The sequence below is a fragment of the Gossypium hirsutum genome, chromosome D05, assembly GCF_007990345.1.
Source record: "Gossypium hirsutum isolate 1008001.06 chromosome D05, Gossypium_hirsutum_v2.1, whole genome shotgun sequence".
NCBI classification, from domain to species: Eukaryota; Viridiplantae; Streptophyta; class Magnoliopsida; order Malvales; family Malvaceae; genus Gossypium; species Gossypium hirsutum.
The window spans coordinates 25,784,214-25,855,310 of record NC_053441.1 but is presented as its reverse complement, the minus strand read 5'-3'; the positions used below and the strand labels follow the sequence as shown (position 1 = coordinate 25,855,310).

At 33.5% G+C, this 71,097-nt stretch overlaps 2 protein-coding genes and 1 pseudogene across 2 annotated transcripts; 2 read left to right on the top strand and 1 right to left on the bottom strand.

Moving 5' to 3' along the window:
* The first annotated feature begins 23,279 nt into the window (after positions 1 to 23,279).
* LOC107902608 (inositol-tetrakisphosphate 1-kinase 3-like) lies at positions 23,280 to 27,236 on the top strand (annotated as a pseudogene).
* A 4,903-nt stretch (positions 27,237 to 32,139) lies between these two features.
* Positions 32,140 to 35,456, top strand: LOC121217891 (branched-chain-amino-acid aminotransferase 2, chloroplastic). The gene is made up of 10 exons (XM_041094468.1): positions 32,140 to 32,452; positions 32,800 to 32,867; positions 33,541 to 33,715; positions 33,937 to 34,113; positions 34,207 to 34,338; positions 34,433 to 34,531; positions 34,601 to 34,717; positions 34,801 to 34,896; positions 34,964 to 35,076; positions 35,181 to 35,456. Exons 1-10 carry the CDS (start codon positions 32,381 to 32,383, stop codon positions 35,293 to 35,295), a joined length of 1,164 nt encoding a protein of 387 aa, XP_040950402.1. The 5' UTR covers positions 32,140 to 32,380; the 3' UTR covers positions 35,296 to 35,456.
* Positions 35,457 to 51,466: 16,010 nt separating this feature from the next.
* Positions 51,467 to 53,766, bottom strand: LOC121217890 (1-aminocyclopropane-1-carboxylate synthase 3). The gene is made up of 4 exons (XM_041094467.1): positions 53,440 to 53,766; positions 53,024 to 53,158; positions 52,761 to 52,921; positions 51,467 to 52,603 (listed from the first exon to the last, which is right to left on the bottom strand). The coding sequence occupies exons 1-4, from the start codon at positions 53,578 to 53,580 to the stop codon at positions 51,646 to 51,648; spliced, it is 1,395 nt and encodes a 464-aa protein (XP_040950401.1). The 5' UTR covers positions 53,581 to 53,766; the 3' UTR covers positions 51,467 to 51,645.
* Between the last annotated feature and the right edge of the window lie 17,331 nt (positions 53,767 to 71,097).

Below are 71,097 nucleotides of genomic sequence, written 5' to 3'. Positions count from 1 at the left end.
CTCTAATATCGGCGTGCCGAGCTCAACCACTTCTCGTAATATGATTGATTTTGAAAAAAAAATTAAAAATACCTCAACATGTCTTGAGGCTCAACTCATCTCTCGCAATATGATTGATTAAAGCATGAATATTAAACATCAAAATACCAAAACCAGTCTTTGGTAGAACTCGGGTATCTTTTCCTTTGATTCAGTGCGACTCTAATTCAAGATTTCTTGCTTTACTGGATTACCTGTATATGCCATGCATGATGTCATCATGATATGCACATGTTTGTCTTAAATGCCTTTATGCCTACATGATTATGCAGTGCTCCTTATGCATATTGGTCGTATGTCATTTTCGCCATGATTGTTGAGGATCTGCGTTCATCGCTTTGATTCTTGACCTTCTCTTCAGGCCTCATACCTGTCTTCGAGCTTTACGAGTAATCGACGTTTCTCAGATATCACCCTTTTGCCCTTGGTTAAACTTTGTTCTTGCTTTGAAGATCTTGCACTTATCAAATTCTTATCCGGGTAATGCTTGACATTTCTTTTGTTTAGAGTATGTCATTTCACTATTTATCATTAAATAAACACATAATTAGATGCATGAAAACGGTCAGGTAGGGACAAAAAGGATATCTCATATTCCTTTATTTCAAATGTGGCAAACAAAGAAAGTTAACCAATGAGAGTAAAAATGTCAAAAAGAAAGAAAAGGTCGTATTCAACGGATACAAATGCTCTAGATATTCAACACATGAACTCTTCCACGTTCCTCAATCAATAATCTTTTCGAGCATGGCTTCTTGCGTAGAAAATTTCGAGCTTTCAGAAGTGCTTGAAATACTGTAGTCTCACTATTTGACCTATCGTTCGACCGCCAGGTTTGTTTCATTAGGACGCCCTCTCGGGTTTTCATCCTAATCTTTTTGTACTAATCAAGACGCCCTTTTCGGGTTTTCGCCCTGATCCTTCTTTTTTTTTAAGATGCCCTTTACGGGTTTTCATCTTAAGCATAATATTTCTTCACCGCATCTGAATTCACCGGATTCGGTAACTCCTTCCCATCCATCTCGGTAAGGATTAAAGCTCCTCCTGAGAATGCCTTTTTTACAACGTATGGTCCTTCCCAATTTGGTGCCCATTTTCCTCGCAGGTCTTTTTGTATTGGGAGAATCTTTCTCAGAACGAGTTCTCCTTCATGGAACTCTCTTGGTCGTACCTTCTTGTCATGGGCTGCGATCATTCTCTTTTGGTACATTTGCCCATGACAAATTGCCCTTAGACGTTTTTCTATATCGAGCTCGAACCCATTCTGCTTCTTCTAACTTTGATTCCATCAATACTCGCAGAGAGGGGATCTCAACCTCGATAGGTAGCACAGCTTCCATTCCATAGACTAGAGAGAAAGGAGTTGCTCCCGTAGATGTTCGCACAGATGTGCGATATGCAAACAAAGCAAATGGAAGTTTCTCGTGCCAATCTTTATATGTCTCAGTCAGTTTCCCAATGATCCTCTTAATGTTCTTGTTAGCTGCTTCAACAGCCCCGTTCATCTTTGGGCGATAGGGCGAGGAATTATGATGCTTTATTTGGAACTGCTCGCACACTTCTTTCATCATCTTATTGTTCAGATTCGTGGCATTATCTGAGATGATTCTTTCAGGCAAACCATATCGGCAAATGATTTCCTTTTTCAAAAACTTGCACACTGCAGTCTTCGTCACATTGGCAAACGAAGCGGCTTCAATCCATTTTGTGAAGTAATCGATAACCACAAAAATGAATCGATGTCGATTTGAATCTTTTGGAGAAATTGACCCTATGACATCCATGCCCCACATAGAAAAAGGCCACGGAAAAGTCATGACATGAAGGGGTGAAGGGGCTACATGAATTTTATCGCCGTAGATTTGACATTTGTTGCATTTTCTGGCAAAATTGATGCAGTCACTTTCCATTGTCAGCCAATAATAACCGAGTCTCATGATCTTTCTGGCCATATTGAAACCATTGGCATGCGTTCCGCAAATTCCCTCATGGACCTCTTCAAGTATTTTTCTGGTTTCAACATCATCCACACATCTCAAAAGCATCTGATCCTTTCCTCTTTTATACAGGATATCCCCATCAAGAACAAATCCCGCTGCCATTCTTCTAATTGTTCTTTTATCGTTCTCATTCGCTTGTTCGGGATACCTTTGATTCTTGATATATTCTAAGATATCATGGAACCAAGGTCATCCGTCTACTTCTTTCTCAATGCTACAACAGTGTGCAGGGACCTCGTATATGCTCATTTTGAGGGGCATTATTTCTACTTCTCTACTTGCTTTGAACATTGAAGCCAAAGTGGCTAGGGCATCAGCCAGTTGGTTCTCTTCTCGTGGGAAGTAATGAAAAGTTATTTCTTTGAATTCCTTGATCAATCCAGCCACTAAATCGCTGTACTTAATCAATTTTGAGTCCCTCACTTCCCATTCTCCACGGATTTGGTAAATCACTAGGGCTGAGTCCCCGTACACCTCCAAGATCTCGATGTTTCGTTCGATAGCTGCACGAAGCCCCATGATACAGGCCTCATATTCTGCGATATTATTGGTACAGAAGAAGTTTAGTCTTGCAGTGAACGGATAATGATTCCCGTCTGGTGATACCAGGATTGCTCCAATTCCATGCCCTAAAGCATTTGACGCACCATCAAAGCACATCTTCCATGACTTCTCTTTTGATGACTCGGATTCTATTTCTGTGATGCACATTAAGTCTTCATCTGGAAAATCGAATCTTAAAGGCTCATATTCCTCTGTCGTTCGAGTTGCTAAGAAGTCAGCTATTGCGCTCCCTTTTATTGACTTCTGACTTACATAGGCAATGTCATATTTCGAAAGGAGGAGCTGCCATCGTGCCATTCTTCCTGATAGTGCCGGCGATTCCATCATGTATTTTATTGGGTCCAGCTTTGAAATTAGCCATGTCGTGTGATACAACATATATTGTCTGAGTCTCCGAGCTACCAAACCAGAGCGCAACAATATTTCTCAACGGACGAATATTTTGCCTCATATTCAATGAACTTTTTGCTGATGTAGTAGATCGCCTTTTCTTTCTTTCCTGACTCGTCATGTTGTCCCAGTACGCAACCCATTGAACTTTCGAACACTGTCAGATACAAAATTAATGGTCTTCCCGGAGTTGGAGGTACTAGCACTGGAGGACTGGATAAATATTGTTTTATCTTATCAAAGGTCACTTGGCATTCCTTGTTCCATTCTCCCGGGTTATGTTTTCGAAAAAGCCGAAAGATTGGGTCGCATTGGTTGGTAAGTTGAGCGATAAATCGGGCGATGTAATTTAATCTCCCTAAAAATCCTCTAACTTCCTTTTGCGTGCGCGGAGGTGGTAATTCTTGGATGGCTTTTATTTTATCTGGATCAACTTCGATACCTCTTTCACTGACAATGAAGCAACTTTCCCAAGGTAGCCCCGAATGTACATTTGGCTGGATTAAGCTTTAGCTGAAACTTTCTCAGCCTTTCGAACAACTTCTTGAGGTTCATTACATGCTCTTCTTCTTCCCGAGATTTGGCAATCATATCATCGACATAAACTTCTATTTCTTTGTGCATCATATCATGGAACAACGTCACCATGGCTCTCTGATATGTTGCCCTAGCATTCTTTAATCCGAATGGCAATACCTTGTAACAGAAGGTTCCCCACATTGTTATGAATGTAGTTTTTTCCATGTCCTCAGGAGCCATCTTTATCTGATTATACCCCGAGAATCCATCCATGAAAGAAAACAATGAATGTTTTGCTGTGTTGTCCACCAACGTGTCAATATGTGGCAAGGGAAAATTATCTTTTGGGCTTGCTCGATTCAGGTCACGATAATCCACGCACATTCATACTTTTCCATCTTTCTTTGGTACCGGGACTATGTTAGCCACCCATTCTGGATATTTGGAGGCTTGTAGGAAGCCAGCGTCAAATTGCTTCTTGACTTCCTCTTTTATTTTCAACAGCATTTCGGGCCTCATCCGTCTTAATTTTTGCTGGATGGGCTTGCATTCTGGCTTTAATGGGAGCTTATGGACCACTAAATCTTCATCTAGCCCTGGCATGTCCTGGTATGACCACGCAAAAACATCTTTGTATTCGCGGAGTAAAGTGATCAAACTACGCCTGGTATTTTCTGAAATAGAAGTCCCAATCTTCACTTCTTGTTTCCTCTCTTCAGTGCCCAAATTTATTGTTTCTACAGATTCTTCATGAGGCAGAACCTGTTTATCCTCTTGTTCCACCATTCTTAACAATTCAGGAGACGAGACATAATCTTCAGCATTTTCTTCGGCTTCAAATTCTCCTAAGCAAACAGCCTTCTCAACATCAATTTCAAGATTCGTAACGGGCTTATTCATGTCGTCAATATCTGAGCACCTGAAAGTTGAATGGAAAAGGAAGCTATCGGGGGACATCCAAGTATTGGAAACAACAAACAAAATGTTATGTCATGGCAATGAGGCAAATGTAAGGATAGGCTATGAAATGAGAAAATGATTATGAAATTAGTGATAATGCGAAAAATCATGACAAAATACATCTTTATTGAAATTCATTTAAATGATAAAGAGCGAATGCAAACTCTTACAAAAGAACTCTATTATATCTAAGGACACAATAGAATGTTAATTTTTGAGCATTACTCTGAAGACTTATAAACTACAAGAAGGTCCTCGGCAGTCCAATTGTTCAACATGAAACCAGGGGGACAAAGGCGTATCCTTGAGACATCTTTACTTGTGTCAGCTCCTTTGTCAATGACATTTATACTGATGTTCTGAAAACCCTTTTCGATCATTGACATTGTGCCTTGTGCATTGTCCTGCCTCGGGTATATCATTCTCGCAGACGTAAATGTTCTTGACAAAGGAGGGAATTCCATAGGCTCCCATTCTGGTTCTCGGCCTAAGGTTCTCGCGATCCTTCTTTCTTGATCTTTCTTCCACTGTCTTCTTCTTTGACGGATGTCCGGCTGGAACCCAAACCGTATCGGGCCTTATGATGCACTAGTTTTAGAGCCCTGACTATTCCTTGCAGATATCTCCCTAAACCTCTTCTCACTCGAGCTCCCCTTCCTACAGTCAACTTGACACCCATTCTAGTATTTCTCGACAATTTAAGCACGGAAATTTTGTTTCCCTCAGTGAAGAATGTGGCATTGACGAATTCAAGGGATCGGAAGGAGCATTCCACTACGTCCTTGCTCACTTCAAGGTATGGCGCATCAGCAGAGATAGATGCGACAATGTCTTCTTCTCCCTCGACAGTGACCAAACAGCCATCCATGATAAATTTCACCTTTTGATGGAGGGATGAAGGGACCGCTCCAGCAGAATGGATCCAGGGTCTTCCCAAAAGGCAGTTATATGAGGATGTAATATCCATGACTTGGAACTCGACATCATATATGTAGGGACCCACTTCCAGAGGGATCTCAATTTTTTCCATGACTTCACGCATTGTCCTGTCGAATGCCCTTACCGTAGAATGATAGGGCCTTAAATGGGACAGATCCATCGAAATTCTAGAAAGTGTGGCCAAAGGCATAACGTTGAGTGCCGAACCATTATCGATGAGCACGTTCGGTATTATGTAGCCCTTGCAACGGGTTGTGATATGCAATGCTTTCACTGAGCCTCTACCATTGGGCGGTATTTCATCATCACTAAAAGAAATGAAATTATCCGCATTCAAGTTGTTCATCCACCTATCCAATTTTTCAACGGATACATTGTTTGCCACATAAGCTTGATTTAACATTTTCAGCAGAGCGTTTTGGTGTGGTTCTGAATTCAACAGCAGAGATAATACCGAGATTCGTGTTGACTGCTTACTCAATTGTTCTACCACGTTGTACTCAATATACTTGATAAATTTTAAGAATTCCTGTGCTTCCTCCTCGTCCACAGGATTTTTAGCTTCTTGTTCAGGCGCAGTTTCATGCTCATCATCGGTCACATGCATCGGTGCTTTTCCTTTCTGTTTCAAGTCACTGTTCTTCTTTATCTCCTTCGAATAACATCTTCCACTACGAGTGAAATGACCTAATTCCCCGATGCTTCCAGTCATGGCTTTGGGTTTTTCATCTTCAGGTGTGACGATATTAACGTCATATTTCCATGGTACTGCTTTATTGTCCTTGTAAGGGAAAGAAGATGGTACTTCGATTATCATTTTTGGTTTCACTGGCTCTTTCGTCGCATCGTAATAAATTACTAACGGTTGATCAGCGCTATAAGGGGGACCTGATGAATGGCTATCAGAGGCGCATACTTCTCTTTCATTGGTCTCTTTCCTTTTGTTAAGGATCTTAATCTCCTTATTATCCATCCGGTCTTGAAGCAACCTTTTAAATTCCTCACACAACTGAATGTCGTGTCCCACAATTCCATGGAAATTGTAAAAACTTTGACCTTCTTCTCCGAGAATTCTATCGGGGTGACAAAGCAATCCTTTCTTAACTAGTACCTCCCAGATTTTCTGCAGAGGCGTCCTTATTTCCGAAACACATCTTCTGACTTTCCATTCGTCCACTTTCCCCACTATGCTCACATCCCTTTCGATATGGTTAGGGAATGGGTTCCCAGTTGCATTACTGGCACTATCGAATCGTAGGATACCTGTATCAATGAGTCCTTGAACTCTTCTCTTAAAGGCTAGGCAGTTTTTCGTGGAATGTCCCTGGTTTCCTGTATGGTATGCACAACTAGCGAATTGTATGTTTTAACCTCAGCGAACGAGTATGGAATATGCAATGAATGAATGAATGCATGAATGTCAAATGACTGTTAGTCATGAAAGAAATGCAAGAAATTGGTGTTAATTTCAAGATAGCCCCTATTTAGGCATTTCCTTAATCAAAAGAGTCTATTACACAACGTTTCGGTCACTCGTGTAATTGACTCCTCTATCAGAAACCCCTTTTTGGCAACCAATCTCTAATCAACCCTTTCCTAACAAGATGTATATGATGCATGATGAAAAATAGAAATACAGGCAAACAACATTGGTTAGCAAAACATATATGATCAGAGAAAAATTGTGGAAAATCTAACAAATTAAGCTACTTGGTCCAATAGACTCGATTCCCTTGCATAGAAAGCGAAAGTGCAAAAGGTAAGAGGCGTTCCTCCCGTGCACTTATTTTGGTGACTACTAAACGGACGGAGGTTCAGCATGGCTCTAGTTAGGTGGCTCGTATGGTTCATTATATGCGGTTTTGGTTCTAGATAGGTACTCGAATTGCCCGTACTATCATCTACTAAGATTAACACGGAGCCTCGGTCATAGCCTATCACACGCTCATGAGTTCAATTCGAGGGGTTACATTTACTTATGCCTATGCGGAGGGACAAGTTAACTCACGAAAGCATAAATCATATGTAACCCGAAAGTATTCACTAGCCTGTGCGGAGGGACGAGTTAACTCACGAAGGCGTAGCGTTTACTTTCACTTAAACGGACGGAGCCCGGGTAGAGAGCTCATGTTATGCGAAAATGCAAGTGCACGGTGTGTGGGGAACAACTCATAAACCTTTACGTTTCACTTAAAGAAACTAAATCAAAATTAAAACCATAAAAATTAAAAACTGAAAAACAACCAAATAAGCAAGTTAGAAGAAATATTTACAGCACGATACAAATGCATGAATTTTGAAAACGAGATTTTCGGATCACGACCAAATATTTACTTTGAACAAGGAAATTTGAAAATTTTGACAAAACGTGTTTAATTCCAGACACGACTCTCAAAAAGGCTTTCCCCAGTGGAGTCTCCAGCTGTAGCGACGTAAAAATTTTAGCTTAGCTTGGTCGCTAATTGTGGCGATTTATTGAAAAAAAGTTTGAAATTTGACGTTTGATTTTTGAAATAAACAGGGAGTCGCCACCGATCCTTTTTCCTAGGTGTGATCGGACACCTATTAGATCTCTTCTTAAAACAAATAAAAGGTTGAGTTTAGGTCTACGTTAAAATCCAGAGAAAATTTAGGGTTCGGGAGTCGGTTACGCGCGAGGAAGGTATTAGCACCCTTGCGACGCCCAAAATTGGTATCTTATTAAACACATGTTGTCTTGATTTTCAAAAATACGAATTCAATTTGACATTTAAGTGTGATCCGATTGAAGGAAATGAGAAGTTGCAAGTTTTTTTTTTTGTTTTTTAGAAGGACGTCCCGTTTTTAACACGAGCCGATTAATTTCACCCAACATAGCGATAAAATCGATGACTTAATGTTAAAATTGATACATTGCCTTATTCTTAAAATTAAAATGTAAAAAGTTTTTAAAATGATAGTAAAATAAATCCAAGAATATTATTGTCAAAAAATGCGAACAATGATGTGAATAATAAAATATATAAAATATTAAAATATCAAAATATTAGAATAATAATAATTAATATTGAAAAATAAAAAATAAAATAGAAATAAAAAAGATGTACATAATATATATATTAGAAATAATAACGATGTTTAAAAAAATACTATTAATAATACTACATCAATATGTACATATATAAAAAATAAATACGTGATAATATTAAAAATATGTACATAATATAGTGTTAAAAATATATACATAATATAGTTAAGATATATACATAAGATAACATGTAGAAAAAAAAAATATAAATAATATAATATTAAAGATATATAAATAAAATAGTATAAAATATATATATACGTAATATAGAATTTAAAATATACCTAATATATTAAAAGAATATATATAATATAATATTAAGAAATATAATAATAACAAAAAAGGAGAGAGAGGGAGAGGGTGGATGATTTTCGGCTACAAGGTCGGCCATCGTCCGGTCGCCGGACCACCGCCGGCGCCACCGTACACGGCAGCCGGACCTCAAAAAAACTTTTTCGGTAAAAATGGGTAAGCTTCCTCCTTTTATTTTTTTTACTTTCGTATAAAAGAAACAAAATAAGATTGAAAGGAAAACAATAAGTAAACAAAGAACTTAAAATGAGAATAGACAAAGAAACCTCTTTTACTTTGATCTTTGATTAATCTTCAAAAAAAACTAGCTTCTCCAAAAACTAGCCTTCACAATAACTCTTCTCCTTAATTACTTTAAAAAGAAACATCTCCAAAAATCCTTTACAATAACTTTCTCTCCCAAAAACTCTCCAAAAAAAAATCCCCCTCCAAAACTCTCCAAAAAAATCCCCCCTATACAAAATATGAGAAGGCTTATATAGTCATTTACAAAATATTTTTTATTGTTTATGTCTTCATTTGTAGGTACAAGTGGTGGTGGAGAATGTGTGGCTAGTGGAGTTGGTGGTGGGAAAAGAGTGGCTAGTGGAGTTGGTGGTGGAAAAGGTGTGGCTAGTGGAGTTGGTGGTGGAAAAAGAGTGGCTAGTGGAGTTGGTGGTGGAAAAGGTGTGGCTAGTGGAGTTGGTGGTGGAAAAGGAGTGGCTAGGTTTTTTTTTATTTTGATTTGGGCTTAGGGTTTGGGCCATTGGGGTTTTGATGTAAATTTGGCTTTGGGTAGTTAAGATTTTGGGTTTTGGGTTTAATTTTAGTGGGTTAGGTAAGGCTAAATTGGGTTTTGATGTAAATGGGCTAAAATTGGCCTACAACACATATTAACCTCGTGTTTCATTTCTACTGTTTCGTGTTAGATTAATTTATTTCAATGCATAAATTACGATTTTTGAATAAGATAAATCTCATGTTTAGATTCGAGAAGGTCGTACCCTAATTTACTTGGTCTCGATTTTCACAATAAATCTAAATACAGGAATCCTTTCAAACTCAAGTTTTAAACGATCTCGGGAATTAAGAGGAGATCGTGTCCTAACTTACTGGGTATGATCCTTTTTTTTTCTCAAGTTTTAAACGATCTCGGGAATTAAGAAAAGATTGTGTCCTAACTTTCTGGGCATGATCCCTTTTCTAAACCCGAGATAATTAAATATCTTTTTAAATAAGTAAATTTTTGGCATTCATTCGCTTATCGGGAATTCAAGACATTGTGTCCTAACTTACTTGATATAATTCTCTTTCTCGTATAACGTGAAATATGCACTTTTCCCAAAAATTTTCAACATTTCAATAAAGGATCGTATTTTAAATCTCTTCAAAGTTTTCAATTTTCGACACTAAGACATTAAGTAATCAACTAGTTACCAATTTTGGGCGTATCGAGGGTGCTAATCCTTCCTCGTGCGTAACCAACTCCCGAACCCGTTTTTCTGAATTTCATGGACCAAAATTGTTGTTTTAATAAAATCAAATCGTTTATTAAAAAAACAATCACTTTTCGAGGTGAGCCGATCACACCTCATCAAAAAGGATTGGTGACGACTTCAATATTCGTTTTCATTTTTCAAAAACCCAAATCAATCCCGTTTTCACAAAAAAATGGTGTCAACAATAGGAAAATCTACAAAGTACGTAGAGGGCATTTTAAGTTGCTGACATATTAGATTTATCCTTTCGTTCTCCACATAAAGGTTTTTAATTATTCCTGCGGCATGTTCGTTCACAGGAAACAAGCAACCTACGAAATATGCAGCAGATCAAATGATATCATTTGATACTATCATTGTACAAAGAAACTCACTGGAAATTGTCGTTAAACAACAACATTCCAATCAGCTGGTGAATGAATGCTATGATAGTCTCCTGGCTTCAACTATATTACACAGTACAATCCCTTTCTCCCGTGCTTCTTCAACCTACTACCAATAATACTTGTATATCAATAATAGCCAGAAACTAGAATTGCCCTAACATATAAGAATTAATAGCATGCAATGCACCAAATAGTTGATATAATAAGCAAATTTACACCTTCTTTTCATGGTAGAGCCATCGAGCATGAAGAACACCAACCATGAGTAAAGTAGCTACTATGACACTTGGCACCAGAAAAGCGTTACCTATAGAAACCAAAGCAAGTAAAACAAAATTAACTTATACACATGGTAATGATCATTAGTGTTCAAATTAGAAATTGTAAAAATCACTATATATTGGTTTGAAGGTCTATGACAACAAGGACTTTTATTTAAATTCCCTGAGAACTAGAGATTATTTGTATCTATAAATGCCTTTTTTAGTCAATTTCGCATTTTTTTTAGTCAATTTCACTGAATTGTTGTTGCAATTATCATGTCATCAGGTTGAAGGTCTATGATAAAAAGGACTTTTATAATTTATATTTATCTAATTAACGCTGAGAATTGGAGATTATTTGTATCTATAGATGCATTTTGTAGTTAATTTCGCAGAATTGTTGTTGCAATTATCATTTGATCAGGTTGAAGGTCTATGACAGAAACGACTTTTATAATTTATGTTTATCTAATTAAATATTTAATTTAAAGGAAGTCAAAGTAAGAGATTCTCAAAAAATTATCATGACTTTCTTTGTAAGAAATAATACAGTTGATTTATATATCAATAATATTGATTGAAATCTTGAAATCGACTAAAAAATTTTCTCAAAAATTATAAAGCCATCGGAGAAAGTATGATAAGCCTACACCTAGCCTACCTCCCATAATTAGATCATAGAAAACCAAATACAAATAAAATTGGTAAAGAACTATGGTTTATCATTTTTCAGGTTATAGAAACTAATCCTTAAGAACCATCATGCCTTTTAATGCATGTTAATCATAATTTGTTCGCATCTAAAACCAATGAACCACGATGCCTTTTAATGCATGTTAAACATATTTTGTTCGTATCTATAACTAATGCATTCTTATCATATCCATGTATATAGATATAATTTAACTTTTTTTATTTTATAATATATCGTTCTTTTTAAAAAAAGTAAAAGCAGTCTAATTTTAAGGTTTAATGGGATTTTATACTAATTTCTCATTTAGGTATAATAAATCGAAAATGCTAGTTTAAGGAATTTTCACATCTGCACAAGAATATAATGTGACTTCTATTAATTCATCATACTCATACGATGTCAACTTCTGATTCTGTTCCTCTCCCCCACCCCCCCCCCAACTTTGTATCATGAATCAACTTTAGAGCATATTTTCGTTGATTCAACACAATACCAGCCTCAGATTGTGCAACCTAAATACCAGGAAATACTTGAGATGCCCAAATCCTTCCTTTTGAAATTGTGATGCAAAATTCTTTTAAGTTTAGCTACAAGGTCTCTACCATTTTTGGTTATCAGCATGACAACTAATTTATCTTTCTCTTAGTAAACAAAGAGTAATCATGTTTAGTTTGAACATAACTATAGCAAATAAGAGCTTCAGAAAGCTCTATATATTTCGTTGTCGAGAGGCTTGCTTCAAATCATATAAGGATTTGAGCAATCAATACATCTGTGCCTCCCCTGATTGTGAAAATCCTCGGGAAGAGTCATGGTGATAAGTGTCTAATTGAACCCTTTGAGACATAAATCTCAAAAAATTAAATTATAAATGGATCGAATTAACTCTCCAATAAATAATCCTTGGCAAATTGAAAGATGAAGAATAGAAGAAAAAGAAAAAGAAAATAAGATGGATGATAGAAAAATTGCCCCCTTTGAAGAGCAAAGCTTTAATGAAAACAACCAATAGTGATGAAAAGTTGATGTCCTATGAAACCTTTTGAAAACTAATCTTCAACAAGCTCTACATATAACTCTAACCAATCCCCTGAGGTCGAACCCTAGTAAATTGAAGGGTGAAGAGTTCTCCCACGATTTCAAAACCAAGAAGAAAACCTACTTCTAAAATAAATAACCCAAAAAGTTGAAATTTATTAATTAAGGTATCTCTATAATAAATAATTAAGAGGCCTTTATATAGGCTAGTTAATTACATCAAAATAAAACTCTAATTAATCAAAATATGAAGTAGTTTTAGCAAAACTAAACTTTCTTATTGACTAAGAAACATAATATATACAATAATATTAGGCTCATATATAAAAAAATTATGCCTAAAAATCAAATTTAATATGATTTAAACATGAATTAAAGCCCGAAACTTGTAATTTACTGTAATAATTCCGTCCAAAAATTTTACTCACGCAGTATTCACTAAAATGGTCATAACTTAAGTTATTAAATTCAAAATCAAGTGATTCAAAATATATTTGGAATCTAAGAGATAACTCTTCAAACGTTATGCAAACATCTCAGCCCACAACTACTTAGATCTCATCTAAAAATTCATTTCAGGTTAACTAATCTTTTGAGCTTAAAAATTGACAAGTTGACTAAATTTCACACAATCCATGCATGTATCACATGTACACTTCCTCATGCAATTCACCCTATAGAAAGACACTATAGGCATTCATCAGAAACAAGGGCCAGCCAAACCGAGCAACAGGAGAAAGAACAAGATGAACAAACTTGCTTAGAAACATGTGGGGACGGGATAGGAGAAGATGATGAAGGAATAGTAGAAGAATGTGACAATTGAATAGGTGGGTCAGTGGGTAAACTAGAAGCCAAAGGAAGGGGAATCAGAGTCAAACGTCTAGGAAGAAGAAATTGGAAATAAGGTGGAGTAGGAGTTTGACACTGAAAGGAAAAACTGTTTCATGAAAGGTAACATCACGGTTAACAAAAGAATGAGTTGGTGGCAGGATTAAACAAAAGATAACCTTTTTGAACAGTAAAATAACCCATAAAAATAGAAGGTATAGATAGCGGTTGAAATTTATCTGAAGAATGAGGGATCTTAGCATAGTAAAGACAATCAAAGACTCGTAAATGGGACAAATCAGGCGTTTTATTATATAACATTTCAAATGGAGTCTTTCAATCTGAAATTGAGATAGATAAATGATTGATAATGTAACATTAGATTGAAATTGAGAGCTCGAGCAATTCTCGACAAGTGATTATGTTCGAACGTATAAATACAAAAATTTTGATGAATAATACCCAAAGAAGAAAATAAAGAACTACTTTGACCTACTTTTATAACAATAGGAAATTAAGTGTTAACCAAGGTGATAAATTGTTTTAAAGCAACAATAACATCACTTTTAAGTTTAAGAAGATAAGTTCAAGTTGTCGTAAGAAAGTAACAATGGTCACCATGTGTTTAAAATTTATAAGGCCCTTGCAAATCAATATGAACTAAGGAAAATGGTGACTCAGCTCGAGAATGACTAGTGGGAAATGGTAAATGTGTTTGTTTAGCTAGCAGAGAAACATGACAAAGACGAATTTAATCAGTGTTTAAAGGATTACGATGCAAATGGTTCATTTTAGATACGGAAGCGTGACCAAAACTTATATGTCAAAGAAATGATGTATCATTTGTGGACAAAAAAAAATGAAATTGAAGGTGTAGCCGGAGTTGAAGACAAATGTGTTAAGAGTAGATAAAGAGCATGTTGCTCCCTACCAATCCCCTTCACCAGTCCACTGTAAAGGTCCTATAAAAATGTAAGTCTCGGGTAGAAATCAAATTGAAGTGAAAATTAGGGACATAAAAGACATTGGTAAGCTTGTATGAGGGTGATAAGGCATGGGTACCCATATAAGAAATAGGGACAAACTTACTAGTAGGCAACTAAACAAGCGATGAGTAGATGCACGTGGAAATAAAGGATCCAAACAATGGAAATGGTTGAATTCATTCACAGAATAAGGTTACAAGCCTGTTCATATATAGTGAGCTACAACTAACAGACTGCTAAGTAACCTTTCTAACCTGCTAACCATACTTAACATCTAATCAACTATATTTAACAATTGACTAACATTCCTACATTTTTCGACACAATTACAATGAGGTTTGAAGTTCTTTGATAATGTTATTCAAACATTATTTGCGTATACGATCGAATCTCATTTTCCTCTCAAAGAAAGGATTAAGAAATTAAATTCTCAACAATGACATCGAATTTTAATTTATCTAAACTATTATAAGATATGAATAATATTTAATAAGTTTAAGATTTGAATTTTTGAATGAGGAAATATGCTTGTATTTTCTTGTCATTCTATACTAGAAAAATAATGATTGTTAAGCAGCATTGTCACACCGCGCCTATGTAGCGGTTTCTTCTAATCATAGAAGGAAATTTTCATATCAAGTACAAGAGTTGTTATATATATACACAGAATTTCCAACCTAATCCACTTCTGTCTTAAAAGTTTTGGGGACACAATATCTAATAATATTCAAATTTATTTTCACTTATATAATGACATCTAGCTTTCTTTTAACAAAGGTTAAAATTTTATTTTACTTGATTTGTACATCACTTTTAAGAGTATTGCGTAAAATTTGATGGTTTTAGTATTAATGTTTATGATTTTTTTTATTTTTGAAATTGTTATCTTTTAGAGGTGAGTACAACTCGGTTCGATTAAAAAAATTGAAAAAAAATTATAATTTCGAGTTAATCAAATCGAGTTATTCGAATTATTTGAATTATTCGAGTCACTTTAAAAAATAACTCGATTCGAGTTTCGAGTTCGAGTCGAGTTGAATTTCACAATTCGAATAATTCGAGTAACAAATTGGTGTAAATACCCTTTTGGTCCCTATCAACTTTGAAAATAAGTAAATTGGTCTCTCTCACAACAAAAATTACAAAAAAAATTAAAATAATTTTCAAAAATTCAAAATATTTATAAAAATTTCAAAATTCATATTTTAAAAAATTATAAAAAAATTTTAAAAAGTATAAAAAGTTTAAAATTTTTAAAAAAAATCTAAAATAATAATTTCATGACCTAATTAATGATTCAAATTTATCATACTCAAGTATCTTTTTTATTACTTTTTTTTTTGAAAAAAATTTCAAATATATATAGTTTCAAATTTATATGCTCTAACATGGAAATTTGTTATACTATAACAATATTTTTATTTGACATGTCTATTTTTTTTAATTTTAACTCGAACAATTTCACTCGATTCGGCTCGACTCGAATTTCATTTCACTCGACTCGATTCGAAAAAATTTCAAATTGAGTTAGGATAATGAAATAGAACTCGTGAACTCGATTAACTCGAAATTTTTTCACTCGATTCAATCAAAAGTTCACACTTATTATCTCCTATTGTATAAAAAAATGATTATATGAAATTGGAGCAAACAAACCTTATGTGAAGCGAGCGAAGCTTGGTTATATGAGAAAAACTTGGTTATTATCTCCTATTGTATTAAAATTGGAGCAAAGCGACCAAAGCTATTAAGAGACCAAAAGTGACAAATCTTACCTTCCAAATGAGACGTAGCCTAAATTTTTTACACTTATGTTACACTCATAAACATGTATATTTATAATATAAAAAAAGTAAAAATAATGGAAAGAGTGAAAAAAAATGGAGAGTGAATAGATAAGAAAATTATGAATTTATTTAAAATTACTAATGTAACCTTAATAATATATATTATTTGATTTTTATATATTTTCACTATTGATATATTGTTTATTTTGTAAATTTTAAGTACTTTTTTTGAAATAGTAAATTCTAAATACTGTAATTATGTCATATTATTATTCGGGTATGAGCTAGAGGTGTTCATGGGCCGGGCAGTCCGGCCCTGCCCGACAGCCCGCCCGAAATATGGGAGGGTTTGGGTAAAAATATAGGCCCGAAATATGGGCTTGGGCAAAAAAATGAGGCCCGTTTAGAAAACGGGTCGGGCCTCGGGCACCACTTTTTTGGCTTAGCCCAGATCGGCCCGAATATAATAAATATATATTTTTTATTTTTAAAAATATTTTAAAAATTTTAAAATATTTTTAAAATACTTTTTTTAATTTTCTAAAATTTTTTTGGTGTTTATTTTAAAAATGGGCCGGGCCGGGGCCGGGCTTAGGAATTTTCCCTTGAGCCGGGCCTGGGAAAAATTATAGGCCCATATTTCAGGTCGAGACGGGCCTGAGCCTAGGACTTGGGCCAAATTTTTTTATGGGCCTGGCCCGGCCCGGCCCGACCCATGAACACCTCTAGCTATGAGCTAAAATAGTTTTAAAATTATTTAAATATTAAATCAACAACAAACTTAGAATAATAAACCGAGCTGGATTAAACCAAAGACAAATCTAAATTAAGAAATAAACTCGATATTAATTATTAGCGAGTTTTGAGACTTTATATCATGGGTTTGCCCAACTTAAAAAATATTCTTTTTGACTAAACACATAATAACAGTGAAGGATGAAATCATAAACTAATCATTTATGTATAATTTAATTTATGTTTGGATAATTAAACTTTAATTAATTTCGTTTTGATCAATAACGTTACCGATTTGTAACATTTTAATTACTATGTCATTATTAAGATTTTGAAAACGTTCTGAAAATCTAACATGACATAAACCCTGTTGTTAAAGGCTAATGTGTCATCCACATCTGCCACGCATAATTAAATACATTTTTAAATTTTTTTTTTCTTTTTTACTTTATTTCTTCTAGGGGTGAGCAAAATTTAAATCGTTTTGAAAAAATCGAAAAAATATTCCAATTTTAAATTATTTGAATCAAATTAATCGAGTTAATCGTGTTGAAACTGCTATGGTTCATGTTGCATGGTGGTTAGTGGAAACTACCTTTGTATGTGTGATAGTGGGTCATCTAGTTGGTGGTTTTTTATGGGGAACCACCACTATAAATGCCAACTAGCTTAAGGTCCTTAAGCGCCAAAAACAAAAGGCAATCTCATTTCAAAGATAAGGAGTTATATACCATCTAGTGAGGTCTTCGAGTGCTTAGAAGATTTTGGCGGTTTTTAATTTTTCATACAGCTAAATTCGACGTCCTCGTCGGTGGTTTGACGTGCTCGACAATGGTGACGCAACATTTGGGTTTTGGATTTGGTTTAGGCAATGACTGGAGATATTTATGTTCGATCTTTTCAGCTGCACTATATTGTAAACTGTTATTTATGCTAATATTTGGTATCCAAGCATGGTTTATCTTTATCTTGTCCGGTTTTAAAAGTTTGTAAATTTCTCAAAATATTGATGTCATGTTTCTTTGAATTATTATTTTTAATTTTTTTAGAATCTTTATTGCAAACTTTTGTGCAAAATCATTGGATTTTATTAAAGTGGAATTTTTAAAACTAATTATGTTATAAATAATTTAGTGAAAAATTTTAGAAATTTGATATTAGTTACATACATTTTTTTAGGTGCATAAAAATTTTAAACTTATTGCATAAGGTATTTAGCAACAAAACTTTAGAATATATGTCTAGGGATCCAAATAATTTTATTTAATTAGAGAATTAGTCACAACAACTTTAATTAAATGAAATTATTTATTGTAGTAAGGATCTCATAAGGTTTATAGACAATAGAACTTAACAACAATCTTGAATAAAGTTTAAGGATTAATATCAAGCTAAGTGATTTTCATAATTTTATTTAGTTAAAGACTAGCCACAACATCTTTAGTTAAATAAATTTATTAAAGTTAAAAAATCACATATGGAAAGCATATGTATTAAATTCCATTGCATAATTTATTAAGATAAAATTATTAGATGACTTTTTATAGTTTCCCACAGGAGTTATGAAAATTAATTTAATATTTTTTTATAAAAAAATGATAGTAAATAATTCTATCATAAAATAGATCTAATTGAATTAAAAATTTAGTTCACAAACAATTTTTATGACACTAGATTCATTATTTACATAATTTGCATTGGTAAATTATGATTTATGTTTCCCTCAAATTTTTGTTAAGCATTTATGTTCATTCATTTTGCAGTTTTACAACCTCTGAATATGTTTGATGATAAAATAGATATCCCTGAATTAACTAGTGAGAACTTTGAGTTCTGGAATGAGAGTATTCTTCTTCAATTAGGGTGCTTGGATAATGACTATGCCATAAGGAAATCTGAGCCACATATTACTGAAACCAACACTCAGGTTGATCTTACTATGTATGAAAAATGGGAGCGATATGATCGCTTAAATATCATGTTCATAAATAGTAAGATTCCTATTGGTGTTCGTGGCTCAATTGAGCATTATGAGAATGTCTAAGAATTATTTACGGCCATTGAAAAACAATTCAAAACTTATCAAAAGCCATTAGCTAGCACCCTAATCATGAAGTTCACATAAATGAAGCTCACTACTGTGAAAGGTGTACGTGATCACATCAACAAGATGAGAGATTTAGCAGCTCGATTAAGAGCACTTAAGGTTGAAATGTCTGAATCTTTCTTGGTGCACTTTATATTGAACACTCTTCCACCTCGGTATGAGCCATTTAAGATCTCCTATAACACACATAAGGATAAGTGGTTCATCGATAAGCTTTTGACCATATATGATCAGGAAGAGACTAAACTCATACTAGAGATGGGAGAGAGTGCATGGACGGTTACTCAAGGAAAGAAGACGGTTCAAGTCAAGCAAAAGGAGAAGAGCAAAATACAACCCCAAGCTGACATAAAGGAAGAGTCCAAGTTTTTTTTCCTGTAAAAAGAAAGGACACTTAAAGAAGGACTATGTCAAGTTTAAGAGTTGACTTGAAAAGAAAGGTAAATAAATCTCACTTGTTTGCTCTGAGTCAAATATGGTTGATGTTAGTTAAAACACATGATGGATTGATTCTAGTTCTACAATTCATATCTCAAATTCCTTATAAGGATTAAGAAACCTGAGGGAACCAGTGGGAGATGAACGACACATCTATTCAGGAAATAAGATGGAGTTGCATGTGGAAGCAATTAGAACATGTGAATTAGTGCTTAGAAGTAGTTTTGTTTTAATTTTAGAAAAACTTTTTTATATTCCCAGCTTTTCTAAAAATTTAGTTTCTATTTCAAGACTTGCACCCTTTGGGTATTGTTTTAGTTTTTCAAGCATTGGTTTCAGTTTATTTTATAAAATTGAACTTGTTGGAAATAATGTTTTGTCTAATGTCATTTATTCTTTTAATTTGTAAAATAATACCACTCATAATGTTATACATGTTCAAACTGGTACTAACGTGATGTTATAAATGAATATTCCTTTATTTTATAGCACCAAAGATTAGGACACATCTCTATTGAAAGGATTAAGAGATTAGTAAATGGGTTACTCAGTACTTTATATTTTACTAATTTCAATACTTGTATAGACTACATTAAGGGCAAGCGAACTAACAAGTCAAATAAAAGTGCCAAGAGGAGTTCGACCATATTGGAAATCGTCTATTCTGATATATGTTGCCTAAATATAGATGTGCAAGGTCAGAATTACTTCATCACTTTCATATACAATTACTCACAATAATTGTATCGCTATATGCTTCATCACAAGAGCAAAGCATTAGAAGCCTTTAGAGTTTTCAAGGTTGAAATAGAGAAACAATGCGATAATCAAATCAAGATTATGAGAACTAATAGAGGTGATGAGTATTATGGTAGATACATTGAGGATGGACAAGCATATGATCCATTCGTGAAGTTTCTTCTAGATAACGGTATAGTTGGCCAATACACCATGTCAGGCTCACCTGATAAAAATGGTGTTGTGTAAAGAAGAAACCGAACTTTAATAAACATGGTGCGAAGTATGCTTAGTAGCTCTCAGCTGCCTAAGTCCTTATAGGTTGAAGCTCTCAAAACTACTGTGTATATATTAAACCAAGTTCTAACCAAGGTTGTCCCAAAGACACTTTTTGAGTTGTTCAAAGGTTGGAAACCAAGTTTGCGACATATACGTGTATCAGGATGCTCGTCTGAAGTAAGAGTTTATAACCCATAAGAAAAGAAACTGGACCCAATGACCATTAGTGGGTATTTCATTGGATACGACGAAAGGTTCAAATGTTACAGATTCTATTGTCCATCTCATAGCACTACAATTGTGGAATCATAAAATGTAAAATTTCTTGAGAATGACTCAATCAGTGAGAGTCATCTGTCTCAAGACATGATTTCCATAGGTCAATCTTCCACTTCAGGTGAGAGATTGGTTATCATACATAACACCCCTCAAGCTCAACCAAGTGTTGTACAACCAATCAATGAAAATCCACACGCTGTTGAAAACACTCCAATAGAACAAACTGTTCAAGAAAATCGAGAAATTATTGAACAATTAGTTAAACAACATGATCCACAAGAAAATGTTGGTTCAACATTGAGGAGATCTACTAGAGAAAGGAAATTAGCAATTTTTAGTGAATATATTGTGTATCTGCAATAGTCTGACTATAATATTGGAGCTGAGAATGATCCTAAGTCATTTTTACAAGCCATGAGTTGCAAAGAGTCAGAATTATGGTACAATGCTATGAAATAATAGATGAATTCCATGAAAAATAACTAATTTTGGGAATATTGTGTCGTTGTTTAAAGGCGTAAAAAAATTTGGATGTAAATGGGTCTTCAAAACAAAAAGAGACTCGATAGGCAATATAGAAAGATATAAAGTTAGACTCGTTGCGAAAAGGTTCACTTAACGAGAAGGAATTGATTATACTGAAACTTTTAGTCTTGTATCTAAGAAAGGTTCCTTACACATTGTGTTAGCATTAGTAGCTAATTTTGACCTTGAGTTGCAACAAATGGATATGAAAACTGCCTTTCTCAACGGTGGCCTAGAGGAAGAGGTATACATAAAACAACCTGAAGGATTCTCCTCTAGTGATGTAAACACTTGGTATGCAAGCCAAGTAAGTCCATATATGGACTGAAACAAGCCTCCCAACAATGGTATTTAAAATTCCATGAAGTTGTCTCTTCGTTTGGTTTTGTTGAGATCATGGATCAATGCATATATCGAAAGGTCAATGAGAGTAAAATCTATTTACTTATTCTATATGTGGACATTTTACTTGCAACAAATGATAGGGATATGTTACATGAGGTGAAACAATTTCTTTCTAAAAGTTTTAATATGAAATATATGGGTTATGTGTCTTATGTCATTGGCATTAAAATTCATCGTGATGGACATTGCGGTTTCTTAGGTCTATCTCAAGAAACCTATATCAACAAAGTTTTAGAAACATTTCAAATAAAAGATTGTTCACTGAGTGTTGCTCCTATCATGAAGGGTGATAAGTTCAATTTGAACCAGTGCCCAAAGAACGAATTTGAGAGGGAGCAAATGAAAAACATTCTATATGCTTCTTTTATTAGAAGACTAATGTATGTTTAAGTCTGCATAAGACCAGACATTGCATTTGCATTTGGAATGTTGATAAGATATCAGAGTAATCCAGGTATTGACTACTAGAGAGTTGCAAAGAAAGTTTTGAGATGTCTTAAAGGGACAATGGATTGCATGCTTACTTGCAAGCGATCAGACAATTTGGAAGTGGCTGACTACTCCGATTCAGACTTTGTCGGCTATGTTGGTTTACGTAAATCAACATCAAGTTACATATTTATGTTTGTTGGCAGAATTATATCTTAGAGGAGCATCAAGCAGACCTTAATGGCTACTTCCACTATGGAGGCTGAGTTCATTTCATGTTTTGAGGCTACCTCACATGGAGTATGGTTGAAGAGTTTCATATATGGGCTTAGACTTATGAATTCAATTTCTAGGCCGTTAATGATATATTCTGACAATCCAACTGATATCTTTAATAACAACAAAAGTGGAAGTTGAAGAACATATTGCCATTAAGTATCTAGCCATAAGGGAATGTGTTAAAAAAAGAAAGAAAGAAAGTGTTCATTGAGCACATTAGCACTGAGCAGATGCTATCTGATCCTTTGACTAAAGGCATGCCACCACACAAATTTAAGAATTATGTTGTCATTATGGGACTTGTTCCTACCTTGTAAATTTTCATTATAAGAACGATTATGAAGAAACTCTGTTAAGTTTGATGTTTTTCATATTTTGTGTGCATATTAATTTGATTATTTCGAGAAATATTACTATAGATTTGGAGAAAGTTTAATTTAAAAAAAGAAGTTATAAAACCCATTTGATCTGATGTGTAAAAAAAGGAAAGATAAGGGAAAATTTCGTCTTCAATCCCTGGAGTTAACATTTAATTACATAATTTGTGTCGTGGTAGACTTTCCTAATGTTTCTAATATAGTGATTAAATTATTACGTTAAAGACCAAAACATAATAAATTAAAATTTAAAGACTAAAACGTAATCTAAATGTAACTATTTTTTTTAATTTACCTAATAAAAAATTAATAAAAGACAACGAAGAAACCCGATAAAAATTTTTATAAAAAATCACGCGTGAGCAATTTGGTTATTAATATCAAAGAAAATGATACGCGTCCAAAAACCAAGCCAAAAAGCATGCAAATGCGATTCTTCGTTGAATCCCAAGACGCCTATTTATACCCTCAAATCCTCCCGTTGCATTTGATATTCTCCCCTTTGGGGCTTTCTCTTTTGTTTGCTTAAGCGACTCATCGGAGTTTACTCATAAAAAAACGACGGCGAAAAAAGAAGAGGAACCTAATACGATGTCGCAGTGTTCCATCGAAGTTTTACCACCCCAACAACAGAGAAATGATGTTGTTGTCGGTTACGCCCTTACATCTAAGAAAGTTAAATAGCTTTTTACGACCCAAGCTCCAAGGTTTAGCCAGGTGAGTCTTCTGTTTAATGGCTTTTTGGGTTTTTTTTTTCTTATGGGTTGTAATTTTTGGGCAACTTTGTTTCTGGTTGATCGTTTTGGAGTCGAATGTTGTCGTTTAGTCGGAGTCTATAGTTTATTGTGGTGATTATAATATACCTATTTCAGTTTTTCATTATTTGGAAATGATGCATGAAGATATTTACAAAGTTATAGTATTTATTGAACCAAAAGATTTTGAATTTGATAATATTATAATATATTGAATTTGCTACTACTTTTTAATGAAGTCTATCTTTAAGCTGAACCTTGAACTACCTCCATGGCTCTAAAGAAAGCTTTTTTCTCTTCTTTTTATTCAGTATCTGCAACATGATACTCTGCTTAATTAATTTTAAAACAAGTGTAATTTTCTGTTGTTGCTATGTTGTTTCTTTCATTTTTGTAACTGTGTGCAAAATCTTGGAAATGGTGTAGAAATAAGGGGATATCGTTTGTTCCAATTGATCAAAGCAGACCTCTTTCGGACCAAGGTCCTTTTGATATTGTATTGCACAAGGTTAGTAAATATATTTCTTGACGTGCGTTTAACTGTCTTTCTTACATTCCAAGATGAAATGAGGGGGGAAAGCAATGAAAGGGTGCAAACAAGCACTTATGCAAGCATGGTCTTCCCTAATACGAACCATTTTTAATTTTGATGCAGATGACAGGAAGAGAGTGGCGCCAGATTCTTGAGGTTGGTCTGGGTTCTAGGTCCTATAGTTTCTGTTTCTTTTTGGGAATGATGGTAACTTAGAATGATCTAGTGTGAACTATGAAGCCAGTTTTGTTTTATATATATATACCCTTTTGTTGTGGGTTTACATGTTAGGAAACAAATAACAGTGACCGGTGCCATTTAACTATAGGTGTTGGTAATAAGTTCTTTTGATGCAATATATTTTCTCCATTAGCTTATAGTTATAGTCAACTTTCCCTTAGTGAGCTGTATTCATGTTGATTTTGAAATGGTTTCATGAGTTTTATGTTGCTTTATCTTTAGAGAGTTAATTTTTTTTGGGAGGGGGGGGGGAGGGGGGGTTCTGTTTATCTAGCTATTTAATGGGTCATATCTGACCTGTTTTGTTGGTTTTCCATTTTTTAAAGTATCTTGTAGCCTGTATCAGCTACTTTCAGGTTTCAATAATTCATTTAGGCATGAGTTTAGGTGCCTGTATGAGCTGTCTTTGAGTTTCAATAGTTTTGGTGTTGGCATGAATTTAGGTGGTGGCATTCATATTATTCAATCTGATGAATAAGCGTTTTATAATTGCAGGAATATAGACAAACACATCCAAAAGTCCTAGTTCTTGACCCTCCAGATGCTATACAACATCTACACAATCGCCAATCAATGCTACAATGTGTTGCTGATATGAATTTATTTGAATCTTATGGTAATTTCTGCTTTTCTTTTGTTGACATTAGAATCGAGTAGGAGTTGGATCTCAAAATAAACTCCCGAGCTGATCAGATTAAATGGTGATGTTTTATAATGCAGGAAAAGTTGGTGTTCCAAGGCAATTGGTCATTAAAAGAGACACATTATCCATTCCTGATTTTGTTGCCGAAGCTGGGTTGAGACTGCCCCTTGGTATGCACAGTTTATAATGTGTTGTTTTAGCATTTTATTGGGTCCATTTATATTGTACATAGTTTAATAATCTGTTTCATGATGTATGTTAGTTACCTTCGAGATTGACATTGGACCATTGCCAAACTTGAATCTTAAGAAGAATAGAAATGCTTTGTCTAGATCATGCTCCCAAACCATGTGATTATTTTTTCGGGTTCCATTGTTTTCCCCTAGTGTGCTCCTATTATTCATAGCAATTCTTTCTTATCGGACTTGCATGTTTCCATCTGTTTCAGTTGCGAAGCCATTTGTTAATGATGGAAGTGAAAAATCACATGAATTATCACTTGCTTATGATCAATACTCTCTCCAGAAACTTGAACCTCCACTTGTTCTTCAGGAATTTGTTAACCATGGTATTTTACTACAGCATTTATTACCGACTTAAAAACTGTACAGTTTCCAACTTTGACATGCCTAACTGCTGTAATGCTGTCGTCTAATGTCCATAGGAGGTGTTCTCTTCAAGGTTTTTATTGTTGGAGAAGCCATAAAAGTTGTCAGGCGTTTCTCTTTACCGGATGTAACCATACGAGAGCTCTCAACCAATGTTGGTGTTTACCAATTTCCCCGGGTTTCTTGTGCTGCTGCTTGTGCAGATGATGCAGATTTGGACCCTAGTGTGGCTGGTATGTTGTTGCATCTAAAGATACCCTTTCTCCTTTGCCGCTTTCTTGATTCTTCATGTTAGTTCTTCAAACATGAATGTTTGATCATGCAACTATATTCAGAACATATTTGAAGACATGTTCATGGTTGGCTCAAACCTCAGTTTATTGTGGTTTTTCAGTTAATGTTTGCAAGACCCTGCTTTGAACTGAGTTGCAGTGTGAAACACTGTCATAAGAAATGCCTTTAGCATCTTTCTCGGCCATCTAACATATGTTTCTCCTTCCACTGCAGAGCTTCCTCCTTGGCCCTTACTCGAAAGACTAGCAAAAGAACTTCAACAAAGACTGGTAATTTTTTTAAAATTTTGACTGTTAGTTTTTTGTTCTTTGCACATTACTGATCCCTAAACAACTTTTTGTTGTGTGTAGGGGTCTTCGGTTATTTAACCTAGACATTATCCGGGAGCACGGAACAAGGGATCATTTCTATGTCCTTGACATCAACTACTTTCCTGGCAAGTGGTACCTCTAGTCTATAAGAGGTTATAGTACCAGTTTTCTACCTGGTTTGAAGTCCATTTTATTCTTTACTTGAAGAATTTGGGTTTGCTATCCCGATTATGATTAAAGGTCCTTCCCTTTTGGCCGGTTGTGGGCAAAGAGGGTTTCAAACCCTCGAGTACCCTTAATAAAAGAACCTTTCCTCTCCCTAGCTATTTCAGGTTAAGATGTGAAAGTGCCTTTCTCTTTATAGGAAAAGTTGAGCTTGTAAAAATGCTGACTTGCTTCCCCAATTGTTTGACAATATTGCAGGGTATGGGAAAATGCCTAGGTATGAACAGATTTTTACAGACTTTATATTGAACCTTATGAACAGATTTTTACAGACTTTATATTGAACCTTATGAAGAACCAATAAAAGAAACGACCGGTTTATGTTACTCGATAAGGAAGTCAGTGATGGATACAGATATTTCCGTCCGACTCAGGCATATATATATTTTCAAGGTTTTTTTTAATACTTATTATATCCTCGTACTTGTATTCATTTAGGTGTAGGAGTAGGAGCAACATAAGATGATACAGGTAACTTTGGGAGACCATGGGGGAAAGAAGATGTTAAAAAGATGGCAAAATGTTGCAACTCCAAAGCAAACATCAGATGATGGGAAAATAGTGCAATTCAAAGCAGTGATGAAATCTGAAAACACCAAATTTTGTGGAATTAGAATGGGGTCTGCTATTTGATTACAAATGGTTGTTTTTAACCATGTCTTGTGGGGCTCTCTCTATTACTCCATTGCTGTTGTTACGTTTAAAACATGGTTTGATAAGAGAGCAGTTGGTGTAATACATTATTTCTGATGTTTCTTAATTACAGATTCTTTGATTCCTTGCACTTTCTTTGTCATCAACACTCTCAATTTTTATTCACCTAAATTCCAAAAACTTAATTTACTTGAATATGAAAACCCTGTTAAATATTAAATGAAATTACCATTTTTTAACTCAAACTTAGAAATGAAAAAAATAGCATATTTTTTCTCATCTTAAAAATTTCAATGATTTTGTAAACTAGTCTATTGGTTGGATTTTAATTGATTGGTCTTATTTGATTAATAAATTGTTAAAAAAATTATTAAAAAACAAAAAATTAGATCAGTTTAACCAATCCATATTTGGTTTGCGAATTAATTAATTCAACCTCTTTCTTTAAATAAAAATTGATGTACTGATAATTTTTTATCCAACCGGTTCAATAGATTGTTCCAGTCCATTTCCAACAACATGGTAATTTTTCATTTTCATAATGAAAAACATTGAATAAAATGGGTTTGATTGAAAATTTTAAAAATAATTTTTGGAAAATGAAGATATCTGAAACTTAAAAAACAACAAAAGAGATCTTTAGAGGAATCGAGGATTGTTTTTTTTTAACAATTTTTAAATATAAAATATATTACCATAGTTCAAATTATATGTAGGAATTTATTTTATTTTATTTTTCATGTTTCTATTAAAGAAAATAGGTGTCGAATATATTTTCATGTTTTCATTATTGAAAACAATTTTTTATTATTACGTACACTTGATTACATCATCTATAATATATTTATACTTCTATATTATTATTCGAGCCTTCTGATTGAATTAGTGTCATGAGTCAACCGGACACCAACTTAATTAATAAAATTACTAAAATATTCTTCCATATTTAAAATAAGTTATATCATTTTATAGTACTTTAATTTTTTTATTTAAAATGATAATAAAAATATGCAGGATTTAAACCAACGCCAATTGTATTTATAAAACTTTAAATTACCTCCAAACCAAAACTTTATTTTATTTTTTATACATTTTAATATTATTATGCACACTTTATTATCTCAATCAATTGTATATTTATATTATTATTTAAGCCCCTAATTGAGTTACTGTCACGAGTCAATTAGATACCAACTCAATTAGAAAAATTACTAAAATACCCTTCCACATTTAAAATAAGTTATATTATTTGAGAGTACTTTAGCCTTTTTATTTAAAATAATAATAAAATTTATGTATATAGAGGGATTTGAACCGACGCCAATTGCATTAGTAAAACTTTAAATTTACTATTAAACCAAAACTTTATTTTAATTTTTTAGTATAAATCTCAAAATTATACATGAACTTTGATTTAATGCGCAATTGTATACATGAACTTTAATTTGGTTCAATTATACACATGAAACTCTAATTATGGTTAAATGTATACTTGAAACTTTAATTTTAATTTAATCATACACATTTAAAGAGTAAATACATTAATTTATTTTTATATTGGATAAATATAATTATTTATGTGTGGATTATATAAACATAAAATGATGTTATATCAATAATTGTGTTAATAATTTACAAGAATTGGATCAAATCAAAATTTCATGTATAAAATTACACAAAATCAAAGTTCATGTATACAATTGCATATTAAATCATAGTTCATGTATAGTTTTGGGATTTATCCCTAATTTTTTATATTTTAATTTTATTATGAACGCTTTATTACCTCCATCAATTATATATTTATATTATTATTTAAGCCCCTAACTGGATTGATGTCATGAGTTAACTAAGTATCAACTCGATTAGGAAAATTACTAAAATTTCCTTCTATATTTAAAATAAGCTATATTATTCGAGACTATTTTAGTCTTTTTATTTAAAATAATAAAAAAATATGCATATGGAGATATTTGAACCGATGCTAATTGCATATGTAAAAATCTTGAATTTACCACTCAATTATAATTTTATTTTAATTTTTTATACATTTTAATCTTATTATGAACACTTTATTACCTCCATCAATTGTAAATCTATAATATTATTTAAGCCTTGACTGATACCAACTTAGTTAAAGAAATTACTAAAATATCATTCCATATTTAAGTTAAGTTATATTATTCGAGGGTAATTTAATCTTTTACTTTTTTTAAAAAAACTATTAAAAAATTTGCATATTGTGGAATTTGAACACATGCAATTTAATTTACCACTAAATTAAATCTTTATTTTAACATAATATTTATATATTTGTGTTTTAAATATGTAGTTTCCACATATGTACGTGATAGAATTTTTAATATAAATAATAATATTTAATTGTTTTTTTATAAAATGACCAAAAGATAAAGAAAATATATGAGTTACATTAGCTCTAATATCTCCATAGTTTTTCTTCTTTGCCCATGGTAGGGTATCATCGTGCTCTTCAGAGTAAGTACTATTCTCAACAGAATTAGTTTCCTTAAAATTCCATTTTCGTGCCGAAAGCTTTCTTCATAAGTCGATTCAGTTCTTCCATCTAGACTCCTAATGTGAATGACCCATGCAAGTACATCATTCCTTCTAGGCCAACCAAGGGTAATGTGGTGCGTATTTATGTTTGTTAAGCTCACACTACATGCATCTCTGGTTTTTCTTTTTGTTCACTGTAATCCCATCCCTTGTTGCTTTCTTGATCTTTTGAAAGTAATCCTTTGCTTCCTTGATTTCTGCAATAGGGTTTGGTTTTATTCCTTCGTAAGTTTACTTTATTCTTGTGCAACCAGATTTTCCAGAGGAAAATTGCTAACCCTATGAGTACATCCTTTGTGAAGTCAATACCTACTTGTGCTTGTCCCGTAGCTTGTGATAACCATTTTTTGATCTATCCTATGCTTAATTACATTCCCAGAACAAATGATTTTCGTCCTCTCTATTACCTTGACAAAGTGCGCATTTCGATTTTCGTCCTCTCTATTACCTTGACAAAGTGCGCATTTCTTGCTTATGGAATTCATTCTCCTTTTAATCATTGTCTTACAGGGAAGGGCCTCATTAAGAATTTTCCAAAGAAATATGATAACCTTGTATTGAAGCTTGAGGGACCAAAGGAATTCCCAAATCCTTTTTGGGACCTCTTAATTTGTTGTGTTAGTATTTCCTGTTTGCATATTATCGAAGGCTTGAAAATATGCAGATATAATCGAGAATTTTCTATCCTGGGTGTGCAACCATTTAGGTTTCAAAAAACCCTGGACCTTATATCACTAGGTTAGATCTTTCGTCTCGTGATCCGTGCGGCCTTAGACGATCATCAGCCTTAAGACCATAAGTGAGGACTCCTTTAGAATTCCTCCAAAGCACCAATTTGTATAGTGGAAACAATTTATGCCAAAGAAGCCACACGGAACAATAGAAAGCCACAGAAAATAATGCACGAGAAATGTTTGAGTAAATGCTCTCAAAATTCTATTACTCTCAAGAATTCAAGTTACAATACAATGGAGTGATTACAAATGAGGGGAGGCTCTCTATTTATAGTTGAGCTCTCTCAAAACTGACGGTCAAGATTAAATTACACCGATGGACGAGATTAATCGTATCCCTTAAATTATGGGATTTACAAAATATACCATATCAAATCGAATCTAATCTTTACAAGATATGATTCATATCAATCTCTTAAGATTAGTTACCAAGATAGCCTATGTTGTCATATCTTCATCATTGGGCCACCCAGGTTTCAATTTGACAGGTTTCTCCAACAACTTACTGAATCGGGCCAATTTTTGTGGGCCAAATGATCTCCATTTAAACAATAGACCTCCATTAGATGCATTTAGTGCATTGGTCATAGGCTTTGAATTGCGACCCATGACACTTGGATTAACTAATCGCTGCCTATTCAAGTTAGCAATAATATCTCAAATTAGTACTTGATTAAGGGTCGTCGAACCATCATGCGAACTCCATCTGTTGTCGTTTTGCCAGGTGATATTGTTGCTAACCATCTCCTTACCCATAAGGATGCCCTTTCAAGCCCAAGAATCACCCGACTTCATCTGAGTCTAAAGAAAATTATCCAATGTACAATATTTCTTGACAAGGTTTCTTGAAAGAGCCAGTTTTGGCCATTTACAATTCTCCTTGCAATCATAGCCAGCAAGGTTTTATTCATAGCATGCATATTTCTTATGCCGAGGCCCCCCAAAGATTTTCTAGAGAAGACTCAATTCCAGTTTATATAATGAATCTTCCTTCTACTTGATTTGTTGCCCCACCAGAAGTTTCTCATTAATTGATCCATTTTATCACAATGTTCTTTGGGGCTTGAAAACATGATAATTGGTATATGGGTACACTTGAAAGCACATATTTAATCAAGGTGAGCTTCCTTCCTTGCATAATAATTTGATTTCCACAGAGATAATTTGGACTCCATCTTATTAAGGATGGGTTGAAAGAAATTGCTTTTCTTGTTAGGAACCCCAACCTCATCCCCAAATATTTACCAGTCTCCCCGGTAGTTCTTACCTGTAAAATACCTTTGAACGTTCTTTCGAACTTTGGGTGGCAATTCTTACTGATCTTCAGCTCCAATTTATTATAATTGATGTGTAATCTTGATAAAGTGCAATATTGCTCCAAGATCCTTTCATTGTGTGGCATGCCTCCTTATCCATCTTACGTAGGATATCGATACACTTAATCCTACTTTGAGATCATGGATTTGACCCTCTTTCTCCACCATACTAATAATAAATGATAAGATATGCTTTGACAACGAACAAACAGATAAGACAGTAACCTAAAAAAGTTCTTTCTAAACGTGGATAATTCGTTATAAACATGTTTTAATATAAACATCTTTTTCTAAATATTTTAATGATAAAGATGTGGATAATTCGTACCATGATTTGACCTGACCACATGCATTGCTGCCAACTCGACTACATTTATTCTAGCAATTTCCCATACTTCCGTGTGGAGCTGAGCCACTGCTTATCTATGGCCCTTCCTTTTCATCCTCTGTAATGCACCGGTTTTAGTCCAGAAACGTCTCTCCTTTTTTCTTTTACCTCCCCAATAATTTCTCTTCCCTAATCACATTGTTTTTTCTTCATCTCATTTCTTTCATCTGTTACTTTGAAATCTTCTTAAACATACCACCTCTGCTTTTCATTTTTATTTCTTCTCTATTATCTGTTTCAACACAAATTTTAAAAAACAATGGCAATTCAGAAGAGTTCTTCCATACGTAATCTGCTTCAATCCTTACGAGCTGCTTCTTTTTCATCTATGGTAACTTCTTAGCCTTTTCAATATATAACGTTGATTGTTATCATTGTTACTGCTTTTGTTTGCATGGAAAGTTGCTTCTTTCTTATATATATATATTGTTCCTTCGTGTTCATGATTGGATTTCATGATTCTAATCTTTTTGATGATTGGGTGCGAATTTACCGTTTTACAACAAGATATTCATTGAGTACTCTCCAAATGTTCAACTCATATCTTCGTAGAGATTGATTTAGATGTCCAAACGTATGTTAGATAAGAACAACAAAGTCTCTTTTAAGATGACAGTGTTTTGTACAGTTTATTGTAAATGCTGGATTAATATGTTTTTTTTTATTACATGTTTATAGATTGCAAATGATCATAGGTTCACATCTCAGGCTTATTCTTCAGCAACGACTCAACCATCTGGTTACAGGTAATTTACATGAACACTAAAAACTAATCAATTTTTGTCGATAAGAGTTGTCGGTAAAACCCTGATGCAACCATGACAATTTTTTTCTTTTTAGCTACTAATGCATGAATGTCTTTATTATTAGCGACAAATAATTGGGTTTGGACAAAAAGTACACTGGAGAGTTTGTCTTTATCACGTTTCTTTAATAAATATTATAAAAAAAATTTATGAACTTTCTTTTTCATTTTAATAAACCCTTGCATCAAATATAAACTTTAATATTATTATAATATTTTTAAGGTTTAATTATAAATTTCATCCTTTTATTTTATAAAAATTAATAAGTTGATCCCTACTTTTATTTGGAATTTGATCTTTATCCTTTATAAAAATTTGTAGTCCAATCGAGTAACACTTTTAAATGTTATCATTAAATCATCAGTTTGAAAATCAACAGTAAAAATATATAGTTCAACAATTTTATATATAATAATTAGCAAAAATTAATATAGATTCGTGCGTTTACCAATAATTAGATTAACTTTTATGAAATTAAAATAGGAGAATTAATTTTTTTTAATTCCAGAAAGGAGAGGGATGAAATTTTAAAATAAACTAATTTTTAAGATAGAGTTTATCCAATAATTTAATCTATTAAGGTGCATTTATTTATTTTAATAAATACATAAAGTGGTGACGATGAGGATGCGGATGTGAATTGGGATAAACTTGGATTTGGATTGACGCAAACCGATTACATGTACGTTATGAGCTGTTGTAAAGACCAAAGTTTTCTAAAAGGACGACTCTGTCGATATGCCAATATCGAGTTAAGCCCTTCCGCAGGTGTCTTAAACTATGGACAGGCAAGCCATGCTCTATCTCAATATTATCAATAATGCAATTTCAAATATATTCAAACATAATCTTGAAAATCGAATCTCAATATCTACTGTCATTCTTTTTTATGCCGTAATTGACAAACCCAAATTTAAATTTGGGCTAAAAATGGTGATAAAGATGATAAAGGAAGGCCCCCATAAGCTTAGAATGAAATAATGAAAGCTAAAAACTGTTGACTATCCAGGGCGTATACGAAGGCATGAAAGCTAACAGGACACAAGATGGGCGAATTCTTCTATTCCGAGCAGACCAAAACGCAGGTCGAATGAGGCACGGGGCTGAAAGAATGTGCATGCCATCCCCTTCCATTGACCAATTTATTGATGCAGTTAAGGAAACTGTATCGGCTAACAAGCGTTGGGTAATTTTGACAAACACAAACAGTGCATTCCCTGAAAAATTACCCTTGGATTTGTTTTAACAATGTATGAATTTCTGAATCGATTACTTGCAGATTCCTCCTCCAGGAAAAGGATCACTGTATGTTAGGCCTATGCTTTTAGGGACTGGTCCTATATTAGGCTTGGCACCTGCTCCGGAATATACTTTCCTCGTTTATGTTTCCCCTGTTGGTTACTATTTCAAGGTAGACTTGTTTATTATATATATATATATATTCAAAGTCTTTTTAAAACAATTTGGATGAAGACTCAATTGTATTCTGATAATCCTGGAATCAGGAGGGTACTGCACCTTTGAACTTATATATCGAGGAAGAATATGTTAGGGCTTCTCCTGGAGGAGCTGGAGGAGTGAAGTCAATCACCAACTACGCACCAGTGAGTAACGTTTGTAAATGTCTCTTTGTATTCATCAAAAATCAATTTATTTGATCCCTTTTATTGCAGGTTATGAAAGCAATTGCCAAAGCCAAAGACAGAGGATTTTCTGATGTCTTATATCTTGACGCCATTAATAAAAAGTATCTGGAAGAGGTCTCCTCTTGTAATATTTTCATTGTTAAGGTATCCCAGCTCTATCAGCTTCAAGTACATGAAAAAAAGCTTTAAAAAGTATCACTGATTTGTTAGAAACCCTTTTTTTTCAGGGAAATGTGATTTCAACTCCGGCAACAAATGGGACTATTCTTGAAGGGGTAACTCGAAAAAGCATCATTGAGATTGCGAAGGATCATGGTTACCAAGTGAGTGAATTGATTTAGAAATTAATGTGTTTGGGGTTTAGGTTTTAATACAAGATTAATGTATTAGGTTGAGGAACGGCCGGTTGCGGTTGATGAACTAGTTGATGCCGATGAAGTTTTTTGCACCGGAACCGCTGTTGGAGTTGCTCTGGTTGGTAGCATTACATATAGAAACAAAAGGTAATAACCCCAGCGGTCGTAATACAATGTTAGTGTCAAGGTTTTATGATTTTCTTGATATTCACCGCAAGGAGTGGTACTAAGTGAAGCTTATTTATGTGCAGAATTGAATTCAGATCAGAGGGTAGACTGGTGTGCCAGCAACTGTACTCGACTCTCGTGGGACTTCAAACTGGTCGCATTGAGGATAAAAAAGGATGGACCCTAGAGATCAACTAAGATCTTTAATGCTGAAGGCTTATAATTTGCTGCAGTATAAATCCCGTTTGCATAACGAATATAATTATTAACTTCAATAAAAATCGGGTTCATATGTAATTGTTGATTTCATACTTAAAAAGAATAAAAATTTATGGACCTAATTTATCGATTTCGTTCAACATCAATATTATTATTTAAATCACTAAATGAGTTGGCATTACAAGTCAATTGAGCACTAACTCGATCAAGAAAATTATTAAAATGCTCTTTCATATTAAAAATAAATTATATTATCGTGATGGTACTTTTGTACCAAATCAATAATTTGGGTATAGTAAGACTTGAATACATGCCATCTACATTAATAAAACTTTAATTTACTATTCAACTAGGAGCGGAGTCAAGAAATTTAGATTGTGGGGTCGATTTTTTTTTTAAATTAAAACATTTATAAAAGTCATATAAACTATGGATTACTATTTGATACATTGTCGATATATAGGTTTCATTAGGCCTAGGTGGGGTTTGGCTGGGCGGTTTGGTGCATTTAGAATACTTTTTGTCTCACGCTACTTTAACAGCCCGTTTTTAGTGATATTAGAACAGTGGTTTCGGGACCACAAATCTGAATCCGAAAGAAAATTTATTTTAATATTAATTATGAGTTGCATTATGATTGAAATATTTCATGAAAATTTCATAAAGAAATTTTACTAATTTTATGTCTAATCCGATAAAAAGGACCAAATTGCATAAAATGCAAAAGTTGAGTTCTACTAGCTAAAAGTATCAAATAGCTATGGAACTCAAAATTTGAGGTCCTTATATGGAATTAGACCATTAAGTGGAGTTAGTAGATAAGTATGATGATTCATACATGGAAATTTAATTAAAGAAAAGGATGAAATTGGAAAATAAAAGATGAAAAGATGATAAATTAATAAAATAAGAAAATATCATCATTTTCATTATCTTTCCCCAAAATTAAATCCATGGAAACCCTAGCTAAGAGCTCAAGCAAGCTTCTTTACCCGTTTTTAGCTAAGAGCTCAAGCAAGCTTCTTTTCTTAATTGGGTAAGTATTCTTATCCCGTTTTTAGTAATTTTCATATTTTCAAGATCATAATAGCTTAATCTAGTTATCTCGGGGAATTAATTTGTAAAGTTATCAAAGTATTAGGGTTTTTCCATGGATGAGTATGCATGAATTATGAAATTTATGGTAAAAAATGAAAGGTTGTTGATAGGTAAACAACTTTTGGGAAGTGAATTTTGATGAAATTATGATTTAGGGACTAAATTGAAAAGATGTAAAATTTATGAAAAATTATGATTTTGTGAAATACATGGGCTGTAAATGTTATATATAAAAATTGAATAGGCTTGGAATAAGGATTAAATTGCATGAATTTTATTTTCTGAGCCTAGGGATGAAGTCGTAATTAATCAAAAGTATAGGGGCAAAATAGTAATTTTGCCTAAGATGTAAATTGGATGGAATTGAATGTGAATTTTATTAAATTGAGTTAAATTTACTCGTATAGATCTGAATAGACCTAGTTCGGAATTGGATCGGGGAAAACAAAAGTATCAGAATAGTAGTCTACGAACACGTATATTGTCGAGGTAAGTTCGTGTAACTAAATTGTGTATATTTATATGTTCAAATTGAATGTTATGTATGTGTATTGTATAATTGATATGTATGAAAATTAATCACATATCTGATAATACCCGATAAGTGTTAAGTCCCGTTTGAATAAATGAAATTCGATGGATACAGAATTTCCCGTATTGGTTGCGGTCCTGCATATGTTGCGGACACACCTAGCTCAAAAGAGCATCCTATTATTAGCCCTCTCAAGCTTCCCGTTATATGGTTCTTGCGAGCTTCTCATTAATAGCTCTTCGGAGTATCCCGATCGGTTGTGATCTTGCATGTGCTGTAGGCACACCATAGCTCTTATGAGCGTCCCGATATATGGCTCTTCATGAGCTTCCCAAATAAAGGCTCTTTGTGAGCTTCCTTATTAATGGCTCTCCATAGCTTCTCGATATGGCTCACTTGAACTTCCTAATATATGGCTATCCGGAGTTTCTCGTTAATGGCTCTTCGGAGCTACCCGTTATTGGCTCTCATGAGCTTCCCATTATATAGCTCGGATAAATTTCCTATTACATGGCTCACATGAGCTTCACGTATTGTGGCTTAAGAGAAGAGTTCTTGATTATATGCTCTAAAGAGCATTCCCGAATATGAATTGACGGATTACAGATTTGTGCACTTCGAGTGTACTACCCGTGTATCCATTAATATTTAATGATTCAATGGGAAAAATCTGATATGAGAAAACATGAGTTTTAAATGAATTATTTTCTGTATACCCTCAAATACATGGAATTGAAATATGTGATTTTAAGATATGGAAAGTTTATGAATATGGAAATTTTGTTACATGATGAGCTCATACTTGTTTCTTGGAATTCATGTGAATTACATGACTAACAAGTTTGATGAGAATATTTGTTTAGACTATTGGCTAAATTGCTTTGAATGTATTATGTATGCTTACCTTAAATGTGATTGAATGGTAAGTTTTTTGTTGTTATACGAACTCATTAAGCGTTAAAAGCTTACTCTATTTTATTTTCCTCTGCTCTATAGTACTTCGGAGGCTTGTTAGGTTGGAAGCTTGGTGGAGATATCATCACACTATCCATCGGCTCATCTTAGTATATTTAGTAAATTAACTTTGGTTATAATGGCATGTATAGGACAATTTGGCCAATGTTGGCATATACATGTTTTGGTTGTAATTAGCCATTGAAATGGCTTGTAATGGTTGTGTTTTGATATATATGGTATTATCATGTTTGAGGTATGAATTTGAGTATGCATATATGCATTTGGTATCTAGGTAAGTGTAAGTTTTGGAATTACATAATAATAAATTGTCTATTGGGATGCCTAAGAGCACATTGGTTGTATGTGTAATATGTTAAATTTAAGACTTGGTTTAAGCTTGGTTTAAATCTCTTGAATTGGTTGGTAAATGTGTTAAAATGTTGATGTAGGTGGAAGACAAGTTTGGGTGAGAAATAAGTCTTGAAAATAACCTTATTTTGTCCACACGGATAGAGACACGGGCATATGTCTCAGCCGTGTGTGACACACGGCCTAGCACATGGGTGTGTGTTCCAGCCGTGTGTCCCTTGCATCTTTAAAATTTCAAAACAGAATGCTCAGGTATTTTTCCACGGGCAGGGACAAGGACGTGTCTCAGCCGTGTGTGGGACACGGCCTGGCACATGGGCGTGTGACTTGGCAGTGTGAACTCTACTCCTTAATTATACAAGTAAGTATGCTCACACGACCTAACACACGGGCGTGTGGCTTGCTATTGTGACCCAAGTCAGTAACCACCTTAATTTGGACACGGGCTAGGAAATGGTCATGTGTCCCTACTTCGAATACCCACACGGCCTGAGACACATGGCCTAGCCACACGGGCGTATGTCCCTTGCACTTTGGAAAATTTTTGAAATTTTGTGAAAAATTATTTGAGTTTTTGATTTAGTCCCGACTCGATTCTAATGCGCATTTTGGGCCTCGAAGGCTCTTATAAGGGACTTTATGGTTGGATTCTGATATGAACATTGTATGTTGTGAAATGTCTGTTATCTGTTCTGTAATATCTGGTAATGCTTCGTAACCCTGTTTTGGCAACGGATTCGGGTTAGATGTGTTACATTTATTGGTATTAGAGCTACGGTTTAGCCGATTCTCAGACTAACGTAGCAAATACGAGTCCAGCTATACATGCCATTATATAACTTGTGATAGTTTGTTATCTCCTAACCATTTTAAATATGTTTTTCATATAGTAATTTCGTCCAATCGAGCAAAATCCGAAAAAGTTGGGAGCAATGCTCAAGCTTCTGTTCAAAAAAATAGCATCTAGTAATAAAAGGCCCATATCTGATGGCCTAGGAGAAGAGGCAAAAGAAGCCTTCTTCTAAATGATAAACGAATGGTTTACAGAATTTGTAAGAACAAATTCAGCTGTACAATAACCTCACTCTCTTGTATCTCAACCGGTGCCTGATATACCATAAGGTATTGAACTTGTTAGAACTGGTAAGCTCCCTATAGATAAAATATGTAAATATGGGGTAGAAGAATTTAGGGATACAACCGAAGATGAACTTGAAAGTGCCGAATTCTAGTTGGAAAATACTATCAAAGTTCTTGATGAACTATCCTGTACACCAGCTGAGTGTTTGAAATGTGTTGTATCACTGCTAAAAGACCCAGCTTATCAGTGGTGGACTACCTTAATTTCTGTTGTGCCAAAAGAACAAGTTACTTGAGAATTTTTCCAAACTGAATTCGGAAAAAAATATCATTCAGATGTTTCTTGATCAGAAAAGGAAAGAATTTTTAGAACTTAAACATGGCCGCATGGCAGTATCTGAATATGAACGAAAATTTGTTAGACTGGGTAAATATGCCAGTGAATGTATCCCGACCGAAGTTGCAATGTGTAAGCGATTTGAAGAAGGCCTGAATGAAGACATAAAGTTGTTAGTTAGGATTCTGGAATTAAAAGAATTTGTCATACTGGTTGGTCGAGCTCATAAAGCTGAAGAGCTGAGTAAAGAAAAGAGACAAGTTGAGATGGAAACAGAAACTTCAAGTAAAACATTTACTGGAAATTCATATCAGTCGGCCTCAAAGAAGTCAAAGAAAGATAATGACTGTTCTGTTACCTCTGCGGGATATTCTAGGAGAAGCAAAAACATTTGATACTCTAGTCCAAGATCCCAAGCTACATCTGTAGCAAGTGCGGGTAGTGTTAGAAACACTAAACCTAAATGAAAGCATTGTAATAAATTTCATTTTGGAGAGTGCCGCATGAAAAGTGAAGCTTGCTTTAGATGTGGCTCTTTTGACCACTATCTTAGAGACTGCCCGGAAAAGCCTAAGAAAGATATTGTACAGACTTCAAATTTCAGTAACCCTGCTTCAAGAGGTAGACCACCTCGTAACCCTGGTAATGTGAGTGATAGCAGAGGTACAAGAAAAGATTCAACTGCCAAATTTGAATGACGAGTACAAGCAAGGACATATGGTATTTGTGCATGAGAGGATGCCTCTACACTAGACATCATTACTGGTACTTTTTCTCTAATTGATACTGATATTATTGCTTTGATTGATACTAGTTCAACGCATCTATATATTTGCACAAATTTCGTGATTAATAAAAATTTATCTGTTGAGTCCACTGAATTCGTGGTTAAAGTTTCGAACCCCCTGGGCCAGTATGTGATGGTTGATAAAATCTGCAAGAATTGTCAGTTAATGATACGGGGTTTCTATTTTTTGGCTGACTTAATGTTATTGCCATTTGATGAATTTGATGTGATTCTGGGTGTGGACTGGTTAACTCAACATGATGCCGTGGTAAATTGTAAACAGAAGCATATTGTGTTGAAGTGTCTGAATGGTGAATTTCTCCGTATTGAATCTGATAAAATAGATGGCTTGTTTAATGTGTTATCAGCTAGTTTGCAATGAAATATATCAGAAAAGGGTACGATGCTTATTTTGCTTATGTGTTGAAACTAAAGTATCTGAGTCAAAGTTTGAATCAGTGCTAGTTGTCTATAAACATTCTGATGTGTTTCCATAAGAATTACTAGAATTACCACCGGTTAGAGAAGTGGAATTTTCTATAGATTTTGTTCCTGAGACGACACCGATATCTATAACGCCTTATCGAATGGCTTCTACAGAATTAAAAGAATTAAAAGCACAGTTGTAAGAATTGATTGACAGAGGTTTTGCTCGACCAAGTTCTTCACCTTGGGGTGCGCCAGTTCTATTTGTTAAGAAGAAAGATGGATCCCTGATATTGTGTATTGATGTATTGATTACTGGCAGCTTAATAAAGTTACAATCAAGAACAAGTATCCACTACCCTACATTGATGACTTGTTTGACCAATTGAAATATGCTTTAGTATTTTCAAAGATTAATCTTCGTTCTGGTTATTATCAGTTACGAGTAAAAGATTCGAATGTGCCGAAAATAACCTTTAGAACTATGTACGGACACTATGAATTTCTTATGATGTCGTTTGGCTTAACTAATGCAATTGCGATATTTATGGATATGATGAATAGAATTTTTAAACCATACTTGGATAGATTTGTGGTGGTATTCATTGATGATATTTTGATATATTCCTGAGATGAAAATGAACGTGTTGATTATTTGAGAATTGTTCTGCAAACTCTGCGTGAGAAACAACTGTATGCTAAATTTAACAAATGTGAATTTTGGCTACGAGAAGTTAATTTTCTGTGACATATAGTGTCAGTTGAAGGCATCAGAGTGGATTCAAGTAAAATTTTAGCTATTATTAATTGGAAGCCACCGAAAAATGTGTCTGAAATCAGAAGTTTTCTAAAATTAGCCGGTTATTATCGGAGGTTTGTAAAAGAATTTTTGATAATAGCTTCTCCGATGACACGGTTGTTACAAAAATATGTGAAATTTGAATGGTCTGATAAGTGCCAGCAAAGTTTTTACCGGTTAAAAGTCCTGTTAACTGAAGAACCAGTACTAGTCTAGCCTGAATCGGGTAAGGAATTTGTGATTTACAGTGATGCATCATTGAATGGTTTAAGCTATGTCTTAATGCAAGAAGGTAAGGTTGTAGCCTACGCTTCTAGACAGCTAAAATCACATGAAAAGAATTACCCGATACATGATCTGGAATTGGCAGCTATTGCATTTGTATTAAAAATCTAGCGACACTACTTTTTTGGTGAAAAATGTCACATATTCACTGATAATAAAAGTTTAAAGTATTTGATGTCGCAAAAATATTTAAATCTGAGACTGCGCTGGTGGCTTGAGCTACTGAAAGATTACGATTTGGTAATTGATTATCATCCAGGAAAGGCAAATGTAGTTGCTGATGCTCATCCAGGAAAGACAAATGTAGTTGCTGATGCTCTAAGGCAAATGTAATTGATTATCATCCAGGTGGCTTGAGCCATGAATATTGGATTGTCACTGTTTGATGATGGCTCAATTTTAGCTGAATTAAAAGCTAAGCCAATGTTTTTACAGTAGATTTATGAAGCTTAAAAAAGTGATAATCAATTGCAAGTTAAACAAGTATAGTGTGAATTGACTTCTGATTCAGAATTTTATATTGGACCTAATGACTGTCTGTTATTCAGAGGTAGAGTTTGTGTTCTGAAAATTTGGAGCTTGTATAGAAGATTTTGCACGAAGCTCATAGAGGTACTATGTCTGTGCATCCGGGGGGTAATAAAATGTATAATGATCTGAAACATATATACTGGTGGCCGGGAATGAAACATGACACTTCTAACTATGTATCTAGATGTTTGGTATGTCAACAAGTCAAAGCTGAACATCAAGTACATTCGGGATTATTACAACAAGTCACGATACCGGAATAGAAATAAGAAAGAATTACTATAGACTTTGTATCTAGATTGTCTCTATCTCCAAGAAAGAAATATGTCATTTAGGTAATTGTTGATCGTTTGACAAAGTCTGCACACTTTATTTCGGTACGTATGAATTTTTCCCTGGACAAATTAGCAGAACTATATGTTTCTAAGATTATTAGATTATATGGTGTACCAGTTTCTATTATTTCTGATAGAGATCCTCGGTTTACATCTTGATTTTGGAGTAAGTTACAATAAGCTCTGGGTTCACAGTTACATTTTAGTACTGCATTTTATCCGTAGACTGATGGTCAATCCGAACGCATAATCCAAATTCTTAAAGATATGCTTCGATGTTGGGTACTAGAATTCGAAAGCAGTTGCGAAAAACATTTGTCGCTAGTCGAATTCGCATATAATAACAGTTATCAGTCAAGTATTAAAATGGCACCGTATGAAGCTTTGTATGGTCGTAAATGTAGAACTCCGTTGTATTGGACCAAGCTTAGTGAGAAAAAGATATATGGAGTTGATCTAATCCGTGAGACTGAAGAAAACGTGAAAGTGATCAAAGACAGTTTGAAAGTAGCTTCTGACCATCAGAAATCCTATGCGGATTTAAAACGTAAAGAACTAGAGTTCCAAGTTGGTGACAAAGTATTTCTGAAAGTTTTACCTTGGAAGAAAGATCTTCGGTTTAGCCGTAAAGAAAAATTGAGTCCATTATGTATCGGGGCCATGTGAGATCATTAAAAATATTGGACCTATTGCGTACCTATTGGCATTACCATCAGAGCTTGATAGAATTCATAATATTTTTCATGTGTCCATGTTACGGTGATATCGATCAGATCCTTCTTACGTTATCTCTCTGACAGAGGTTGAGATTCAGCCTGATATGACTTATAGCGAGGAACCAGTCAGAATTCTCGCACGTGAAACTAAATAATTAAGAAATAACAATGTAGCTCTAGTAAAAGTTCTTTGGCAATAACACGTTATAGAAGAAGCTACCTGGGAACCGGAGGAAACTATGAGAAAGCAATATCTGAACCTCTTTACCGGTAAGATTTTCGATGACGAAAATTCTTAAGAAGGGGAGAGTTGTAACAGCCCGTTTTCAGTGAAATCAGAACAGTGGTTTCGAGACCACAAATCTGAGTTCGAAAGAAAATTTATTTTAATATTATTTTATGATCTGCATTATGATTGAAATATTTCATGAAAATTTCGTAAAGAAATTTTACTGATTTTATGTCTAATCCGATAAAAAGGACCAAATTGCATAAAATGCAAAAGTTGAGCTCTACTAGCTAAAAGTATCAAATAGCTATGGAACTCAAAATTTGAGGTCCTTATATGGTAGTTAGACCATTAACTGGAGTTAGTAGATAAGTGTGATGATTCATACATGAAAATTTAATTAAAGGATGAAATTGGAAAATAAAAGAGGAAAAAAATGATAAATTAATAAAATAAGAAAACTTCATCATTTTCATCATCTTTCCCAAAATTAAATCCATGGAAACCCTAGCTAAGAGCTCAAGCAAGCTTATTTAGCTTAATTGGGTAAGTATTCTTATCTCGTTTTTAGTAATTTTCATATTTCTGATATCGTAATAGCTTAATCTAGTTATCTCGGGGAATTAATTTGTAAAGTTATAAAAGTATTAGGGTTTTTCCATGGATGGGTATCCATGAATTATGAAATTTATGGTAGAAAATGAAAGGTTGTTGATAGGTAAACAACTTTTGTAAAGTGAATTTTGATGAAATTATGATTTAGGGACTAAATTGAAAAGATATAAAGTTCATGGAAAAATTATGATTTTTGTGAAATATATGGGCTGTAAATGTTATATGTAAAAATTGACTAGGCTTAGAATATGGATTAAATTGCACGAATTTCATTTTTCCGAACCTAGGGATGAAATCATAATTAATCAAAAGTATAGGGGCAAAATGGTAAATTTTCCTAAGATGTAAATTAGATGGAATTGAATGTGAATTTTATTAAATTGAGTTAAATTTACTCGTATAGATTCAGATAAACCTAGTTCGGAATTGGATCGGGGAAAATAAAAAGTATTAGAATAGTTGTCTATGAATATGAATATTGTCGAGGTAAGTTCGTGTAACTAAATTGTGTATATTTATATGTTTAAATTGAATGTTATGTATGTGTATTGTATAATTGATGTGTATGAAAGTCGGTCATATATCTGATAATACCCGATAAATGTTAAGTCTCATTTGAATAAATGAATTTTGATGGATACAGAATTTCCCGTATTGGTTGCGGTCTTGCATATGTTGCGGACACACCATGGCTCAAAAGAACATCCCGTTATTAGCCCTCTCAAGCTTCCCGTTATATGATTCCTGCGAGCTTCCCATTAATAGCTCTTCAGAGCATCCCGATCGGTTGTGATCCTGCATGTGTTGTAGGCACATCGTAGCTCTTATGAGCGTCCCGATATATAGCTCTTCGTGAGCTTTCTAAATAAAGACTCTTTGTGAGCTTCCTGATTAATTTCTCTTCGGAGCTTCCCGATATGGCTCGCTTGAACTTCTCGATATGTGGCTATACGGAGCTTCCTGTTAATGGCTCGTCGGAGCTACCCGTTATTGGCTCTCATAAGCTTCCCATTATATAGCTCGGATAAGCTTCCTGTTACATGACTCACATTAGCTTCCTGTATTACGGCTCGAGAGAGGACTTCCTGATTATATGCTCTGAAGAGTATTCCCGAATATGAATTGACGGATTACAAATTTGTACACTTCGAGTGTACTACCTGTGTATCCATCGATATTTAATGATTCAACGGGCAAAATCCTAATATGAGAAAACATGAGTTTTAAATGAATTGTTTTCTGTATATCTCTAAAATACATGGAATTGAAATATGTGATTTTAAGATATGGAAAGTTTATGAATATGGAAATTTTGTTACATGATTAGTTCATCTTTGTTTCTTGGAATTCATATGAATTACATGAATAACATGTTTAGGCTATTGGCTAAATTGTTTTGAATGTATTATGTATGCTTACCTTAAATGTGATTGAATGGTAAGTTAATTTCTTGTTATACGAACTTACTAAGCTTTAAAAGCTTACTCTGTTTTATTTTCCTCTGCTCTATAGTACGTCGGAGGCTCGTTGGGTTGGAAGCTTAGTGGAGATATCATCACACTATCTATCAGCTCATCTCAGTATATTTAATTAATTACCTTTGGTTATAATGGCATGTATAGGATAATTTGGCCAATGTTGGCATACACATGTTTTGGTTGTAATTAGCCATTGGAATGGCTTGTAATGGTTGTGTTTTGATATATATGGTATTATCATGTTTGAGGTATGAATTTTATTATGCATATATGCATTTGGTATCTAAGTAAGTATAAGTTTTGGAATGACATAATAATAAATTGTTTACTGGGATGCCTAAGAGCACATTGGTTGTATGTGTAATATGTTAAATTTAAGACTTGGTTTAGGCTTAGTTTAAATGTCTTGAATTGGTTGGTAAATGTGTTAAAATGTTGATGTAGGTGGAAGACAAGTTTGGGTGAGAAATAAGGCTTGGAAATGACCTTATTTTGTCCACATAGTAGAGACACGAACGTGTGTCTCAGCCGTGTGTGACACACAGCCTAGCACATGGGTGTGTGTTTCGGCCATGTGTCCCATGCATCTTTAAAATTTCAAAACAGAATGCTCAGGAATTTTCACACGGGCAGAGACACGGGCTTGTGTCTCAGCCGTGTGTTACACACGGCCTAGCACACAGGCGTGTGACTTGATAGTGTGAACTCTTCGCCTTAATTATGCAAGTCAGTATGCTCATATGGCCTAACACACGAGCATGTGGCTTGGCCATGTGACATAAGTCAGTAACCACCTTAATTTGGATACGGGCTGGGACGCGGCCATGTGTCCCTACTTCAAATTCCCACACGGCATGAGACACGGGCGTGTCTCTCGACCGTGTGAGACATACAGCCTACTCACACGGGCGTGTGTCCCCTGCACCATGAAAAATTTTTGAAATTTTGTGAAAAACTCTCTAAGTTTCCGATTTAGTTCCGACTCGATTCTAATGCGCATTTTGGGCCTCGAGGGCTTTTATAAGGGACTTTATGGTTGAATTTTGATATGAACATTGTATGTTGTGAAATGTTTGTTATCTGTTCTGTAATCTTTGGTAATGCTCCGTAACCCCGTTCTATCAACAGATTCGGGTTAGGGGTGTTACAGCTACAGTATTGTTACAGTATCTAATCACACCGCCCATCCAAACTAAACCTTAATCATAGGCTAATGCAAAATTTTAGGCTCGCTTTTTAAGTTCGGGCTTGGCCCAAAAAATGGGTCTAAATTTTTGTCTAAACTTAGACCCAAATAAAATTGCTAAACTCGAGTTCGGCCCAGCCCGTCCGTATTAAAATTTGTTATATTTTTTATAATTTTTTTTAAAAAAATATAATAAATAAAATATAATAAAATATTAAAATAAATATTTCCCAACAAATTAAAAATACATTAAAAAAGTCTTTATACTTAAATAACACCAAGATAGTTGCAACTTAGCAAGTAATTGTCTCTAAAATAGTAGCAAAACTAATAATAAAACAATAGTTATATAATATCCGAATAATAACAACAAAATAGTAGTAATATAATAACAAAATAACATCGAAGTAGCAGCAAACAGCAACAAAACAACAGTAAACAAGAATGGAATTTTTTTTAGGCAAATTCGAACCAAATCTGGGTTAAAAAAATCTTACCTGAGGCTCGATCTGTTTAAAAAAATACCTTATTTTTTGTCTAAACCTATTTTCGGGCCTATATTTTTTCCCAAGCCCTCCCACTTTTTGCGCGGGCCTTTGGGTTTGGGCAAATGACTCGACCTATGATCAGGTCTAAGTCTTATGCACCATCAACTAATAATAAAATGACACATCACCATTATATTAAAAAAATCGAAAGACTTGAAAATAAATACTGTAACAGGTCAATTCTGTCTGGCCCACTAAAAGAACAATAAAAAAACCAAAATAAATAAAAGTCCAAAAATAGGTCAGTCCGTTTACAAAATATCAAGACCCAAATTACAAGCCCAATAACCCAAAGCTCGACAGGCCCAAAACCTTAACTAGTTTCAGAAAGCCAAAAACCCTAGGGTTTCTGGCGCTGCACTTTAGCCTAGCGGCGTCGCCGCTCCTACGCCCTCGCCCTGTCAGAATGAACGCTGCCCGATGTTATCCACCGTCAACCACCACCTACAAAAAAAGAAAACAATGACAAAAAACGCAACACGCAAAGAACGACAAAATAGGAAACAGTAGAAAAAAAATTTAAAAAATGTACAACAAACTGTGTTTAATGGCTATAAAAGGCAGATAACAAATTGTATTCGAGATCTCTTTTTTTTTAATGGAGAAATAGGCAATCAAAATATTAAAAAAAAACTGAATATAAAAGGTGATTCATTTTCTCTTTTCTTGATTATTTTTTATTTTTTATTTTTTCTTAACGAATAAAAATAAAATAAAAAAGGAGGGTTTTTTTACCTGCGCAGCTCATTGGAGGGGAGAGAAACCAAAAGGTTTCTTGGCCTTCGGCTTGCTTTTTTTCCATTTTTTGACCATTTTAACCCCAAAATGGGGTTCCCTAGAAAAAAGGAAAAAAGGGGATTGTTTGAGGTTTTTCGGCCACTAGAGACTGCAGTCACCGTCGCCGACGGCCGGTGGCCACGGCGTCTCCCATGGCCGGACCTAGACCCCTTTCAGAGAAAAAAATAGATATAAAGTGTTTTTTTTTAAATTGTTTAAAATTATTTTTTTTGAAAATTTTTATATATATAAGGGTGCCAAACAACACCGTTTTGGGCTAGTCTAGAATGCCCCAAAATGTCATCATTTTGGGGTACGACCCGAGACCCGACCCAGATCACCTGAGATTCGCGTGTTTTTAAAAAATGACCTAATTGCGCCTTTGGTCCTTCCGCTTTTGCACCTTGTTTCAATCTAGTCCTATCTTATTTTATATTTTTTTAATTTTGCCACTTAATTTTAATTTATTTTTATTTGGTCCTTAGACCATTTTAAGTGATGGATGCCCGAAACGGCGTTGTTTTGAGGCACAACCGGAAGACTGACCCGACCCGCCTCAGGATTCGCATGTTTTCGCAACAATGGTCTATTTGCGACCTTGGTCCTTCCGCTTTTAGGCCTCTTTTTAATTTGGTCCTAATTTCATTTTCTTTTTCTTTTTTAGATCGCACCATTTAATTTTAATTTTCTTTCAATTTGGTCCTCAGACCGCTGACCGTTGGGGGAAGGATGCATGTATTTTTGGATTAATTTCTTTGAAGCCCTCAAAACTTTGCATCGCGTTTTAATTTAGTCATTTATGTTTTTTTTCAAACCTTAGATTTCAATGGGCTTTCAATTTAGTCCTTATTTTCCCTTTTCCTTTATTATTTTTCCCTTTTACTTTATTATTTTGCGATTTATAATTTGATTTTTATTTAAATTTCAATTTAATCCTTTGTTTATTTAATTTCAACCTTTTTACAAATTATTTATTTATTTATACATTACTTCTTCTTTTTATACATACTTAAAAATTGGATCGTATAGACGCTATTATTGGTGCATTTATTATTATTTTTTGTGTTCTTGTTATTTTATTATTGCTTTTATTATTAATTTTTTGGCACTTTCATGTCTACTATTTTTTAACCATTCATTTTCTATCTTTATTCTTATTTCAAGTTACCTTATTTATTTTGTTATTATTATGATCTGATTATTAATATTATTATTAATAATTACATTAGTATTCCTATAGTATTCCTTATTTACTCATTATATATTATTCTAATATTCTACTTATATAGTCATTTTACATTATTTCATTATCACTATATCATACATTATGTTTAAATATAATTACCGTTTTTGTACTATGCCCACACAAGTTAAATGCACATTACTTTAAATGTTACGTTCGTCTTCTTACGATGCATAAAAAAAAAGAAATTTTTTAAATCAAGGTAATGTTCATTATTTTGGAATTAGAAAAGTTGTGTTCTTAACTTACGAAATATGGCTTTTTTTTAAATCGAGATAGTCGAATATCTACTTTAAAATAAATAAAAAAACGAGATTTAAGTAACAATCAAATGTCATTTATTCTTGATTTCGAGGATTTAAGGCATTGTGTCCTAACTTACGGGACATGATATTTCATTCTCGATTAACTTAAAATAAGCCCTTCTCATGAAAATTAATTTAGTTAAGTAATGCCTTAATACAAAAAGAGATCGTATTTTAAACTCTCTTCGAATTTTCAATTCTCGACACTAAGACATCGAGTAATCAACTAGGTACCAATTTTAGGCGTCACGAGGGTGCTAATCCTTCCTCATGCATAACCGACTCCCGAACCCATCTTCTAGATTTTGTAGACCGAAAAAAATTGTTTTAGTAAATCAAACCTCTTATTAAAACGATCAAATTACAAGGTGACCCAATCATACCTCTTAAAAATGATTGGTGGCGACTCTATTTTCGTTTTCTTAAAAAAATAAAAAGTCAATTTAAAAAAAATTCGACAAATACTATTAACTTTATTGAACATAATTAAATATTAATTATAATTTTTTTTATTTTTCTTTTTGATTTTAGGATTTCAAATTTCAAATTTCAAATTTTATATATTTTTTATTTATTTATGTTAAACGATTATAATTAATATTTATTCTATAAACCCTTCAATATTTTTTTATTAGTATCAACACTTCAAATAATGTGATAAATATGAATAGCAAATACTAATCCGCAAGTGGTTTTATGGGAAGCCTCCTTTTTAAATCTATCATTTTAAAATTTTAAAACAAAACAATGCAGGAACCATAAATCTATTATTATTATTATTATTATTATTATTATTAATGCTTTAAAAATATCATTTAAAATTTTAAATCTTTTTCAAATAAATTGGAACGGAGCCTAAATCGAGCAACTTTTTTAAATGCAGGATCAATAGTAATACATTAAGTAAGTAAAAGTTAAAATAAAAAATTAAGTAAAAAATACTTTCTCTAAATCTTATTAGTATGAAATTTTTATTATAATAATTTAATTCAAAACTTTATGATCTAAGAATATGAATAAAACCTATTTTTAAAATGGTAAATATTTACAGTGTTAACAATTGTACTTAAATTTTAAAATTTAAAAAGTAGAGAGATTAAATTTCTAAAAATGAAAATATAATGACTAAATTCTAAATTTACGAAAAATATAGAGACTTATGACATCTATTACCCAAAATAAATACCCAAAAAAAATTAAAATACACCTAAAACAAACTATTAAGTTGCAAAACTTCATATAATTTATAGCAATACTTTTATCGTTATCTATAATTATAGTTTTTTTTTATACATATAATAACACTTTAAACATATAAAAGTATCGCAAAAATAAAATAAAAAATATTTTTTCACTTTTTTTCTTTCAGTTTTTTCTCACCAGCACCCGACCAAAGATCTAAAGAAAAAAAAAAGGCAGCGGTCAATTTTTGAAGGCCACACATATCTACAATTCTTGATGTATTCTACTTTTATAGATTATAGAATTTGAGATACGCAGCAATGAAATTAGGGTCACTAATTGGTTTATTTATGGAAATAAAAGTTTCAAAGTCACTATTTTATAGATCCCCAAGAGGGCTTGTTTTCTATCGTAGAAAAGGAAAACTTAAAACTATTTTATATAAAACCAAGACACCATGAATTGACTACTTCCCATATATTAAAATTAAAAGATTACTCTAATTAAGATCAACCTAACGCTCTTGTTCTTCACGGTCAGCTGATGATAGTTTACGAACCCAGTTGCTGATCAATTTCCTACTTAAACTTCCCATATTTTGCTGGTAATTAAAGCTCGAACGTTCCACGAAATTCGTGATGCGTCGCAAGGCCACTTGAAGTGTGGATTGGTTCATATTGGCGAAGCAAACTCTGAACCACCCTGGTTGACTGCAATGGAAAGATGAACCAGGGGAGATATTCAACCCAACTTCGCATAATATCTTCTTCCACAGATCAGTTTCGGCTTCGAATGTGTTGGAACACAACAGATGTCTCATGTCAACCCAGCAGAACAACCCTGCATTGCTTTTCAAGCAATTAATGCCTGATTTTTTAAGCCCCGACACCAGCATCTCTTTCCTTTTCTTCAGCCTCTTTTGATTCCTCTTCATGTAGTTGCTGGTGAATTTTTTGTTAGCCAGCATGTACGACAGTAGGTACTGAGTTTGCGACGAGACCAATCCGAAACTCGACATCTTCGTTGCTGCACTCACAACGGTTTGATTGTTTGAATAGATCATGCCCACACGAAATCCCGGTAAGCCTAGATCCTTAGAAAGACTGTAAACGATGTGGATGCGGCTCAAAACATCTGTGTTTCTTTTAAGGTTACTGTCCATTGCAGCTTCCATAATGCTTATGAAACATGGAGAGTCGAACACTGTGCCTGAAAAAACTTCGTCGCTTATGAGATGAATGTCTTTGTCGATGGCGAAAGTAATAAGGCTTTGAAGTTCATCTTTAGTCATGGTTGTGCCCAGTGGATTTGAAGGATTCGTAATCAAAACCCCTTTAACTTTGAGGTTGAGTTTTTGAGCTCTTTCATAAGCTTCTTCAAGTGCAAACATGGAGATTCTGAATCCATTTGAACTCGAGCAATGTATTGGAACAATTTCTACTCCAGTTCTCCATTTTAAATCCCTGTCAAACCTAGAACCGTGTATATAGGGAAAATTTTAGATCCCTGTCAATATCCATATATCGATCCTCTAAATATATATCCGTGTTGGATAGATATCCATATATCCCAAGTCCGAAGTAATATAGATATGGACTGGGATTAGGAAGTTTATAATTTGGAACTTACCCAGCGTAGGATGGCGTGGGAAGAAGGATAGCATCACCAGGATCAGCCAGGCAAAAGATTAAAGTCTCATTAGCTGAAGTTGCACCAGCAGCAAGAACAAGGTTGTTGGGATCAAATTTAACCTTATTTCCTCTAATTTTTGCCATGTATTCAACCAGTTCCTATACAAATGAAGCCACCATATTATTCATATATGTATGTCTTAGATCAGCTTGTAACTCAAATGTAGGGGTTTTTTTGGTTAAAATGATAGGAATGTATACATTTTTGAAAGCAGGCATTCCATGATAGTCTTGGAAGAGAGCAAGGTCCCTGAATACAGATTCTCCATCCTTATTCTTGAGTCCCATGACGTCGGGGTTTTTTCTTAGCCATGATTCGACGAGGTCAAAAGAAAGCTGATGACAAAATATACACACACCACCATTTAGTTTATGGATTACCCATTTGGTGCAATAATAATTTCCATAAAGTAATGAAGGTGTACGTACTGCATTAATTCAATGAACAATGAAGTTAAAAAGTATAAAGAAAAATGTCCTAAAGTACATATACATCAAAAGTTCAACTTAATGATTTTTATACATGAAAAAGAAAAAAAAAGTTGTCCTTGTCTTGCAAAAAGGATGTTTCAACTAATCTGAAAAAAAGAAAAAGAAAAAAAGGATAGCTAATTAACCTGATTCTCAGCAAGCCCCATCTGAATGATTCCTGTTGGATTTTCAACTTCATGAAATGGGTTTTTCTCATAAACTTGCCACCCCAGAAAGTATAAAGAATCCTGTCCATGACAGTTGCTGCTAGCTTTACTAGACAACATTCTTGATGTATATATATATAGGTTTTGTGGATAAAACTTTGGTGAGAAAAGGTGGGGGAGGAAGTAAAAAGAGAGCGCCTGGTGTTTAGTTTAAAAAGCTTTTGGAAAGGGAAGGGGAGATAAGGGGGGAAATTTATAGGGGGAGGGGAGAGACATAATCACAAAGTCCACAACATGAAATTTAATTTTTATTGTGAATGTGACGGTGCTTTTAGCTGATTCTTTTGACTTCATCATTCATACTCAGTGCTGACGCTTTGAGGTTGTGTATATTTTTCCTTTTCCTAATCATTTTGCTGTCTTTTTCGACATTTTCGTATCTATATTTTTTTACTCCCTATTTATATTAAATCCATTTTTTATTACCCAAAAAAAAATTTTTCTTTCTTTCTTCAATGCAAGTAACTCTTAGGTAGAGGTGATCATGGGCTGGGTCGGGTTAGGTTTGGATTGGGCCCAGACAAAATTTTAGGCTCGTTTTCTAGGTCCAAGCCTGGCCCGGCCCGAAATATGGAACTAAAAATTTGTCTAAGCCCGGCCCGAAAGAAAATTGCTAAGCCCGAGCCCGGCTCGGCCTATATTAAATTTTACAACACTAAAAAAGTATATATTTAATATATATATTTGATTAAAAATAAAAAAATATATATATTTAATATATAATTCGGGCTGGTCGGGCTGGGCTCGGGCCAAAAAAGTTTTATCAAGGCCCGGCCCATTTTCTAATTGGGCCTCATTTTTTTGCCCAAATTCATATTTTAGGCCTATATTTTTACCCGAACCCTCACATTTTTTAGGCGGGCCATCAGGCTGGGCCAAATAGCCCAACCCATGATCACCTCTGCTCCCCAGGGGTTCACTAAATTAATTGTGTGTTACTTTCGTAAGTATTATAGTTTGAGTCTTTAGAATTTCATTTAATTTATAAGAGAGGGATAAAAGGTTAATCTATTTATTTATATATATATCATTAATATATATTATTGGATAAGAATATGATACATCATCATTAAATAAAATAAAAAAACTGTGAAGGACTTTAAATATAAATATTAATAACTTTATTTAAACATAATCAAATATTAATTATAACTATTATTAATAAGGGTAAGCTATCAAAATAGTCACTTATGTTTGAAATGTTACGTTTTAGTCACTTACATTATTGTGTTGTAATATTTAGTCACTAAGCGTTAATTGTCGTTAATGGTGTAACAATAAGCTGACTCAGCATGTTAAATCATCATTTCAAATGAAAATTTTAGGTTAAATTATACAATTGGTCCCTATAATTTTTTTCGTTTTAAGCATTTTAATTTGTTCTTTTATGTTCTTTGAACTTTTCTTTTTCATTCTTTCTCCTCCTCCATATGTTTTCCTCCCTTCTTAATTTCTTTTAAAGTAGTTTTTTTATGTTTTCTATTTGTTAAAACTAGTCCCTATACTTTTATTTTTTTAACAATTTTATTTCTTTATTTCCTTTTTCTTCTTCCCCTTTATTTTTCTCCTTTCTCATATTCTTCGCTGCAGTAACATAATCTTTGCCCACCAAATAAACCAAGTCATTGTTTCTTTCACAAGATTCTTAAATTGAATTTAACTCAAAACCGAATATCAATCATTCTTAATCAAATCTCGATTTGAATATAAACTAATTTTGAAGCTAAAATTGGATCTAACTAATCAATATAAAAAAACCTATATCTTTAATCAAATCTAAACATAAATTGAATTCTTTATATTCAAAACAATTTTTTTTCCGTTTCCAAGCTTTTACAAAATCGTGTAGATTATTCATTTCCTTTCTTTTATTTTCTGAAGAATAAAATTAAGCAAACAATAAAATTGATCTAACCCTTCTTGGATATTCCCAAGTAAGCTTGATTAGAAGCTGAGCATGGATGAACTGAAGAGAGAGAGGGAGCATGGAACCAAACTGGTTTGGGTAAAGTTGAGGGTAAGTTTCGTATGGTGGTTATTTTAGTCATTGAGAGTGTAGAGCTCGTTTGAAGAATCCATGAAACAATATAGTTTCAAGATGACGAGAATGTTGTAGGTAAGATAGATAAATTGGTCGTGAGGGTTGGTTAGGAGGTTAAGGTAACGAGCTTGAGAAACTTTGTTGAGGGTGGATTGCCATAAGTCACGACTGGCAAGGTCTTCGAGTGAGGCGAGCTTGTGGAGTACTAGGTCATTGAGAGATCCAATTTGATTCGTTAAAGCGATTATGGACGATGAGGATTTGTAATTGTGGGGTGAGAATACGTGAAGCAAGTTTTATTTTGGTTTCAGCTTTCTCCTTTTCTTTTTTCATAAACATAAAAAAGTTTTAACAAATAAAAATTATAAATAAAAAAAAACTTCGTTAAAAAAGATGGAGAAGAGAGGAAAACAAAGGTAGAAGCAAAAGAGAATGAAAAAAAAAAGAAAAAAAAGGAAAGTTAAAAAAATATAAAAGAATGAAAATTAAATTACTAAAAACGAAAAAATATTGGGACCAATTGTATAATTTAACCTAAATTTTTTGTTTGAAATGATGATTTAATGTGCCGCGTCAGCATACCGCTACACCATTAATGACAATTAATGGCTCATTGATTAAAATGTTACAACACGTTAACGTAAATGAGTAAAATATAACATTTCAAGCATAAGCGAATAAAATGTAACGTAAGATAAACAAAAATGACTATTTTAATAGTTTACCTTATAAATAAATATTAATAACTCTCGAATTTAAGGTTTAAAATTTATATATTATAATCATTATTAATTATGTTTAAATAAATATATATATATTCAACATAAAGCAAAATTTTGAAATATATATATACGAATACCTTAATTACTCATGACTATCCATTATGCCATTTATTTGAGTCTAATCAGATTAAAGTTTGAGATTTTTAAATATTTTTATCCGAAAATGATTTGAGATCCTATTCAATATATACCCGAAATTTTAAATATTTTATTTATTAAATAATAGTTTAGGCTAGATTTGCCTGAGATTTACAAAAATTCTTATCCAGTTTTAATTATTAATTTATAGTATTAACATTCTAATCTCAAATTTTATTAATTGATATATAGCTTTTTTAAAGAATAATTATGCAATAAACTTTAAATATAATATTTTAAAATTTTGGTTATATTGTTTTAATATAATATTTACTTCTACACCGTAATCTTTAAAGTTTTAAATAGTAAGAAAATTTTACTTAACTATATTACCATTTAATTTAATTTAATAATTACAAAATTAATAGGTTAAGATATTATCATACCGACATTCCTAGGTCATATTTGAACACATAATAAATATAATGTAAACTTGAACATCAAGCATTGGACTCCATTTATCAGTGGAAGCCACTTATTTCTGATGTTAGACATCTTATTAATTAGCTACTAAACTCATCAAATGATTTCACAAAATCTATACACTCATCCAACAAATCTCCATCATTTTTCTTTCTTCTTATCTCTTTTTTTCACTTTCACCACTTTTTTCCGCACCCACTATTATACCATTTCATAATTAAAACGAAATAAATTAACTCAATTATGTTTTCCTATCAATAAATTATAAAAAAAATTTACGGAATATCACTCAATTATTTTTTGGTCACCAGCTAATTAACATAAAAATGAAAACACCCAATAATCTAAGATAGTTGGATGACCATTTTATAATTTTTCATAGTTGAATGATAAAAAACATAATTAAGTGACTACTAATATTGGGATAAGAAATTAAATTATAATATTTCAGAAATGAAAATAGTTTTTAAAATTTTTTTAAATATAAAAGAATTAAAATTTTAGAAAAGTTTAAAAACATACAAAGGAGAAAAAAAAAGGGCTAAAGCTCATACCTATGACCAACACTACAAGGTTGTTTGAATTGGATGGGTATTGAATCATTTGATTTAGGGACGGGTACAAACCGATTCACTTGGACAAAAAAAATCAATTGAATCGGACAGTTGAATATGATTTTTAATTATTTGAACTCAACAAATCAAAAATCTAACTAATTTAATCGTGAATTCAATTTTAAAAACATTGAAACTAATTACGACGTCCAAGTCCATGTATATGCAAAGACATATAAGTAGGTAATTATTATATTTAAATTATACCACATTTTTCAAAAAAACACCAAGAGAAATAATCACTCTTACTAACATAAATATCTTGATTACGATAAAAAAAAATTATAGGACTCATCATATTTGGCGGAAGGAAAAAGTGTTTTAAAAGGTGTGATGGTGGGTATTTTCTTTTAATCAAGGAGGACATAATTACCTTAAAATTATATTTTGTTACACATATTTTAAAGCAGGGGCTAAAGTGAGGCAGTAGGGGCCCAAAAATAGTGAAATTTTAATGTAACCATTCTAAAGTTATAAATTAATACATTGCTAAATTTATATTTTTTATTTTTTAATTTGTAATTTGTAATTTAACTCCTTAAAGAAAATGTTCTGCTTTTGTCCCTTCAAAGTAATTTAATAATTTGTTGAATCTATACCCATACCACAAATTTTAAAGAAGGTTAACAACGATATTTAAGATTACTCTTGCTAAAGCGATAATAAATATTCAATAATTAACTTAGGTTGAAGCGCAATATCATTTTTTAACAAAAAAAAAATTACTTAAAAACACATATGTCTAAATGTTTTTGCTCTTAATCAATTGAATTACAGCTTCGAAACAAAATTAAGTGGTAGGGAAATTAGAAATCAACATATTCAAATGAGTTTATTGATGTATGGAATCGATAAAGAAAAAAATAAGGAGGAGGATATGATGATGTTGATAGAGATTGGTTCAAGTCTGGCAAAAGGTCGGAGGGTATTGAGAGTGAAGATAGTGGAAGTGAAGGCTTAGAGTAAAGTGATAGAGTGTTGATGAGTCGATCCCTTCCACCTCGTTCTGGGGGTTATTTATAGATGAGATCTCATGTTAGGAGGCTTTAACGTGACAAATTTATTATCAAAATGGGCAGATGTCCATGATGAGACAAGGATGTCCATGATAGGACATGTTGTCATTCCCTTTGTATGGTGGCACGAAGCAATTGAACTCATGTGGAGTTTGGTGATTAAACAAATTGCATTCTTAACAAAAGATCAGATATACGAAGAAAGGAGTGATGGTATCCTTCTGAGAAATGAGTGGCTAATTTCTTTGAGTGGCTACAGCTACGAGGCTGAATAATCAAATTGAGTGGCGAGTAGAGATCACTCTTCAAATAGCCTATTGCGTTGTCACATGTCTTAAGTTGACCAAGTATAACAAGATTATTTTCACATTATTTCAATTTTACATTTATTTTGGATTTGAATTATTCAAATTTAAATAAAATTAGAGTTTAATCAACTCATTCGGCCAACTCTAGTAAAGGGTTATAGTTTGACATGGCATGACAGGTGGCAGAATATAGATATGGGACAGTTGTGGTCCATACATCACCTGATTCCCAACGTTGGACCAAAGTAAAAAAATAAAAATAAAAATTGCGAGTTGGGACAAGAAACACCATCTTAATTTGTCCATGTCGGCCATCTTCTTTGTCTCTCCCTTTCCTCATATGACAATATTGATTATGGAGGGAACATAATTTACCTGATCATCTCTTGACGACATAAATCCAAAGCAACCGATCACATGGTCTTAATAATGTGGGTGTTTTGGATTATGAACATAAATCTTCTTGTTCGTATCTTAAAATTAAATTTGTAGAAAAGAATCCGACTGCCCATTTCAATATCTTGCAAAATTGAAACCAAATCCATCCAAATCAATTTTAAATTTTATTTTTAATCTTTTCAAATCTAAATTTAATTTCTTTTCATTTCTCAATATATCTATCGGAGCGAACTCTATAACTAATTATTCGCATTCTGTAAGGGATTTATCATAATTAGAATTTAGCATGAATCAATTGAATTTTGTTTTTTAGTAAAAATTAAAATACCATACCTTAATCATAATTTTAATTTCTCTTCTTAAAATCAAACTATTAAATTAGATATATTCATGGTTTTACCTAGACTTAATTATAAAAATTTTCAGGCCGCCCTGATCAAATAGTCCATTTCACTGTTTTTAAAAGATAATGAAAATTTATTATTTAAAATCAAATTTAATTATAAAAATATAAATATTCTAAAATTAAGAGAATTATAGAAAAAAAACAAAAGAGAAGAATAGAAAAAAATGAAAGACTAATTCAACTTTCACCTGGGATACAAAAAACTTATACATGCTCTCTATTTATGTGGTCTCAATAACCATAGGTTACAAAAAACATAAATAAAAGAATTAAGACACCTTATAAATTCTGTAGGGGTTACAAGAGAATAAATTATTGGGGTGAGTTATACGAGCATTCATTTATTAATGGATTTATAACACTCCCCCTTGGATGTCCATCAACAAAAATGTACCTCGTTAAAAACCTTATTAGGAAAAATCATGTTAAAACCTAATGAAGGAAAAGAGTACACAATCTCCTATTACAAGTTGTCTCGTTAAATTGTTTGATCATATTATCACTAGAACGAATTGTTGAACTTCTATTATCACCTTTCTTCACAAGGTCATGGGTGAAGAATAACTTTGGTGGAATATGTTTTGTTTTGTCACCTTTGATGTAACCACCTTTCAATTGAGTTATACATGTTGCATTTTTTTCGTATAATATAGTTGGCATCTTTTCCTGTAGAGGCAAATCACATGTCTTCTGAATATGTTAGGTCAACAAACCTTAGCTAAATACACTCTCGGCTTGTCTCATGCATTGCAATTATTTCTACATGATTTTAAAAGGCAACAACTAATGTTTGTTTTGTTGAATGTCATGATATGGTAGTACCTACATATGTAAATAAATATCTCATTTAAGGCCGACCTTTATGTGAATCCAATAAATATTCAACATCAGCATAACCAACTAATAGAGATCATAAATTGCTTGAATAAAATAACCCTATACCAATAGTTCCTCTAATATATCTAAATACATGTTTGATTTCATTCAAATGTCTATATGTTGGAGAAGAACAAAATCTTACTAACAAGTTTACATCAGATGCTATGTCAGGTCGTATGTTGTTTGCAAGATACATCATATTGGCAATCATTTATGGAAAGTCAAATATATGGTTATCAAATAATGGAAAGTCAAAGATATGGGTATCAAATATTGGAAAATCAAATATATGGGTATCGAGATATTGGCATAAGAAATCTGAGATATTTGTAATATTTGGTCCCTAATTGCAAAGTGACTTTGCAAGTTGATCCCTGAACCTCAACTATAAATAGGTATAACTATCTTTCATTCTTTATTTCATATTTGCCATTCTCTACTTAAGGCATTGTTCTCTCTCTCTCTCTCTTTGTAAATTCTCACTTGTATTTTGGAGTGAAATATATTTGGTAGTGCCCGAGGACGTAGGCAAAATTTGCTGAACCTCGTTAAATTCTTGTGTTCATTATTGTATTATTCTACATGAATTATGAGTGTGATTGTAGTGATTTATTGTGCTATTAAATTACGATTGAGGAATATTCTGGCTAGGAAAGACTTGGTACTTAAGCGATCCTTGTGATCCACCTCTTTTTCCTGGGAATTGAACTTAGTGTGATTTTTTAGTAAAATAATTTTACTCTTTTACACGCTTCCGCACAATAATTGGCATCAGAACTAGATTCGTACTTGGGGAATACAATCTTTCATGGCACTGTTCACGTACAGTAGTTGGGATTGAGGAGAAAAATGGAAAAGGTATCGTCATCAGCAAAGATTACTGTGACCAATGCAAAATTTGAAGTAGAGAAATTTGATGGTACCAATAATTTTGGTATGTGGCAATGTGAGATCCTGGATGTCTTATGTCAGTAAGAGCTGGATATAGCATTGAAGAAAAACCTGACAAGATGGATGATAAGGAGTGGGCTAAGATCAATAGACAGGCATGTGGAACAATTCGCCTATGTTTGTCCAAAGAGCAGAAGTACTCTGTCATGAGGGAGACGTCAGCGAAGAAGTTGTAGGATACACTGGAATAAAAATTTCTAACAAAAAGTCTTGAAAATAGGCTTTATATGAAAAAGAAACTTTATCGATTCACGTATGCACCCGGTATGTCGATGAATGACCATGTGAACTCATTCAATAAAATTTTAGCAGTCTTGATAAATTTGGATGGGAAATTTGAAGATGAAGACAAGGCATTACTATTGTTGAATTCTCTTCCTGATGAATATGATTATCTTACCACCACATTACTTCATGGGAAGGATACGATCACATTTGATGCAGTCTGTAGTGCATTGTATAGATCTGAGACTCGAAAGAAAGATAAAAAAGATCACAGAGATACAACTACAGAAGTCTTAACAGTAAGAGGTCGTTTGCACAACAACAAATCTGGTAGAAGGAATAAGTCCAAAGGGAGACCTGCCAAAGATGAATGTGCTTTTTGTCATGAGAAAGAGCATTGGAAAAAGAATTGTCCTAAGTTACAAAAGGGCAAGGCTATTTCTGATGCATGTGTAGCGGAGCATGATGAGGAGTCAGACTTTAGCTTGGTTGGCATGACAATGGAATGTCATACAGATGAGTGGATTTTGGATTCGGGATGTACTTATCATATGTGTCCTAAAAAGGACTGGTTTTCTAGTCTTAAAGAACTAGAATGCAGGGTTGTTTTTATGGGCAATGACAGCGCTTGTAAGACAATGGGAGTAGGTACAATCCAATTGAAGAATCACGACGGCTCAATTCAAGTCCTGACAGATGTTCTCTACATACCTAGCTTAAAGAAAAATCTCATCTCATTAGGGGTCATAGAATCTAAAGGGCTCACAATCACTTTGAGAGATGAATTACTAAAGGTAGTAGCTGGGGTATTAACAGTGATGAAAGGCACAAGAAGAAATAATCTGTACTATTTAAATGGAAGTACAATTATTGGATCAACATCAACAGCTTCTGCGAAAGATGCAGATTCAGAGGCTACCAGGTTATGGCATATGCGATTGGGACATGCTGGTGAAAAAGCTTTGCAGAGTTTGGCGAAGCAAGGCTTGTTGAAAGGTGAAAATTCTTGCAAATTGGAATTCTGTGAACATTGTGTTCTGGGCAAGCAGACGAGGATAAAATTTGGTTCAGCAATTTACAGTACAAAATGAATTCTGGACTACGTTCACAGTGATGTATGGGGACCTACTAAAGTGGCTTCTTTGGGAGGTATGTACTATTTTGTTACTTTTGTTGATGATTATTCAAGAAAATTATGGGTGTATCTAATGAAAATAAAAAATGAAGTTCTGGATGCATTTCTGAAATGGAAGAAGATGGTGGAGACCCAGACTGGTCGAAAGGTCAAACGACTTCGACCAGACAATGGTACTGAGTACAAGAATGATCCATTTCTACAAGTATGTCAAGATGAGGGCATTGTGCGACACTTCACTGTTCGAGATACACCACAACAGAATGGGGTGGCAGAACGTATGAATCGGACTATACTGGAGAAAGTTCGATGTTTGTTGTCCAATGCTGGATTGGACAAGGAATTTTGGGCTGAGGCAGTTACATATGCGTGCCATCTAATTAACCGGTTGCCATGAGCTGCAATAAATGGAAAAACTCCTATAGAGAGGTGGGCTGGTAAACCTGCTACTGATTATGATTCTTTACATGTTTTTGGTTCCACTGCATATTATCATGTAAAAGAATCTAAGTTAGACCCAAGAGCAAAGAAAACATTATTCATGGGTATAACTGGTGGAGTAAAAGGGTATCGTCACTGGTGTCCTAATACAAGGAAGATTGTTTTCAGTGAAGATGTGACTTTTGATGAATCAACCACGATGAAGAACAATGATTCACAAAAGGATAATAAAACCAGTGGCACTTTGCAGCAGGTGGAGCTTGAAAAGGTTAATGATGATCCAGCTAATATTGAAAGAACAAATGATGAAGAAGTTTCGGTCCAAGAACTTCTACAACAACATGATTCAATTGCATATAGGAGGCCAAGAAAAGAGATTCGTATGCCTGCTCGCTTTGATGATATGGTGGCCTATGCACTTCCAATTGCAGATGATGATGTTCCTTCTACTTACACAGAAGCAAGAAGTAACCCTGATGGTGTAAAATGGAAGCAAGCTATGAATGAATAAATGCAGTCTCTTCATAAAAATAGGACTTGGGAGTTGGTGACATTACCCAAAGGAAAGAAGGCAATTGGATGCAAATGGGTATATGCAAAGAAGGAAGGACTTCCTGGTAAAAATGAAGTTCGATACAAGGCTAGATTGATAGCAAAGGGTTATGCTCAAAAAGAAGGAATAGACTACAATGAAATGTTTTCTCCAGTTGTGAAGCATTCGTCTATTCGGATTTTGCTAGCTTTGATTGCGTAATATGATCTTGAACTAGTTCAGCTCGATGTGAAGACCGTATTTTTACACAGTAATTTGGAAGAGGAAATCTATATGACTCAACCAGATGGATTCAAGGTTGCTGATAAAGAAAATTGGGTTTGCAAACTGACAAAGTCGCTTTATGGATTGAAACAATCTCCGAGGCAGTGGTACAAGCGATTTGATCAGTTCATGAAAGGGCAAAGGTACACAAGAAGTAAATTTGATCATTGCGTGTATATTCAAAAGCTACAATAAGGATTTTTCATATACTTGCTCTTATATGTTGATGATATGTTGATAGCATCTAAGAGTAAAGTTAAAATTGAGAGATTGAAGACTCAACTCAACATTGAGTTTGAGATGAAAGACCTAGATGAAGCTAAGAAGATTCTTGGCATGGAAATATGTAGGGATAGAGCTCATGGCAGAGTGAGTTTGTCTCAGAAGCAATATTTGAAGAAGGTACTACAGAAGTTTAGCATGAATGAGCAGACAAAAGCTGTAAGTACCCCGTTGGCTTCTCATTTCAAGCTTTCTACACAACTACCTCCTTCGACGAATATGGAACAAGAATACATGTTACAAGTTCCGTATTCTAATACAGTAGGTAGCTTGATGTATGCAATGGTGTGTACAAGACCCAACATTTCACAGGCAGTTAGTATAGTGAGCAGGTATATGCATAATCCTGGAAAATGACATTGGCAAGTTATGAAATGGATTCTACGGTATATTCAGAATACCATGGATATTGGATTACTGTTCAAGCAGGATACTACACTTGGTAAAGGTGTTATTGGGTACGTTGATTCTGATTATGCCGGTGATTTGGACAAACAAAGATCAACCACTGGTTATGTGTTTACTCTTGCTGGAGGACCAATAAGTTGGAAGTCTACACTACAGTCTACAGTTGCATTGTCAACCACAAAAGCTGAATACATGGCTGTAACAGAGGCTGTAAAGGAAGCTATTTGGTTACAAGGTATGGTTAAAACCTTGGGATTGGTTCAGGAGCATATTAACGTATATTGTGATAGTCAAAGTGCTATTCATCTAGCAAAGAATCAAGTCTATCATGCTCGTACAAAGCATATCGACGTACATTTCCATTTTGTGCGGAAATTGTTGATGAGGGAAAAATTCACCTTCAGAAGATTAAGACTGCAGATAATCCCGCAGATATGATGACCAAGGTGGTAACAACAATCAAGTTCGAACATTGTTTGAACTTGATCAATATTCTGCATGTTTAACAGTTGAAGAAGGCACTATCAAGTGTCGTTGACAAAGGCAGAGAGAATTGTGTGAAGATAAGATTATTCGAATCAAATCTTCAAGGTGGAGATTATTGGCAATCATTTATGGAAAGTCAAATATATGGTTATCAAATAATGGAAAGTCAAAGATATGGGTATCAAATATTGGAAAATCAAATATATGGGTATCGAGATATTGGCATAAGAAATCTGAGATATTTGCAATATTTGGTCCCTAATTGCAAAGTGACTTTGCAATTTGATCCCTGAACCTCAACTATAAATAGGCATAACCATCTCTTATTCTGTATCTCATATTTGTCACTCTCTACTTAAGGCATTGTTCTCTCTCTCTCTCTCTCTTTGTAAATTCTCACTTGTATTTTGGAGTGAAATATATTTGGTAGTGCCCGAGGACGTAGGCAAAATTTGCTGAACCTCATTAAATTCTTGTGTTCATTATTGTATTATTCTGCATGAATTGTGAGTGTGATTGTAGTGATTTATTGTGCTATTAAATTACGATTGAGGAATATTCTGGCTAGGAAAGACTTTGTACTTAAGCGATCTTTGTGATCCACCTCTCTTTCCTGGGAATTGAACTTAGTGTGATTTTTTAGTACAATAATTTTACTCTTTTACACGCTTCCGCACAACACATCAATACCCCCATGACACTTTGATATGGTACTTTAGGACTAAGAAATTCTTCATCATTTTCGCAAGAACGAAATTGGTCTTTATTCATATCTACTGATCTTACAACCATCGGGGTACTCAATAGATGTACTTTATCCAAGTAAAATTTCTTTAAGACATTTTCTATATAAGTTGACTGACGGACATGAATTTCATCCTTTAAATGCTCGATTTGCAGACCAAGACAGAACTTTGTTTTTCCAAATTATATCATCTCAAATTCTTTCTATAAATAATTTATTGTATTTTAAAGCTTTTCGAGAGTTTCAATAATATTGAAATCGTCAATATAGACAACAATTATAAAAAAAAATTGATCTAGACCTTATTATAAAAATAGATGAACAAATTCAATCATTTTTATAACTTTATTTCAACAAATATTAATTGAGATGATTCTACCATATACTACCAAATTGTTTTAATCCATATAAGGATTTCTTTAATAAGATCGAGCAATTTTCTTGGGAAACACTCCTTATGGGATTTTAAATTCTTTAGGGATTTCCATATAAATTCCACTATCAAGTAAGCCATACAAATAGCTTGTAACAACATTCATTAAACATGTATAAAGTTTTTCACGTACTACCAAATTCGTGTCCTATAAGTTGTGTTTTATATCTTACGACTTCATTTTTTTCATTTCGTTTTCCCACAAATACTCATTTATATCCTACCGGATTTGCAAGTTTAGGTTTTTGGACTATATGCCCAAAAACCTCACCTTTAGCAAGTGGATTCAATTCTACTTGAATTACATCTTTCCAATTTGACCAATATTTTCTATTTCTACATTCCTCAAAAAATTTAGGCTCAAGATCTTCATTTTACTTTGTTATTTCAATAAAACATTATAAGCAAAAATGTTGGTAACAACTATATCTTTTTAGTTCCATCTTTTTCCTAAAGTGACATAACTTATCGAAATCTTTCCTTTATCACTACTTTCAAGTACTTGAACCTCTTTTGAATTTTTCTTATTAGTTATGTCATAGGACTCTTCTTGGGCGCTTGCCTCCACGATATGATCATCTTGAATGTTTATGTAATATCTCGTTTTTAGTGGTGTCAAAAATAGTGATTTTGGGACCACAACTTCTACATTTGGGGTGTTTTATTATTTAATTAATTATTATAGAGTTATATGAAGGTCATATTAAAATATGGTTAAAAAATTTTAATGGTTAGATTGTTAATTAAGTAAAAATGATTAAATCGTAAAAATGGTGAAAGTTAGTTGTTATTAGTAAATTGAGTTCTATAGTTATAGAAACTTAGTTGGTGGCCTTAAATAGTAATTAAACCATTGCTAATTATGATGGACAATTAGGGGTAAGCATATTTGATGTTTTATAAGTTTAATTAAAGGGCATTATGGTAATTTTATAAAAATAACAAAAGAAACAAAAAGAGGATAAAACTATCATCTTCTTCAATTATCCTCTTCCATTACCAAAACACCATGTTTATGTAAGGTTAGGGTTCGGCCAAGCTTTGGATGCATGCATGTGAGAATTTTTATATCGTTTCTGTTTACACACTTCTGTATCTCTATTTACACAACTGTGGCCCTGTAAACACTTCGGTGTCCCTGTTTGTACATTCATGCCCTTAACAGCACATTCGTGCCCCTGATTGCACACTCGTACTCCTCATTACACTTTGGTGCCCTTGTTTTGCATCTACGATGCCCCTGAAAATGGAGTGAGGTTCGAGCATGTGAACTAAGTAATGATGAATTTCTTGAAAACTTATAAACAATACAATTGAGAATTTTAGTTATCATGTTATAATTTTTAAGTGGTTGTGTTACTTAAAGCAAGTCAAGTAGATTTTACACTATGATCTTACTAAGCTATTTAAGCTTGATGATTTTTCTCATGTTATTTTGTAGTTAACGATTGCGGACGGCTTGAAAGATCGACATCAAATCTTATACTATCCATTTACTTTTGGTAGCTTTTCAATCTCTTTTTGGGTTGTGGCATGTATACAGGTTTTGTTGTAAGAATGTTAATATTAGAAGTTTTGGAAGATATGAAAAGTTATTTAGTACTTGTGAATATGTTATGCAATGGTGAATGGTAAACTTTAATAGTATGTTTAGAAGAAGAATATGAAAGTTGAATGGAGGTGTGTTAATGGATAAACTTTTGGTTTAATGTTTGAATGTTTGGTTATAATTGAGGTACCTATGAATGGTACATTGGTTAGAAGTTTAGGTTATTAATTTTGATATATTTTAAGTGTATATTTTGATTGTTTTGGTCATGTGATGGTTTGTGTTTTAGGTGTACCTTATTGGGCAAGTTTTGGTTTGATTTTAGCTTGTTTAGGGGTTAATTTGGAAGCACACGGCCTGGGACACGGGCTATCACACGGTCGTGTGCCACACATGGTCACTCCACACGGTCGTGCATGCTCTGTTAGTTTTAATGCAAGTTTCACACGGTCTGAGACACGAGCTGAGACACGACCGTGTGTATCAAGTTAGTGAGTTACATAAGCTAGCACACGGTCGTGTGAGTCAAGTCAGTGAGTTACACAGGCTGGGACACGACTGTGTGTCCTTACTTCTAATGCTCACACAGTCTATGCTGTGTCACATGGCCTAGTCGCACGGCCGTGTGACCCCTGTTTTCCAAATTTTTAAGTTTTTCCTAAAAAAAATTTTAATTCATTTTGATCCCCGATTGCTTTCAAATTAATTTTAAGGCCCCGTAAACCCCAATTAAGGCCCATGTGCATATTTGTTCTATGAATTTATATATGTTTATAAATTAATTGAATATTTATTTTGAATTAAGATAAATTGTTCTGTTTGGTTATGTAACACTCCTATCCTTAATCCGGCAAAGGAGACAAGATACAGGTGTTACAGTTTGTTCCTCTCTTTTTACGAGGATTTTTATCTTTAAAACCAGTCGGTGTTCCATCCTTTAAGCATGGGTTACTTTCTTTAACACTAAATAGTTTGTCTTATTGAGACATCAATTCATATTAGAGCATTTTCAACTGGTATGTGAGATTTAATAACTCTTTTTAAGTAAGTGAATACATCTAGCTGTTAATTGACAATGTTTTGTAAATGTATTATCTTTTGAATTTCATATTCACATTGACTTGTACGAGGTTCTAATTGAGATAATGATAACTAATTTTATTAATTTCTTTTATCGACTATTTTCCCTCTCCCCTTAATGTTGGGAATATTATTTCATTAAAGTGACATTCAACAAGTCACGTTTTAAATAAATCTCCACTTAACGATTTGAGATACTTAATTATGAAAGGAGATTCATAACCGACACATATACCCAACCTCTTTTTGGGACCCATCTTTATGCACTGTAATGTAGTGATTGAAACATATACTGCACATCCAAAAATTCTAAAATAAGAAATATTTGGTTCCTATCCAAAAGTCAAATGTAATTGGGAAGTATCTATTATAACTTGTTGGCCTATTGTGCACAAGTGTTGCTACATGCAAAATAGCATATCCCCAAGTTGTAATAGGGAGTTATGTTATTATAAGCAATGACCAAATTATTAATTGGAAGCATTTGATAAACAAATCATCTAAACTATTTTGTGTATGAACATCAGCTACAGGATATTCAAATTTTATCCCAATTGACATACAATAATCATTAAAAGCTTGGGATGTGAACTCACCAACATTATTAAAATAGATAACTTGATTACATAATTTGGAAATTATGCTCTTAATCGAATTATTTGAGCAAGTAGTACCGTAAAAGCCAAGTTGCGAGTTAATAATAAACACACATGTGACCACCTAGTGTTACGGGCCGCAGTTCAAAGCCCGTGACCATCGCACCAAATACATCCAATGGAGGTCTATTGCTTAGATGGTGATCATTTGGCCTACGAAAACTGGCCCGATTCAAAGAGCTATTGGACAAGCCTGTCAGATTGAAGCCTAGTTGGCCCGATAATGAAGAGATGGCAACTTAGGCTAATATGGTAACTAATCTTAGAAGATAGAGGGAACCATATCTTGTAAAAATTAGATTAGATTTGATGAGGCTTATCTTGTAAATCCCTAAAATTAAGGGATATGGTTAAATCTCATCCATTGATGTAAATGTATCTTGACCATCGGTTGTGGGGGGAGCTCAACTATAAATAGAGAGCCTCCCCCTCATTTGTACTCACTTCATTCATTGTTTCATTATTCTTTGTGAATAAGAGAAATAGAGAGCATTTACTCAAACACTTTGCGAGCGTTCTTTCTGTTGTTCTTCTTTTGGCATAAATCGCTTCCGCTCTTCAATTTGGTGCCTTGGAGGAGTTCTAAAGAACCCTCACTTGAGTTAAGGCTGACTTGGGCAAGTTTGGACGAACGGATCGCCTAAGGCCACACGGATTGCGAGACGAAAGGTCTAGCCCCGTGACACTAGTAGATGCATATATAAAAACCATAAAACATCTAAATGGTACACATGGTGGATGAATGAGTCCACATATATCACCTTGAATATATTCCAAAAATGTGGGAGACCCAATCCCAACTTTTGTTGGTGATGGTCTAATAATAAATTTTCCTTGAGAACATGCAACACGTGAGAATTCCTTGAATTAAAAAATCTTTTGATTCTTTAATGGGTGCCCAATTAAATTCTCGATTATTCTTTACATCATAATAGATCCGAAATGGCCTAACCAGTAATGTCAAATAATAAAAGTATGTGGTTCTACAAACTTCAATTACACTAATATGTGTATAGTATAAACTTGATAGAAAAATAAGTAGTTTTTCAAAAACATATTTCTTTTCACATTTAAAAGTTGTGATATATAAGTATTCTATAAATTTCTCATTCATAATCTCAATATGATATTCATTAAGACAATTACCTTTAAAACTCGATAGATTTCTTTTGAGACTTAATGAAAAATAAAACAACATCAATGACAATGTTTGTCCCTTTGGGTAATAATATAATAACTCTTCTAAAGCCTTCAATAAATTTTAAACTACTCAATATAGTATTAACATGAGCATTACCTATCGTCAAATGAGATTTTTTTTTTCTTTCAGTATAGTATGTGTTGTGGCATTATAGGCAAGACA

Coding starts and splice junctions, on each gene's coding strand:
- LOC121217891 (XM_041094468.1), top strand. CDS start 32,381: ATGGCAATTCAGAAGAGTTCTTCCATACGTAATCTGCTTCAATCCTTA. Junction 34,339..34,432: donor CTGTTGGTTACTATTTCAAG/GTAGACTTGTTT, acceptor TCCTGGAATCAG/GAGGGTACTGCACCTTTGAA. Junction 34,532..34,600: donor CAATCACCAACTACGCACCA/GTGAGTAACGTT, acceptor CTTTTATTGCAG/GTTATGAAAGCAATTGCCAA.
- LOC121217890 (XM_041094467.1), bottom strand. CDS start 53,580: ATGTTGTCTAGTAAAGCTAGCAGCAACTGTCATGGACAGGATTCTTTA. Junction 53,159..53,439: donor TGGGGCTTGCTGAGAATCAG/GTTAATTAGCTA, acceptor TTTTGTCATCAG/CTTTCTTTTGACCTCGTCGA. Junction 52,922..53,023: donor GAATGCCTGCTTTCAAAAAT/GTATACATTCCT, acceptor TCATTTGTATAG/GAACTGGTTGAATACATGGC.